Here is a 69,799-nt window from a genome sequence, read left to right as displayed (position 1 = left end):
AGTTTTTGAGATCCTTTCTGTTAATAAATACCCCTACATTTTTATACGAGCCGATCTGTGTGCGTCTCTCCTTATGTTAAGGGTGGTGTCCGTCCGCCCGTAACACCGGTAGATAGATTTGGATAGATAGATGCCCAGAACTCATGATCCACTAACTTACTGGAAAGAGAGAGCAGTAATCTTTCCTCTTTTGTATGTCCTAACTAAAAAAATAGCTTTGCATGCCAGCAACAAGTGTCCCTTGTGAGAGGATTTTTTCAAATGCTGGAGAAATTATCTGTAAAAAAAAGAAGTAAGCTAAGTCCTTCCACAGCAGAGAAATTAATATTTTCGAATAAAAATCTCTAAAAAAGTGAGACATTGTGGCTTGATTTCTTTTATTAATATTCATTTTGCAGGACCAAAATAACATTATGCACAGTGATGAGCCTACAGGTTACAAGCTTCACATATTAGAAAAATAAAAAAATAAAAAAAACAACACATTTTTGTAATGGATCGTCAAGGTTGTTTCAGATCAACACCTGCAAGTAACCACTAGGTGTCACCGTTGAGACGGGTGTCGGATTGATTCGAAGCCTCGAAACAATATGGCACATTTGGTTCAACTGTTTCATTGCTTCACGAAGCCTCGATCTGCCCACCACTACCAGTGGCGGACTGGGACAATAATTCAGGCCGGGAATTTGACTCCACTGCCAGGCCACCTCTGCTGCTGCAGTCACCACCACCCTATTCATGTAATCTACTGGACTGATAACTTGTAGGCTAACCCTATTAATGTAACAGGTAGACTACCAGATGCAATATAAATGAATAAAAAAATAACCCTTAAAAACTCACTAGGAATACACCATTTATACTACCAAACCAATGACAAATAGAAAATTGGCTTTTTAAATGAGATAATAAGAGACACATTCACATGTTGAAATATTTACATTTTATGTATTTTCAGTGCTCAACTCTAGTATATCAAATGTATCAGAAACACAAACTCAAATAAACTTAACAAAACCTATGACACCGTAAGTAACAGATAACAATGTTTACTCAATTATGGCATTATATGGAACAGACCAGTAAGAGTAAACAGTAAGTAATTAGCACTACTAGTACACCAGTAGGCGACGCAGTAGCTCACTGCTCTCTGCCATCTTGTCAATTATGTCATCTTTATCAAGTTCCATAAGAATCTCCTTCTCAGTTGCCATCAAAAGGAATGCTTCAAGGTTATCTTGACTCAGGGAGGTTCTCAGACGGCTCTTCACTAACTTCAGGGCGGAGAAGGTCCTCTCACAGGCAACTTGAGGAATAGATAGTGTGAGGAGGAACTTGTAGCCCAAACCAATGATGTGATAAGCATCAGTAAGCAGATTGTACTGAGACAGGAGGAGATAGCAGCATATTGGACAGTTTTTGCATGTGGAACAACTTCTGCTTACAAACTCCACACTTTCATCAGGAACCTCAGAGCCTTCCCCTGCTTCATCATTAGAGGCAGCACCCCTAATGTTGTAGTTCTCCATTAGTGATTGTTTCAATCTTTCCCAGTGCTGTGCAAGGCTGATCAGTTCAGCCTGCAATGTCTCAAGACTGGCACGTTCATCAAATTGCAGTAGGCATTTGCTGAGCTCCTTCATGGCTGTCCCTGGAAGGCCTTTTTCTCTGATTTCAGGGAAGTTCCTAGGATCCATGCAGGAGACATCTGAACACAGCACTGCATTTTCTGCATAACGGCTATGAAAGCTTTCAATAACAGTGTCCAAGATCACATTGTGGATTTTGATTTTGTAGTCAAGGCTCATCTTGTGCCAGCTCACCTGGTTGCCTCTTGTGTTTTCTAATTCTCTTCTCTGGGAGAGAAGTCTGAACTTCAGCCTCACTCTCCTCAAGCTTCTCCAGAATGCTATTGGCCCATTCAACAAAGTCATCTGCTGCCCTCATTACACCCTGAAAGTCCCGGGCACACTTTCTCAAGCTCTCCTCTGTTCCTGTCACCAAGTGCTGTGCTGAAGCAATATCCATGCCACTTGTTTGTAAATATTTAGAGAGAGGGGTTGTCTGTTCAAAAATCCTGAGGAAAATCTCAGCTGTCAGTATGGTTTCATACTTTAGGAGAGAAGCCTTGTACCCTTGGGCCTTGTTTCGGATGACAGGTTTCATGGTCACATCCTTTTCAATTTTTTCCATAGTGATGACCAGATCAGTGTAAAGTGCATTGTCAGGCTTTGCAAACCTTCCAAATACTTTCCTCAAGGCTTCATCTTTGGCCCACCAGCGCGTTTCACCAATTACACCAAGCCGTCTGTGTCTCTTGTCCTCACTGTTTTCCTCCCATAGCTTCATGCACTTGTAGGAATCACGAATGAACACTGCAATGTCATTCAGTAGTGAAAAAAGGGACTCACTTGCCACAACAACCCCTGTAGTGTCAGCTAGAACAAGGTTGAGGACATGTGAGTAACACCATATGTGTACTTGGTTAGGTGATGCTCCTGTGAGCAATGCAGAGAAACCTTTGTATTGTCCCTGCATGTTTGCAGCTCCGTCTGTTGCATTACCAATGCACTTTTTGATGTCTATGTCCATCTTCTCTAGGGTCTGTTTCACAAGCTCCACAAAGTACTGTCCAGTTGATGACACAGTCAATGACTGCAATGAGTTTCTCGTGGACAACATCAGTAACATATCGCAGAACTACTGCACACTGGTCTTTGGATGTTAAATCCTGTGTTGTGTCAATTTGTATTGAGAACATCCCTGCCTTTCTCACTTCAACAGCAATTGTCTGTTGAATCATATTTCTTATTAATTCAACTACTTTATTTACTGTTGTTTTGGACATCAAAGTTACCATGGACCCTCTTCCTTTAGTTCTCCCCTGCTTCTTTTTCTTCTCAATACAATCACTAACATGTTCCTGTAGGCAGACATCATACTTGCTCAGCAAAAGTATGAGCTCAAGAAAGTTACCATGATTGATAGCCGTGTTTTCAAGGTCATTTGTTGCTTCATGACTGTGCCCTCTGTAGCTTTTACCAATTTTACCAATAACTTTCACTACATCAATCACACGTTCCAAGACCTGCCTCCTCTTTCTAACCTGGTCTCGATGGACGGTCATTTGCTTATCAGTCAGAAGGGTATGGATATCTGCTTTGTTGACTCTAAGAAAAAAGGCTTCAGCACTTTCTCTATGGATACTGCTTCTCTCATGTTCCTGTACTCTCTGATGGGCATGTTTCCAGGCCTGCATACCTCCTTTGACAAATGCACTGTCACTGCCTAAAGGTTTTGCAAATGCAAGACATACTGAGCAGAATAGGGAGTGATTACTTTCATTGTATGTCAGCCATTTTCTGTTTGTGCCATCTTTTGAATGGAATACATCAGGAATGGCTCTTTCAGATGTTTGGATTGGGTGATACTTAAAAAAAAAATCTAAATCCTTAGACTGTGGACGGGCAAAATAATCAAAAGGCACATCAAGGCGTTCACTGTCTCCTTCATCTTTCCCTGAATCCTTCTCTCTCTCACTCTGCACATCTAGTTGCTCTGCAATATGAAATAAGCGTGTTCAATAATCTGTATTTATAATTGTGCAGCCATCAGTTGTATGTCCCCAAAATCACAGTCCTACTACTGATCTTATAAATCATAAAAAGCACATGTTGTTTAAAAAGTATAGCCTGCTGCCTGCATGTTTAGTTTTGCTTATCTTAAGCTTTACCTGAAGGTTCCTGCTCTGACTCAAACGCTGAACTGTCCACCACCTCTAGCTCAACAGCAGGAGCATTTGCAGCTCTAGTGCTACTGTTGCTTCCTTCGTCACCTTTTCAAAATAAATAAATAAACAAACAAACAAACATTGTAGGCTACATATTGTAGACTAGAAATGAAAAATCTAAATAACTAACACTGTATTCTTTTCCATACCATCTACTTGATTTATTTATTATTTAAACAATTTGACCCACTAACACTATTCTGTCTACTTTTTATACATTTTTATTTATTATATAAAAAATATGCTACATGTAGACGAAACGAGACTTGACACAGCACCACTTACATATTGTTGCTCGTTTGTTGGTTTAATTTTATCTATTGTGATTATCTAAGTGATTTGTATGTAGTGTTAATTTTGTCACCTATTTTTAATTTAGTCTTAGTCTTGTGCCAAATGTCTTAGTTAGTCTTAGTTTTAGTCAACTAAAAGTCTCGTCATTTTAGTCAAATTTTAATTAGTCGTCTAATTTTAGTCAAAAGTGTAATGACAGGTAGTAACCTAGAGGTGTCGTTGTTGTAGTCGGAGTGAGCGGATAAAGATATATAGACCGGGGGGATTGTCCGGATGTTGTTGTTGTTCATGCTGTGAAGCTAATAAACCGAACACAGAGAGAACTCACGAGTCGTTGTCTTTAAAGTATTAATAGATGCCTGTAAAGGACATATACAGACATTACATGGTGTCAGAATAGCCTGTGTGTCGGTAACGTTACAGAAGACATGGCGAAGTTTAGCCCACCGAGCGAGTTTAAGTTTGAGAGCCCAACCGAATGGCCAGAGTGGAAACAGAGATTTCGCCGCTATCGGTTAGCCACAAAGTTAAACAAAGATGATGGCGAGATTCAAGTAAGTTCGCTGATCTACGCGATGGGCAGTGAAGCTGAAAAGATATTCAGTTCATTTGAGTTTACAGCGGAAGATGAAAAGAAGGACTTTGAAGTTGTCATGAAAAAATTTGACGACTACTTTATTCCACGACGCAACATTATACACGAGCGCGCATGTTTCTACCAACGGAATCAGCAATCAGGGGAAACGGCGGAAATGTACATCAGGACATTATATGAATTAGCAGAGCACTGTCAATTCGGGGCTACAAGAGATGAACACATAAGGGATCGTCTTGTGGTAGGAATAGCGGACAAGGAACTTTCCCGTCAGTTCCAGCTCAAAGCAGACCTGACGTTGACGCAAGTGATTGAAAGTGTGCGTCAGACAGAGGCGATAACGCGGCAGGTCAACCTTCAAACCAATCGACCGGAAGCTCAGCTGGCCAACGTTAATGCTGTCAAAGGAAAGGTTGGACAGTATAGGAAAAAGAGTCAGCGACGAGAGAACAACAGCCATGGACCCAACACGAAGGAGGAGTGTGGGAGGTGCGGTAAGCCACAACATTCTGATGAAAGACATTGTCCTGCATTAAAAAGCAAGTGTAATAAGTGTCACAAAGGAGGACATTGGGAACGTAAATGTCATTCTAAAGCAGTGAGAGAAGTCACAAGCGAACAGCCTGGACAGACATACTTCCTTGGAGCAGTTGACAGGGAGGGTAATGTGGATACATGGACTGTAGGCTTACCGGTAAACAATGTGGTAGTAACCTTTAAAATCGATACAGGAGCTGACGCTACCATTATTGATAAAGAGACATTTAAAAAGATGACTCCTAAAATGAAACTAGAGCCTCCAGACACACGTTTTGTTAGCCCAGGGGGCGATCTCAGCTGCATAGGCATGTTCCAGGGTACCACCAGCTATAAGGAGAGAAAGTACTCCCTTAAGGTGTATGTAACAGATGGGAAAAGCTGTTTACTGGGCCGCGAGGAGGCAGTGGAAATGGGGCTAGTGAAAAGGATGGATGAGGTCAGTGGTGTGTTTGGATCAAGCGGATTATTGAAAACTGAGCCAGTCAGAATAGCCCTGCGCGACGATGCCCAGCCATATGCAGTGCCAACAGCCAGGCGCATACCCCTGCCACTGGTACCGCTGGTAAAAAAAGAACTGCAGCGCATGGAGGATGAGGGCATTATTGAAAAAGTAACACAGCCGACAGAATGGTGCGCTGCTATGGTCCCGGTGCTCAAACCCAATAAGAAAGAGGTCCGTCTCTGTGCAGACCTCAGGAAACTGAACAGAGCTGTGAAACGGGAGAAGTATGTCCTGCCCACAGTGGAGGAAATAATGCCAAAGCTCGCCGGTTCAAAAGTGTTCACGTCACTGGACGCAGCAAGTGGATTTTATCAGATCCCTCTGCACGAGGAGAGCAGGATGCTCACCACTTTTATCACTCCATTTGGGAGATATGCTTTCCGCCGTCTTCCTTTCGGAATTACAAGTGCTCCCGAAATTTTCCAGAGGAAAATGTCGGAAACTCTGGCTGGCCTAGAAGGGACAGAGATCTTTATGGATGATATTTTGATTCACGCAGAGACAGAGGAGCAACACGACCGACGACTGGCTGAGGTGATGAAGGTCATTAAGAAAGCAGGGCTCAAGTTGAACCAGGCAAAGTGCAAGTTCAAACAGAGACAGGTTCGCTTCTTGGGTCATCTAATCGATGAGGCAGGTGTCAGGGCCGACCCAACTAAAGTCGCAGGAATAGGGAACTTTCCACAGCCACAAAACGCAACAGAACTCAAAAGATTCTTAGGGATGGTTAATTATTTAGCCAAGTTTATTCCAGAATTATCCACAGTGGCCCACCCACTGTATGAACTACTGAAAGGAGACAAGGAGTGGATGTGGGGACCTGCTCAGTGCGAGGCGTTCAGGAACCTAAAGACTGCACTAGCCACAGCTCCGGTACTTACCTTCTACGATGCCAACAAGCCCACCATAGTGTCAGCAGACGCCAGCAGCTATGGGCTGGGCGGTGTTCTTCTCCAGCAGCACGGAGATAACTGGAAGCCCGTGGCCTACTGCTCAAGGCGATTAAGTGACGCGGAGAAAAGGTACGCGCAAATCGAGAAGGAGTGCCTGGCAAGTGTGTGGTCCTGTGAACGGTTTGATAAATACCTGTATGGACTGGATGGCTTTAGATTGGTTACTGATCACAAACCATTGGTACCTCTCATGAACAGTAAAGACTTAGACTGTGTCCCAATCAGGTGCCAGAGGCTATTAATGAGACTCATGCGCTTCAATGCCACAGCTGAGCATGCACCAGGCAAAACATTAGCAGTGGCGGATGCGCTTTCTAGGAGCCCAGAGCAATGTTGTGGGGATGGGGTCTGTCATGAGGAAGTGGCAGCACACATCGAGGCTGTCATGAGTCAGGTCCCAGCCACACCCCACCGGATGGCAGAGCTAAGACAGCACACTGGAAATGATAGACAGCTCCAGACGGTCATGGGCTTCATCAAGAATGGGTGGCCTGATTATGCTGGAAGGGTGCCTGAGGTAGTCAAGGACTTCTACCAAGTGAGAGGAGAACTGTCTGAGATGGATGGTTTGGTCATTAGAGGTAACCGCATCGTCATTCCCACAGAAATGAGGAAGGTCATCTTAGAGAGAATCCATGACGGACACCAAGGCCTGGTAAAGAGCAGAGAAAGAGCTTACCAATCCGTATGGTGGCCTGGAATGTCTGATGAAATTGTAAAAACAGTACAGCAGTGTGCATTTTGCAGAGAAAACAGAAACGCACAGAAGAAGGAGCCGTTAATACCCAGCGAGCTCCCCTCTAGGCCATGGCAGAAAGTGGCTATAGATCTGTGTGAGAGTAAGAAGCAAAACTACTTAGTAGTATCAGATTATTACTCCAGATATCTGGAGGTTTTGAATCTGCCTACAACTACTACCAGCCAAGTTGTAGCAAAGCTGAAAGCTACATTTGCTCGTTTTGGCATTCCGGAAGTGATAGTGAGCGATAATGGGCCCCAGCTGTCTTCAGCAGAGATGAGGGAGTTTAGCAAGCAATATGGCTTTGTTCATGTTACTTCCAGCCCACACTACCCTCAAAGTAATGGGCAGGCAGAGAGGGCAGTTCAGGTAGCGAAATCTATACTGAGACAGGAGGACCCCCTCCTTGCCCTGATGGTGTACAGAGCCACACCCACTTCGTCGACAGGAGTCAGTCCAGCTGAACTGCTAATGGGCAGGAAAATCAGGACCACCTTGCCCACCCTGCAGGACAATCTGAAACCAAACTGGCCTAATGAGGATGTGATCAGACGGGCAGACGTTGCAGCCAAGCAAAGGCAAGCCTATTACTATAACCGCAGGAATGGAGTAAAGATCCTACCCCCACTGAGCCCGGGAGATCAGGTGCTAACAAAGTTGGATGGACAGAAACAGTGGACAATGCCTGCAGTTGTGCGCAGCTCCAGCTCTACTCCAAGGTCCTATGTCGTGGAGACGGCACGAGGGGAGTGTTACAGGAGGAACCGGCGTCACCTGCAGTTCATACCCAAAACGTTCACACCTGTCACGGAAAGCCCTGACCAGTTTGCTCCTGAGGTCAGGAACACTGTGAACACACACAGTATTGAGACACTAAACACTCCCACACCCACACAAGGGACTGTGACCATCACTCGCTTTGGCAGGGTGAGCAAAGCCCCAGACAAACTGGACTTGTGATTACGGACTTTGGGTTCGTAGGAAAAATTTCATCAAGGGAATGGTTGTATGGACTTTGAAAAAAAAAAAAAAAAAAAGCCTAAAGGAGGGTGACGGTTGATTATGTGCTGATTTGTTGTTCAGAAAATGCACTGAGTTGTTTGTAGAACTAAGACGAGTAGGAAGGGTTATTTTTCATTAGCCACCATTGAGTGGGAAGTTAACAAGACCGTTGTGTTTTACAATAAGAAATATTGTTAAGATAGAGACATGTTATTGTTTATATTAACAGTTCATGTTAAGTAAGAAGGGCAACATCTTTGAGGGGGGAGATGTAATGACAGGTAGTAACCTAGAGGTGTCGTTGTTGTAGTCGGAGTGAGCGGATAAAGATATATAGACCGGGGGGATTGTCCGGATGTTGTTGTTGTTCATGCTGTGAAGCTAATAAACCGAACACAGAGAGAACTCACGAGTCGTTGTCTTTAAAGTATTAATAGATGCCTGTAAAGGACATATACAGACATTACAAAAAGAAACTCAATATTTCTAAGTTTTGGTTAAAACATTTTAGTCTTTTTTTTTAATAACAAATTATTTCTGAGATTATTTCTGATAACCATTTCAGTCAAATAGTGTTTCACACATCTCAAATATTGGTTAAATGTCATAATTACCTGAAAAAAATGTAATAGATTTTTTTAATGCAACTAGTTTTTAACATGAATCTGTTCATAACAGATGAATATTCTATCTCCTGATGATGGCAAGTAGAGACGATTGGAGACGAAAATGAAGAGAGATTTTATCTTAGTTTTTATTTTATGCAAAATATTCTCGTCTTTTTTCGTCAACAATAATGCATGTTAATTTAGTCTTAGTCAGCGTTTTTGGACATTGGTGCAGTCTCGTCATCATCTCGTCTTAGTCATGGAAAAAAAGGTCGTTGACGAACATTTTTAGTCTCGTCTCGTCTGACGAAATTAACACTATTTGGATGAAAGCGTTCGTCTGCCAAATTATTACAAATATAATGTAAATGTAATCTTGACCGACCTGTTCCCTTACTGGCGAACATGGCTGAGATTTTGCAGCAGCTTGCTGCATCTGTGGCCAGGGCTTTTCTCTTTTTTAAACGCTCCCTCTCTGCTCCTCCTTTGCGTTTACGCTCCATTTTTTGAACTATTTAGTCAGATATTAGGCAGTGCTTCGTGACGTTGGGTGGGATTGTCATTTTCACTCCGCCATTATGATTCGTCGATTGAGAGATCCGTCAATTAATTCGCAGTTGCACACCAGCCTATCACATGCCAGGCTGATCGTCTGGCATGTGATATCGAATTTTTTTTTTTTTTTTTTTTTCTTTTTTTTTTTTGCAGCCGGCAGGCCAGAAAGACCGTCAGGCCACCGGGAAATGTCCCGGTGCTCCCGATGGCCAGTCCGCCCCTGACCACTACCTATAATCATTCCCATCAAAATGCTTTTTAACGATAAGATTACGACAATCTACAGAGAGTTCTTTGCTTTTTACCCATCATGACGTCTTTCCTGTGTGCACTAGGTAATGAGAAGCCTTTATAGGCCATCAATTAGGACTAAAGCAGCTGATATTAATTAGTACTGATAGGGGGCAGGGTTTCTCTCTCAATACTGACAGATTTCGGGTGATCCTGGCTTTCTATGCCATTTTGCACCTTGCTATCTTCATGTGTTCAATACTTATTCCCTGTGTCATTTCACTTTATTTATTATGACTCAACTTGTAAACTTAAATGTTCTGATTTCTTTGTATAAATTAAATATTTGGCTTGATGGCTACATCTGGTGGAAATTTTGTGTCAATAGCCCACTTATGCCTGGTTCAGATTACACGATTTTTTTTGTCTGTTACGATAGTCACTGTGTAAGATTACGCGATTTTGACTCGTAAAATCTTGTCGTGTCGTGGACAAGAAACATGTCAGACTACACATTGCTTTCCGACCAGTCATCGCGTGCCGTCTTAGAGAAGGCGAAACTATAGTAGCGAGTGACTTCCGGAAACGAACATAAACAAACAATGGATGAAGCAGCAAGTTTTGTATTGGCTGTCTTGTGTTCAGAAAAGCGTAAAAAAAGAAAGAAACCCCGACAATGGACACGTTCCTGGATTGCTCGAAGAGGACAGTATGGACTGTCAATCCTCCAAAGAGAACTTGAGGTAAAATATAGTTTTTTTTAACAATATCTTTTAACTTTTAGCCAGTAGTAAAAGTAATATAAAGGTTGCTAGCTTGCCACAACGATAACATTAAAAAACAGACCGTTATATATATATATATATAGGGTTTTCGTGATCTACTTAGGGTGGATGTGGAGGATTTCAGCTACTTGCTTGGCAAAGTTACACCATTTATCCAAAGAAGGGATACAAAACTGAGAAGAGCAATCAGTGCAAGAATGAGGCTGTCACTTACACTACGATTCCTTGCTACCGGTAAAAAGTACATAACAAAAAAAAAAAATCATATGAACCTGGTTTCACAGACAAAATTTAAGCTAGTCCCAGACTAAAATACAAGTTTGAGCTGTTCAAACTGTAAGCAATGTGCACTGACATATCTTAAAATATGTCAGTGACATTGTTTTGTCTCAAGATGTACACCAGTAATGTTTTTAAGGCAAGTTTATAAAAGCTACTCAAATTCCCCAATTAATTTAATGCCTAATTCTTACTTAATCTTGCTGTGTCTGTGAAACCAAGCCATGGTATATTATACACCTTATACACATGCTCCCTTCCACAGGAGAGACGTTTAGATCTCTGAGCTTCCAGTACCGGATTGGCCGTAGTACTATCAGTGAGATAACAAAACAGGCAGCTCGGGGAAGGAGAAAGACAAGTTCCCCTGGTACGATGAACTCGACAAAATACTTGGGACAAAACCTGACGTTGATCCGGTGGATGTTGTTGAGTCCCATGATAGTCCAACATTGCCATCGTCAGATTCCAATGCTACTGATGCTAGCACAGTTGACCAGGCTACCGCATCTGATACGGAGATTGACGGTGAGTTTATTTACTTTTTGCACTTGCCAATACCAACCACTTTTTTCAGAAGTTATGGTGTAACTTTAGACATAGATAGCCCTCAGATGGTCTTCGTTTCGGAGTCACATCCTGGGCCTTCCCGGTCAGAAGTGACCGGACACCTAAAAATGTAATTTCCTCCATCCCAGTAAAACCAATGCAATTTATTTTTGTTCTATAATATTTATTCTTTATAATTTAGCATTTTGAGAGAATTTCATTGAATTTATTAATATTTATGCAATATTTATGGTCTATTTTTGCCATTGAAAATAATACAAAAAAATGTTTTAATATATATATATATTTTTTTTAATGCAGTATTTTAGTTTAATATAGAGTCTAGGCCTTCCAAAAAAAATTTTTTTAAGCACATTAGCACCATCTGGTGAGAGTATGGAGAGAAAGAGTAGAACCATGTTGTAACCACTAGATGGCATAAACAGCACTCTATGGAGAGGCATGTGAATTCCCCAGCTGTTTATGAACACATTTACTGTTGCTGTTTTTTTTGGTGGATTTGAATATACATTTAAACAATCTCAAAAACTATTTCTTATCAAGTTTTATATATATATTTTTTTAGAAATAGAGATTTAAAGTGTTAGTTTTTGCATTGTAATTACAGTCAAACCTAAACATTGTGTTAGAAAGAGAAGCTTGTCTTGCTAAGAAGTAAATTGTATACCCATTTTTTTTATTCAGAATTTGTAACAAAAAATGCAATTCATTCAATTATAACACTTTATGTAAAATGATATTTAATGAACATGTCTATTTGTGTAAGTCACTGAACGTAACAAAACAGTGAACAGTAAAAAAGAAAACAGCAATAATCAACAAGCTACAGTGAATGAAATAAGAAAAACTACTATACTAACTATATACAATATTTATACTATGCTACATTTAAACAATTTATAATTATATACTATATATGCTATATAATAACTTCTATAATAACTATATAAATACTGTACTAATTAACTACACTATGCATTGAAGCAGGAGTGACAAACTTGAACTTAGTGCCTTTTGCAAATTGAATTTTTGCATTTCATGCAAACACAGGTTGTTTTGACATCCCTCGGTAGGCAGTTAAGGCATCTTTTCCTCTTGGCAGTGGTGGGGTCAGCAGTGGAGGGCCCTGCAGTGGTGGGGTCAGCAGTGGTGGGGTCAGCAGTGGAGGGGCCTGCAATGGAGGTGGTGGGGTCAGCAGTGGAGGGGTCAGCAGTGGTGGGGTCAGCAGTGGAGGGGCCTGCAATGGAGGTGGTGGGGTCAGCAGTGGAGGGGTCAGCAGTGGTGGGGTCAGCAGTGGAGGGGCCTGCAATGGAGGTGGTGGGGTCAGCAGTGGTGGGGTCAGCAGTGGTGGGGTCAGCAGTGGAGGGGCCTGCAGTGGTGGGGTCAGCAGTGGAGGGGCCTGCAGTGGTGGGGTCAGCAGTGGAGGGGCCTGCAGTGGAGGGGCCTGCAGTGGTGGGGTCAGCAGTGGTGGGGTCAGCAGTGGAGGGGCCTGCAGTGGTGGGGTCAGCAGTGGAGGGGCCTGCAGTGGTGGGGTCAGCAGTGGAGGGGCCTGCAGTGGAGGGGCCTGCAGTGGTGGGGTCAGCAGTGGTGGGGTCAGCAGTGGAGGGGCCTGCAGTGGTGGGGTCAGCAGTGGTGGGGTCAGCAGTGGAGCGGCCTGCAGTGGTGGGGTCAGCAGTGGAGGGGCCTGCAGTGGTGGGGTCAGCAGTGGAGGGGCCTGCAGTGGTGGGGTCAGCAGTGGAGGGGCCTGCAGTGGTGGGGTCAGCAGTGGAGGGGCCTGCAGTGGAGGGGCCTGCAGTGGAGGGGCCTGCAGTGGAGGGGCCTGCAGTGGTGGGGTCAGCAGTGGAGGGGCCTGCAGTGGTGGGGTCAGCAGTGGTGGGGTCAGCAGTGGAGGGGCCTGCAGTGGTGGGGTCAGCAGTGGAGGGGCCTGCAGTGGAGGGGCCTGCAGTGGAGGGGCCTGCAGTGGAGGGGTCAGCAGTGGAGGGGCCTGCAGTGGTGGGGTCAGCAGTGGAGGGGCCTGCAGTGGTGGGGTCAGCAGTGGAGGGGCCTGCAGTGGTGGGGTCAGCAGTGGTGGGGTCAGCAGTGGAGGGGCCTGCAGTGGTGGGGTCAGCAGTGGAGGGGCCTGCAGTGGTGGGGTCAGCAGTGGAGGGGCCTGCAGTGGTGGGGTCAGCAGTGGTGGGGTCAGCAGTGGAGGGGCCTGCAGTGGTGGGGTCAGCAGTGGAGGGGCCTGCAGTGGTGGGGTCAGCAGTGGAGGGGCCTGCAGTGGTGGGGTCAGCAGTGGTGGGGTCAGCAGTGGAGGGGCCTGCAGTGGTGGGGTCAGCAGTGGAGGGGCCTGCAGTGGAGGGGCCTGCCGTTGAGGGACCAGCTGCTTCATCCTCTTCCCTTAGTTTCCGGAAGAAAAGCAGAGAGCTTTCTGTGCGTGGGACACACTGCCTTGCTTTCGCATAGGGGGACACCAGTGCTCTCCCTAGCTCCTCCAGAAAAAACCTCCGCTTGGAACCATGGGTACTCTGTTGCCACGTGGGATTGATCGCTTTCCACAGAATGACTGCATTGTAAGCAGATACATCCAGCATGTTGAAAAAGAGTGCCATTGGCCAGCGAGACGTCTTTCTCCTGCATGAATATGTTGCAACATTCTGGAATATTGCACACACACACACACACACACACACACACACACACACACAGAAATTTAGTATCTAAAATCTGCTGTCATAAAGTGACAGTTCAATTCACTAAATGTGCTATTCAGCTAAGAATAGAAGTTAACAATTACAATTATAATCAAATAATAATAAAAATAAAATATAAAATATAAAATATAATAAAATATAATAACATAACATATAATATAATATAATAAAATATAATAAAATATAATATAATATAATAAAGTTAAATAAAATAATATAATAAAATTAAATATAATAAAATAATAAAATATAATATAATTATTATTATATTATATTATATTATAATAATAAATACAAATTGGCAAATACCTTGTCGAGAGAGTCCACTCCACTTTTGGATTTATTATAATCCAAAATAATTTCCGGCTTTCTGTACTCTCGCTCGCTGATTTTTTAATCTTTGTGTACTGTGCTCATGAGAAGGACATTTTTGTTTTTTTTGGGACAGTACGAGACGATGGCATGCTTCTCAGTGAAAGCGAACAATGAGGAATGTTGAGCCCTGCCTCTTGAATTCGTCAATGCGACTGGAAGTTCTGCCTTGTTCCTGCGCACTGTTCCGAGCATTCTTATTTTTCTCTGAAGCAGCTCTGTGCCAAGAGCATATGAGGTGAAGAAGTTGTCACAAGTGACAATATGTCCTTGCAGGCCATGTGTCATGTCCAGGACAACTCTCTTTCCCTGGTTTCTTTCAGGCTGTGCACCTTCCTCTTTTCCTGTATATATTTGCAAATTCAGACAGTAACTCGTTTTTGCATCACACGCAGCCCAGATCTTGATGCCGTATTTTGCAGGCTTTTTGGGTATGTATTGCCTGAAAGGGCACCGCCCCCTGAACGGAATCAGGCATTCATCCACTGTTACACTGACATCCGGATTAAACATCATAGGCAGTCTCTGCACCCATTTTTCCCACACCTCTCGTATCGGTACCAGCTTGTCTTTTTGTCTTCTTGCTTGTCTTGTTGATTTATCATCAAATCTGAGAATTCCTGTCAGTTTGGTAAACCTCTTCAATGGCATGGTGGCCCGAAAAATTGCCCTCCCCATGTCAATGTCCCACATGCTACTTGTTGCCTCATTGTTTGATTTACAGACACCAGCAAGAATGAGAAGGCCCAAAAATGCATCCATTTCCTCCTTCACAACATCTTTCCACTCATTTCTGTGGATTCTTCGTCCCTCTAAATTTGTCATTTGTAGCAGAATCTCTTGAATGGACTTGGTAAAACACAATTCATAGGCTGACCTAATGTCCTCCACGCGTGCACACGTATACCTGGTTGGTCCAGGGGTTTGCCTGAGGACCTCCTCTGCCCGTGCTCTTCCTTGTGCTTGTGGAGGAGGAGATGAACTCCACAGTACTTCTCCATTCCTCGATGTGAATGTAACGGGCTGTTCCTCATCCAAATCTTCCTCCTCTGACTCCAAATCTGGCTCAAACTCTACACAATCCTCTTCTCCAGAGGTATCATCCACTGGCTCATCTGAGGAAGCATTTTCTTCATCACTTGACCTAATCAGGAATTCCAGAGTCTCCTCAGCAGTGTACCTTCGTGCCATTTTTTCACTGACTGAAATGACAGGGCTCGAAGTAACAACATCTGTTCCCACACACACCCAATCAGGTTTTTGTTTTTGTTAGACACTTGGATTGGATTGAAGGTTGCTACTGCAGAATCTCAGCCTTTGATCTGGCCAGCAACCTTTGATCTAACTGTCAGCCAATGATCTGGCTCTGTGTGTGTGTGTGTGTGTGTGTGTGTGTGTGTGTGTGTGTGTGTGTGTGTGTGTGTGTGTGTGTGTGTGTGTGTGTGTGTGTGTGTGTGTGTGTGTGTGTGTGTCTGAAAAAAATATTCCACCGACTTTCAAGGATTGTGAGATTTGATGACGAGAACAAGAGCTGGAAGAAAGCAAGATGACAAGCTGGCTCTTGTCCGAGAGATTTGGGAAGAATGGGTATCAATTGTGAATTAAATGACACATGGCCTTCAGGAACATATTACCGCGTGACAATATTTTTTTTAACTGCTTCTGGTCTTGAAACTGCTCCAGCAAAAAGAAAATGAAAAGAAAATGCTCAGAACGATGCCTGAGCTTCCAAGTGAACAGTTTACGTGTGTGTGTGTGTGTGAGAATTTTAGTCTTGAAGTTTTAGTGTCACCCCTTCACTGCTGTGAGCTTTTCCTGCATGACTGAACATTGCTCTGTATTACAGACACAGTGGTTCATATAGGTGCGTGTGTTTATGTGTGTGTGTGTGCATCTGTGTGTGAGTGGATGTGTCAAAATCCCACTCTTGATGTTTTAGAGTGTCACCCCTGTACTGCTGTGTACTTGTAAAAAAAAAAAAAAAAAATTGGGGCATTTTTGTTTGTTTTTGTAAATTTCCTATTCATTTCCTATGGGGGTCATTTTTGACCAAAGACCACAAGTGTGACTATTTTTTTTAAGACCACTTAGCATGCTCGGATCATGACCTCAATTTTTTTGTGTGTTCACATACATAATGCCATAAAAGTCACCAAGTTTCGTAACAATCCGATGAAGCTGTGATTTAAAAAAATTCAAAACATACTTTTTGTAATCAAAATTTAGTGGTGTGTATGTGTATAAAACTGTGTTTATATGTGTGTGTCTGTTTTGCACTCTAGATGTTGTAGAGTGTCACCCCTTTCCTGCGGTATACTTTTTTTTAGAATCGTGGCCGATTTGTAGATTGTACACACAAAAATTCAGAGATTTTTTTTTTTTTGTCAATTTCCCATTCATTTCCTATGGGTCGGTCATTTTTGACCGAAGACCACAAGTGTGACTATTTTTTTCACGACCACTTAACATGCTCGGATCATGACCTCAATTGTATTTGTATTCACATACCTAATGCCATAAAAGTCACCAAGTTTCATAACATTCCGATGAAGCTGTGATTTTTAGAAATTCAAAACAGAAAATTTTCCGGTCATAAATGACCGAAGACCGTCTGAGGGATAGTGGTATAGTGGAAACTTCTCATTAACCAAAAGCAGCTACATAAACCTGTTGCTTGTTTTCATGTTATATTTTCTTCGTTATCCACACACACACACACACACACACTGCCTTTTGTACATTGTAACATGTATTGAAATATATTTTTTGTCTGTATTAATCAAAATTGTGTATTTCAATAAACAGTGGGAGATTCAAGCAGCATATCCTGTGATGCAGATGACACCAATACCGTTGCTAATGCAGGACTGTCTGTTGAATCAAGCACAGAGAGCAGTGTCAATGAAGAAGGCATCAGAGGAGGGAGACTACCCATTCCTGGAGCCAAGGCTCGAAAAAGAAAAAGAAAGGCTTGCCAAGCTGATGATGGAATCCAGGCATATATGATGGACAACAGAAGGATGCTGGATGAATTGCATAGAGCTGAACAGACTCAGGTGGCTCAAGAGGCTTCCAGTTTTGAGAGAATACTTAAGGCACAACAGGAGGCTGAGGAGAGAAGATTCATGATGATGCACGCACAGCAACAGGCCACTAACCAGATGTTTCTGAATCTAATGGGTACTATTGCAAGTGCGTTGAATCCTGATCAGCATCAACCTCATTCCACAAATATGCCAGCCTGGAACATGACACCCCCACCAACATCAATCCCTAGTCCTTGGTCCCAGCCATTTAATCCAAACCAGCTGCCTGTGATTCGTCCGCATCAGCACCGGCAATCAGAATCTCCATCCATCCAAGATGAACATCCTAGCACTTCATCCATTATACATGACATTAATAGTACGCACTACTACAACATGTAGTTTTTTCCCCCCAAAATAAAAAAGGCTTTTTTTTGGTGTGTAGGCCTTAAATGTACACAACCAGTATTTGTGTTTTTGGAATTGCTAGGCAAAAGGTAATGTTTTCTGTTTAGTGTTCAGTATCTTTCAGCATAAATGACTACTTTGTGTGCATTTACATGTCCCAGAAATATGCTACCTCATTTTTCTTTTTTTTTACTTCTGGAATACACAAAAATATATTAAGGATAGGTTTCTTCGAATATATAGGTTAAAGCTTTTTTTGTTTTGTTATGATTGCAAGCAATCTACCTAAAAAAATGCACAGCATCATAAGTTAATTTTTGAATTGTATTGTTTTTGTAGCCATCAGTGCTGGCTACATTTGTCTGAAGTTAAACAGGCAATGTTCATGTTAAGATGTTGACAACTGTGGTTGTGTGCATTTACATGTCCCAGAAATATGCTACCTCATTTTAATTTTTTACTTTTTTTTTACTTCTGGAATACACAAAAAATATATAGGTTTCTTCGAATATATAGCTTAAAGCTTTTTTTGTTTTGTTATGATTGCAAGCAATCTACCTAAAAAAACGCACAGCATCATATGTTAATTTTTGATTTGTATTGTTTTTGTAGCCATCAGTGCTGGCTACATTTGTCTGAAGTTAAACAGGCAATGTTGTGTTAAGATGTTGACAACTGTGGTTGTGTGTTTACAAGTATAACATGTGTAACATGTACAAGTGTTTGCAGGCAGTTGAATGACTAGCAGGAAGCACAAACCTAGACCACCACTTATGCACTTTAAAAATGGCATTGTGCATTTAGCTTACTGTGTTCATGTGTGAGTTCAGGCTTCAAATCACATGTAATATGTTACCTAATTTTCAAGGTTTTCTCATCATTCAAAGAAAGAGTAGAACCTATTTTTGCTTTTAGTAAAAAAATTTTTTTTATTGTAGAAATGGAGAAAAAGAATGTTTATTCAGATGTCAACTTTACATTTGTTACTAATTTAAAGGCATATTTTCTTTCACCTGCTGGATCTGTTTCCTGGCAGGAAAATATGATTTAAACATTGACACCAACTGATTAAAGCGTTTCATATTGACCATTTTTGCAAGCCGTAAAGAACACTCGCTCAGAAGGACTTCCTGTTTATTTCATTTTTTACACTATACAAATGTTAGTATAATATACAACCAACAGAAAGGTTGAAAACTTTATTAAAACTTTAAGGGATAGTTCACCCAAAAAATGTTATTCTTTGTCATTAATTACTCGCCCTCATGTCGTTCCAAACCTGTAAAACCTTTATTCATCTTTGGAATACAAATTAAGATATTTTTTATATCTTCATTTGTGTTCCAAAGATGAACGAATGGCTTGTGGGTTTGGAACGACATGAGGGCGAGTAATTAATGACAGAATAACATTTTTGGGTGAACTACCCTTTAAAGACTTAATTATATATGTGTAATTCACCTTTGGCTAAGCCCCGCCCCCCCCTTAGTTACTGTTGCTACCTCCGACAACTTCATCTGGGCTCTGGTTTGGTATCAACATGGCTTATGCTGTGACGGCTCTTCCTGCTGAAATTTTATCAAACTTTTATAAAGCAGCAAATAAAGTGTCCGATAGAAGTAGGCAAAAAGGGCTGCAAGATGCGTTCGAAGGCTATATTCAAGACATAACGTTACGGTGAAACGCAAGCAACAACAAGGCATCCAAATAGAGGCAAAAGCATACCGGTCACAGTCAAAAAATGAACCACCGCATATCCTAATCGAGACGGAGGCTGGGACTCACAATATCAGGAGAAACACTGTTCATACAAAGCTGGGTAGGTCTCTATTCACTTCTATAATCGTTATTATTTACAAAGCAAACGGACTACGCGAGTATAAAGTTGTATTTATTAGCAGCGTGTGCTAGCGTATCAACAATTAGGGCAGAGAACCGAAATCATGACCTAAACCAGCATACAACTGTCTAACTATAACTTCACAGTAAGGTTAAAAGCTAACGTTAAATGTATCTTAGAGCAAAAGTGAGCTTGTTGATCCTTGAGGGGTTTCGTGACTGTGAGGACGTCCACACAGTTTAATCCAAAGACGACACTTGTCAGTATTTAACTTCGGTTTTGGGAAGGGAAAAAATACGGACACCCCCCTCCAACCTCTCTGGGAAACGCGTATCTGTGTTACAAATGCCCCAGGCACAACGTTTAACCATATTTTTTATAAAACGACGACGTAATAGTCTGCCGAGACCAAAAATATGAGCCGCCTGCGTTGAAGTCAATGGAGCGCCGTGAAAAAGTGTCGGACCCTCTGTGGGAGCTTGTTCTTGGCTGCGCTGTGATTGGTCAATCTACATTCTAGGGCGTGGCTTAGCCAAAGGCGAATTTAAAAAAAAGTAGTAGAATGTGTAGATCACAACTAGATCACATACTCATCAACAGCAAATGGATTAACTCGGTGAAGAACGTAAGAGCGTACGACACAATCAATCTAGGGTCGGACCACAGAATAGTAAGTGCAGAGATCAAGATCAGCCTGAGAGCGCCGAGAAAGAACAAGAATAAGCGCATCAAGTTCGACTGGAGAAAGCTTAAAGACAACGAGGAGCTACAAGCACAATACACCATCACTATCCAAAATCGCTACAACGCTCTTAGGAGAGAAGAAGACCACGATGATATGCAGCAAAAATACGATAGATTCATTACAGCCATCGAAGAAGCCGCAAAGAGCACGGTCGGCCCAGTCAAGAAAAAAGCACCAAAGAACTGGGTTTCGAGTGAAACGATCAAACTTCTCAAAGCACGAAACAAATCCAAGAGAAATAGGAGTGCGAACATGAAACAGCTCAGTCAAGATCTGCTTGACTCATACGAGCAGGACAGAATTAACTACTTGGAAGAAAAACTACAGCGACTTAAAGAAGCAGCAAAAGCAAACAAACTAAGAACAACTTGGGAGATAGTCCGAGAGATCAGCGGCAAGACTAAGTCGACAAACAAACACAAGATGAAAAAAGCAGACGGTAAAGACATCAACTCAACACAAGAACTGCTAAAGGAGTGGCAACAATACTTTAAAACACTGTTAAATAGTAACATAATCACTGACGACTTGCCAATCAAACCAGCTGTTCAGGATCTTGACATCAATACAAGCCCATTCACTTTCCTAGAGATAAAGAGCGCAATTGAAGACCTAAGGAGTGGCAAATCACCTGGCTGCGACTATCGCAGCGGACACACTAAAATATGGAGGAGACTATGTCGCCGATTTCATCTGTAACATCTGCAACGATGTATACGGTCAAGAAAAAGCACCAGAACAGTTCACCACAAATCTGATAGTACCACTGCCCAAAAAAGGAGACCTCACCCTAATGAGCAACTACAGGGGGATCAGCTTAATGTCGGTCACCGCCAAAGTATACAACAAAGTCCTTCTTTACCGAATAAGAGACCCGATCGATAAGATTCTACGTGCCAATCAAGCTGGCTTCAGAAGAGGGAGAGGATGTACAGAACAAGTTCACATCCTGCGTAGGATAATCGAAGGCTTTCAAGACAAGAAACTTGATTATTACATCACCTTTGTCGATTTTAAGAAGGCATTCGATTCCATCAAGAGATCAACCATGTTTGACATATTACGACATTATGGGATCCCGGACAAAATAGTAAGTGCGATCTCTACAACAAGTCAAAGAGTCATGTACTAATAGAAGGGAAGCTGTCAGACCACTTCGACATTACAACAGGCGTCTTACAAGGTGACACCCTAGCTCCCTTCCTATTTATAATCGTTATAGACTATGTATTAACACGAACTGAAGAAGAGCACGCAAAGAACACATCATCGCATGGAATCGTAACACATTTAAAAGAATCCAGCAGGAATCCAGAAGTATCACTATTTGACCTGGATTTCGCTGACGACATTGCCCTGCTTGAAAACACCCTGGATAGAGCACAGGAACAACTCACAACAACAGCAAAGTGGGCCAGGAGAGTAGGCCTCCAAGTTAATATAAGCAAAACAGAAGCAATGAGTAACCAAGAACACACCAGTCTAGACATGGCAACACACAGTCATCAGCACATAGAGCTTGATGGACAGACCATCAAATGGACAAAGAACTTTAAATATCTTGGTTCTCATATCACATCTAGCGAATCTGATGTCAAAATCCGAAGAGGTCAAGCATGGGGGGCCTTCTGGAAGATGAAGAACGTATTCCAGTCAAGAACTATACCAATTACACTCAAGATAAATATATTCGAATCTGCGTGTGTCTCAATCCTGCTCTATGGCTGCGAGAGCTGGATCCTTAGCAGCAAACTTAGAGACCAACTCAACAGCTTTGCTACAAACTGTTACAGAATCATGCTTGGCATAAAACGTCTGGACAAGAAAAGCAATAAAGAGGTTTATGAAAGAGTCGGCCGCAACCAACTTGTCCTTCAAGTACAACAGAGGCAGCTAAGATTCGTCGGACACTCCCTAAGAAGACATGAGAGTGACCTGATCAACAAGTACGTCTTGTACGCGCCACAACAGCGGCATGGCAAAAGAAGTCAAGGTAGAGCTCGAAAGCTATACCACCAATACATCGGCGAACTAATAAACAAGGACGTACCAGCAACAATGAGCGAACTACGAAAAGTTGCCAAAAATCGTATGGAATGGACAAAATTAGTGACCGACTGTCAACCTACCCTGTTTACAGCCGATTGATGATGATGATGAGAATGTGTAATGGTTCAAATTAATATGATTTGCGTTTTAAAAATGCACAAGAGACATTTTCTTTAGTAAACTCTTGTATTGAAATCAAATAACACTTTTCTTGACTCATTGCAAAAGTCTTACATTTTGAACAAAGGGAAAATGACACACAAACATTAACCCTTTTTAAATGTGCAAATATAGCAGAACAGCTTCAACATAAACCGGTTTCAAAGTGCCAACAACAAACAGCATTTAAAACGCAATGGCCCTCATTTATCAATCTTGCGTCAAAACGGGCGTATATGTTGGCGTAAGATTATGCTTACACTCCTCTCACCGCCTGATTTATGAAGCTGTGCGTACCTTTGAAATTCAGGTGTACGCAATACCTGCCTCTTGATAAATGCCGTGGCTGAAAACGATCGTCATTAGATTAACACGCCCCTATGATTTCACGTTTCCGCCTCCCCCACGCCCTCATTTTACGCCATGGACACACGGAAGACGGCAAAGAGGAGAAACTTCTCCGGTGGAAATACAGTTTAAATCGCTGGTTGGTTGAGCAAATTACCTATCACAATGCATTATTTTACAGCACGTGTTTTGAAACTATTAGCGTTGAATTTCGCATGACGTCACATGTAATGGGGTGTACAATAGCCTAGTGATGATGATGTGAATAATTGCATGACAATTTGTAATATTCTTCTAATTAGTATTACGATTTTGATTATTAATGACGCTTATTGTTATTTAGAAGAAGAATGTCTTTGTTATTATTGTTATTTGTATTATTATTATTTAAAAGAAGAAGAATGTCATTTTAATTATTTTGTCAGTCTGAATTATGTTTTGGTCATTGAAAGCCTTTCATTACTGAACCCAGTCCGTGCGCACCTGCCGGGCTTAACTCACAAAAATAAACACTGAAGTTTATAATTTCTATGTTGTTGTTTTTTTACAGTGGGTCATAATATATCATATCTTTAGTTTGTCAGTGCGTTTTGTGGTGTTAGGAATTGTTTTTCTGCGCATTTCAGCACTAACTCAAAACGTGCGTACATGTACACCACCTCCTAAGCTGGCGTAGGATTTGAGCGTGCCGTACACCAACGTCCATATTGATAAATCGCAAAGTCACCGTGGTTTTGGGTGTACGCCAGGTGTACGCTGGAAATTTGGTGTACGCACTTTTCATAAATGAGGGCCATTGTGATCAAATCCAAAAAAATTGGATCAATACTTACATCCCATTAATGTCATGGTCATATGCCTCTTCTACTGCCCTGAGGTAGCTTACTGGAGGTGTTACAGGGGGTACATTAATGGATGTATTCTGGTAGGGCTGATTAAAGTTTGTGTGTCCCTGCCAAAGTGTTTGGGGGTGCAAAGCTCGCTGGGGGTCTGGATGTAATGCTAATCTGGCCTCATTTTCATGTGCATCATATAACATCATAAGGATGTTGCGACGGAGTCTCATTTTGGTCAGTGGGTCTTTAATTAGCTTAATAACATCCTTACCGCCATCTACCAGAGTTTCAGATACATTTTTTAAAATGGTTACTTTCTCCATTTCAAGTTCATCTAATGATTTGTCCCGTAACTTTTGTTTGGACTTGTAATGTGCTCTTGCAGGATTATTGAATGAAACCTGATGATTCTGGTGGGATGATGAGGCTTCAAGTGAGGTTTGTGGAGTTGATGGTCCAGATGTGAGGTGGGAGGTGGAGGTGGAGGTGGATGACCCGGACACATCCTCCTCTGTCTCCTGATCTTCTCCACCCTCATCTGTGATGCTGTGTTCAAAGTCATCCAACTACAATAAAACAAATTGAATGAAATATCAGGCAAATTTATTTAAAAATTGGAAAGTATTATAACAACCTTTTCCCAGAACTTACATTCAGTGTAGACTGAGACACACGTTGGACAACAAAAGGTTGTAGAAACTGCAGGTTTTTTAAAATCCACTTCTGTCTGGAAGTTAATTCTTTGTCGCCGCTGCCACTCGGTTTTGAACGGAGTACTTTCCCATACTGTGTTCGGAGGGAAGCAGCTTTTGTTTGGACCTCACCGGCTGTAACGTTACACACACACACACACACACACACACACACACACACACACACACACACACACACACACACACACACACACACACACACACACTCACTCACTCACACACGCACTCACTCGCATTCTCATTCTCACTCACACACACACACACACACACAAAAAAAACATAAAATCACACTCACACAAACAATTGTCTCTATAGCGAAGGAAATTTTTTATGAATGATTAGCTATCTTAATGCTGATTCCAGCGTTACTCACCGGGTTGCTGAAGTACTTCCGCTATCGTTCGCCAGCATTTTTCTTTTTTTATTCTGTCATGGTACTCCCTCGATGAAACATCATACAGGCAGGAGTACTGTTGCCACAGCTCCACGAACCTTTCCTCCATTTCATAACTCCACCTAACAGCACCATCGTCTCTCTTTCGTTTCGCCATTTTTGAAAGCTGTGTACGTAAAAGCTTCGGTGCTCCTATTGGTCAACGTCACACATGTGACGGAATCCGTCGTGGAGGTCCGTAAAAAAATTAAACATGCTAGTCTTTTTGTTGTGATGTCGTGAGGCATCGCAGACGCGACGTAGGTTGTCGCCCACTATAACACACTATACGAGATGAAACGATCAAATCTTGCGTCCCGACGCCCGTTGTCGTTTACGAATCACCACGACACCCTACGTCGAACAAATCGTGCCAAAATCGGGCTAAAATCGTGTAATCTGAACCAGGCATTAGAAATCCCCTTACTGATAAAAATGCTGTTGTGTCAAATACTTATTTTCCCCGCTGTAGATCAGGTAAGTGGTTGATCTATCTATAGTGGTTGGAAGGATTATTCTGCCTGGTCGATAACGCGGCGCGACATGACAAATTTCAGCAGTACGTAGTATGCAAGTTACCATGTAATGATCAGTGACATCATCACTTTGCGGTATAATATCTATATCGGTTTGATCGGTTCCATATGATATAATTAAATCTAAAGTATGATTAAGACGATGAGTGGGTCCAGTGACGTTTTGCTTGACCCCAAAGGAGTTTAGTAAATCTGTAAACACAGCCCCTAACGCATCATTTGTGTTATCTACGTGTATGTTAAAATCTCCAACAATTATTGCTTTATCAACATTGACCAATAGATCTGAGAGAAAATCTGCAAACTCTTTTAGGAAATCTGCATAGGGCCCTGGAGGTCTATATACAGTAGCCAAGGCTAGAGATAACAGGGATTTCTTTCTTACATCTAGGAGCGTAACATTTAGCACAAGTACTCCTTTTGGTCTCTTAAGGTAACAGTATCCTGGTGGAGCAGACTCATTAAGACCGAAATAATCATTCGATTTAAGCCAGGTTTCAGTAAGGCAAAGTACATCGAAGCTATTATCTGTGACCATTTCATTTACAATAACTGCCTTAGGTGTGAGCGATCTAATGTTTAGAAGACGTAGCTTTAGAAATTGTTTTTGTTCACTAATATTGAGATTTTCTGGTTTAATCACAATTTGATTTTTCCTAGATCCTACAGTATATTTATTGTTTGGCCTCACTAAACGAGGGATAGACACAGTTTCTATGTAATGTTCTACACTGGTACTTATATCAATTAATTTGGGACAGCAAATGTGATTTGGACTTTGACTTACTAGCCATTTTCATTGGAGGCCCACCATTGTCCATTTTCATATATACAGCCTGCCTTTCTTGTTGTTGTATTGCCTGTACGTCACCCAGTTCCTCAACCAGGCGCACAGCCGAGGTTACTGAAACAGGAAACCGAGCTGCAGCCTTTGCTGCTCGATCAGCCGACCTGTTTCCTGTTGAAATATCATCACTCCTAGTAGTATGAGCCTGACATTTACACACAGCTATCTCTCTTGGCAACAGCAGAGCATCCAACAGTTGATATACCATCATGTGATGTAATATTGGCTTGCCATCTGCTTTCAAAAATTTCCTGTGTTTCCGAAAGCATACCTCGAGTCGGTGTATATTGTGACACGTTGGTTAGTGGCTAATCTGCATGCTGCAGTAAGAGCAGTCAACTCAGCTGCCTGCGCAGAAAAGTGTAATGGCAGTGGCTGTTGTTCCAGAACTCCAGTTAAGGAAACCACAGCATATCCAGCTCTATTTTTGCAGAGGTCATCCCTGCTGGATTAACCATTTACAAAAATAATCATGTCACTATTAGGCAGAGCCTCGTCTTTCAAATCTGGTCTTGGGCTGCATATCTGTTCCAGGGCTGAGACACAACAGTTGAGGTTCACCGTCATGCTCGTTTGGGAGTAGAGTAGCAGGATTCAAAACATTACAATGTGTAACAGTGACGTTTGGCATTTCAAGTAACACAAAATTGTATCTCAGCCATCGTGCTGTTGACAAATGAGATGTCTTTTGTTCTAATAAAAGCATAGACAGAGCATGTGGCACCAATAATGTTAAGTATCTGAAACCCACAAATTCTTTAGATGCCACCACAGCTCTTTCAGTTGCAGCGACAGCTCTCAAACAGCTAGGGAGGCCTCTGGCTACAGCATCTTAGCATCAAAGCTGACAAAGGTCCTTCTTTGTCACTGTAGCTAGGAATAAATGTTCTACAGTATGAGATCATGCCCAAGAAGGACATAATTTGTTTCTTAGAGATAGGTTTTGGAATGTTTTGTATAGCAGCAATTCTTTTGTTTGATAATGATTTCCCATTTGCTGTCAAAACATGACCCAAAAACGTAACTTCATCTTGATTCACAGCCACTTTATTTGGATTGACCTTGTGACCTTTTTGTGCTAAATGAGCCAACAGCTGAATAGTAGTGAAGGGGCGGTCAAAATCCCTTGTCTCTTCAGTCAGTTATATATATATTTCATTCCATATCCTTTTGAATGCTTACATTACTTTTATACAAATCAATAATCAAATATATATATGCATTATCACATAATCATTTCTATATTCTTTTGTGCTTGTGAAATTATATATTTCCTCTAGAGAGCAATGCCATTTCTCTGCCTTTCCTCCTGAGGAGCTATGTTTTGGCTAACTGATAATACGAAGCTCAAGCACTCTTCGGCCTTGGCGATGTTATTTGGTGGTGTTCTCTGTGTGTGTGTTTGACTTTCTACGGCATTTGGGACACAACGCTCAGCCTCATCGGCGCTCTCTTCTAACCTGCGAGGTCAAAACTGACCTACATCTAAGGATTGGCGACAGCTATCCTAACTAATGGCGATAGTCACCTCTATCTGCTCACACGTGTGAAATTGTTTATGGTTTTATATTCTCTTAGCCAATCAGATGTATGATGATGCAATGCTTGCCCTTGCAAAATGGTATAATTGGTGTATTATTTTGTGTAAGAGAGAGTTGGCTTGCGACCTCCTCGTGAGACTTTGACGCTCGCTCTACCGATGAAACTGCAAACTATTCTTCAGTAAATTTTTATCCTTTTGATTGAACTTCACGACTCCTGGTCTTCTTTCATCATATCTGGTCTCGGGTCTTATAACTGTTAACCCCTAACAGTTTTGGTGGAGAATGCGGGCAACCATTCTGTGGTGACATCTCTGGCAAATCAGCAAACAAGGTAGAAAGATTTTATTAAGTATTAGGGCTGTCTGATTGGAAGAGATTTTGAAGGGGAACGGGAGAGCTTCACTCCGACGAGGCGAGTGAAGATTATTTATACTACGTGAGTATAAAGGGTCGCTGTTTTGGTTAAAACAGCAAAAGTGAAACGCACTCTGTGGGGGCCCAGTGGGGCAATACTGGTGTGAGACACCACCCCAGCAGAGGGCGTCCCTGGATTAGGTCCAGTGGCACCGCAAAACCTGATCAATCTCTTCCATCTCAGATAGGGGTACCCCGAAGTTAGTGATTCAGGCAGGTAGGGAACAAGATGATAGTTAGATTAATAAAATAAAATAAAAATAGTAAAATATAGGGTTGTTTGCCAGGGATGCATCAGGAACGGTCCCAAACAAATAAAATATATATAGTGTGACCCAAATTGGCATAGACCAGTATATGTGACTTGGGAAGCGAAACATACTTTGTAGTTTCATTGTGTAGAAGTCTCACTGTTGTTGCTAAATGTATTTGTCCGCCAAATTTATTGTTGTTGCTGCTAAATCTTTTTTCTGTGGTGGTTTTTCATCTGTGACCAATAAGAATGACTGATAAAGAAAATAGTCCTGACCAAATGGAAGAGAGCGAACGCTGTAAACAGCTCTGCTCTGACGGGCTCAAATCAAAGAAATACGCACAGCTCATAAAGAAAATGGTCAGTCAGGGGTTTGATTCTGATTGGAAAAATCACACAGCAGTTAGACTGGCTGCAAACAAAAAAGGAAGCTGATAAAGTCAAATTTTTATCCGTGTTTGCCCTATTCATGGATTTGTAAGATGGGTGGTATACCAATAACTCCTGAAAAAGCAATCCCTAACATGATTAATGGGTGGTCCAGCTTGATTGCTCAACGTGATAGGATAACAAAAATTATCGGACGAGAGATAGGATCTGATCTGTGCAGTTTGAGTGAAGGTCTAAAGGCAGTGTGTGATCAGGCTGAGAGAGCTGCGAAATGTGAGACGGTCTCTCGTGCTCCCTCCGCCCCCACCATCTCTTCTCAGACTGTTCAGGCGGCAGCTTTAGCCAGTCAGACTGAGAACCAGTATGATGGACCCTATACTAAGGTGCGCGGACTGTTGAATGTGGCTGTTGTAACCCCCCCACCGTATAAAATGTCAGTGATTCCAGCTATGCAAGCAAAGCAAACTGAGTTAAAATCGGGGGTCAGAAATCTTGAACTTTCCCCCATGGAAAACCCACTAGTAAATGCAGAAATTGTGGTAGGGATGGCCATGTTGCTAGACACTGCCATAAAAATAAAAATCAGGGAACTGCGAAAAAGGAAGGTCCTAAAAATGATGCTTCCAGCAGCAATAGCCCCAAAAACGCTCCCCACCAGCTGTCTCAGTCTGAGCTTGAAATGCTGAGACAGCTGATCGGTGACGCATAGGGGTCAACGGCCTCCGGTTCATGTAATTATGCAGACACCCGCCCATTCATAAACGCGTTGTTAGGAGGCCGGCAATGCATTGCTTTGATTGACACGGGCGCAACTGTATCAATTACCGATCTCGATCTTGAAATCACTTCTGAAACTTTGTATATAGAAGGTCTAAATGGCAAACAGGTGTATCACAAATCTGTTTCTGTCCCTCTAACCATTTCTAACTCTGAAAATGTATATTAGACTGAATTTTGGGTAGGAGAAAACACTGTAGGGATAATTATTGGTGTTTACATTTTGAAAAACCTTGAAGCTGATGTTCTGCTTTCTAAAATAAGCTAGTGCTTGGCTGCAATGAAACAATTCGCTTATCTCAGACTGACCCCCACCATGAGGAGAGATGTGCAGTGGCTGATTCTGTGAGTATCGCTGACGTTCGCCCTGAGTGGAAGTTTATCATTTCTAAATTCCCAAATGTATGGGCAAAAGACAAATATGATTGTGGTCTGGCACAGATTCAGCCTCTGAGCATTCCAGGTCCCTTGCATGAAGCCAAAAGACAATACCCTTTGAGAAATGAAGCACGAGAGGGAGCTGAAACTATTCAGACTGTTTTGAAGGCCCTCCAAAACGGGGGATTCAAAGTGAACTTGAAGAAAGCACAGCTAGCATTACCTGAAGTGACTTATCTGGGACAGATTGTGGGGGTGCGTGGCCGACGCATCACCCCCGAACGAGTTAAAGCTATTATTGAACTTCCAAAGCCACACACTGTCACTGGTTTAAGGCAAGTCATGGGTCTTTTGAATTACTGCCGCCAGTATGTTTCTGAATACACTAAACTCTCTAAACCACTCACAGAGGCACTGAAAGGAGGAAGACCTGGATCGGATTTGATCGACTGGACTGAGGAGATGGAGGAGGCTTTCGTGAGTATCAAAGAAACTCTTGCTTCCTCCCCAGCATTACGACATGCCGATGCCAGCAGGCCTTTCCACCTATGGACATGGGTGGGGACCCGGTCTTACTCTGCTGCTCTGGGTCAAAAGGTTCCGGGCCGGAACTCGTATGGGATGGTAGGAAATTATTCTGCTCCTATTCCTGTTTCAATGGCAGGGCAACATCCGTGCCTGTTGATATGTGACTGTGCAGAGTGGGCAGTGACATTGTGACACATCAAAAGGTGATACTGCACACCAGACACCAGATTTTGAAACTGTTAACAAATACCCGTTTAGGCTCCATCTCTAATCAACGACGAGCCAAATGGGAGACCACTCTCTTGAGTAAAAATGTGGACATACAAATTGACATTGAAACTGCTATCAATCCTGCCTCCTTGCTTCCAGAAGAAGGAACTGCACACAACTGTGCCCGACTGATCGAGACGGACAGCCAAAGCTCTTTAATCTGAACCCGTCTAATGCTATGAACTTGTTCGTGGACGGCTCCAGCTTTCATGAGCAGGGAACACGCTTCGGCCCCGTATGGAGGCGCAGGGGATTTCTGACCTCACATCAACAGCAGGTAAAATAACTTATGAATGCCTGTGATCTTCCCGCAGAAGGAGCAGTCATCAAAGTCACCGGGCACGCTACTGACAGCTCCCCGGAAGCCAAAGGGAACCACGCTGCAGACACTGAGAATGAGACTTACAGAGACATTTTTGAACTTTATGCAGAGGATGACCATGAAGAGATAGAACCGTGGACAAAGTTAGGAGCACAGAAAAATTCTGAAGGACTTTGGAAATTTAATGGACGCTTTGTTTGCCCTGTTTCTGCTCGAACCGAACTAATGTCCTTGTATCATGGGTTGGCAAATGCAGGGCCTGAGAAATTACATGCAATGATTTCAAAAACCTGGTGGTGGCCAAAGCTGAGGGCTTCTTGCAATGATTTCTGTAAGAGATGTTTATTATGCCTTAAGGTTAATTCTTCCTCAAAGCTGAAAATTCCCTTAGGACATGCCCCTCGACCTCAGGGTCCGTGGACACACCTCCAAATTGATTTCATAGGTCCATTGCCCCCTAGTGGAGGGTTCACATACATTCTAATGATTGTTGATCTTTTCTCCAGATGGGTGGAGGCATTTCCACTGAGAAACTGCACCGCAGACGCAACTGCAAAAATAATGTTGAATGAAATTTTCCCAAGATGGGGCTTACCTTTACAAATGAATTCAGATCAGGGTACACATTTCACGGGAAAGGTAATGAAAAATGTCATAAATTGATGGGAGTGAAGCAACCCTTCCACATCCCGTTTAGGCCTCAGTCTAGCGGCTCCATTGAACGTACAAACAGAACACTTAAAACGTCATTGAGAAAGAGATTGTTGGAGTGGGGGAAAGGGTGGCACGCAGCTGTTCCAATGATTCTTTTAAGTATGAGAGCCAGTCCTAACAAAACTACTCAGATCAGCCCTTGTGAAATAATGACAGGTCGTTACATGCCTGCCTTGCCTGAAATAGGTGACAATGTAATGTTGCAAAGAGAGATTGTTTCTCCTCTAGGTCCAAAATTCGATGGACCTTACCAGGTGCTCTTGACAACTAATACCTCTGTTTTACTTGACAGAGGGGTTCTAGGTACTGTCTGGAGACATTGGTCACAGGTGAAACCACTCGATAAAGGTTCCAACCAAATCACCGCATCATAATAACGAACTATCTCTAAAAGGTAATTTATATGTGTGATAGTGTAAAAATTCTGTAACAATGTTTTATCATTACAGATGGCAGAATCCGACGATATATTGAAGCTGCTAATTCTTTAGGAAGAAGTGCGAAATACCAAACGACTGAAAGTGAGGCGGGCCATCATTCAATTGGCACTCCCTCTCTCGTTTGTGGCTTTGATTATAATAGCCTTATCATTCCTGATGTATTCAGATTTCAATTTGGACCGGTAGACTCCATGCGTTCTCCACTCACTGGGATTGTGAGGAGATTGATAACCGTCCATCATGGGTTCAATACCCATGCCTAAATTCAACTGAGGGTCTAAATTTAATTCTAACCATGTTAATGATCGCTGCTATCGCTTGGATGGAAATGAGACGGTGACCTTTTGGCTTGGTCACTCCCCAAATTATCCCGGTAATACCCTCATTATGCAAAAAGGTCGGTGGGATAGAAGTGGAGGCGTGGGTTGGCTCTTCTATGTTTTTGAGTGTGTATGTGTGTTCGTTTCTTCTTCTCATATATTTGCAGGTCTTCTTGACGAACCGCCTGAGCGACAAACTGAGGAGGAACAACATTGATGTCCTGTTGTGAGTGGAAGGTGGGAGAGCCTTGGAATGGGGACTGGAATTTTTTGTTTCCAGCATGTCCGTAAAAAGGCGAAGAGACAATTGTGACCCACCAGGGAAGCATGCGTCACCACTCCACCTTCCGTAGTGACCTCACTTGTTAGACCAGACATGGCGGTATTGGACCCCACATAGGTCTAAAACGGGGGACTGAAGGGGCGGTCAAAATCCCTTGTCTCTTCAGTCAGTTATATATATATTTCATTCCATATCCTTTTGAATGCTTACATTACTTAAATACAAATCAATAATCAAAAATATATATGCATTATCACATAATCATTTCTATATTCTTTTGTGCTTGTGAAATTATATATTTCCTCTAGAGAGCAATGCCATTTCTCTGCCTTTCCTCCTGAGGAGCTATGTTTTGGCTAACTGATAATACGAAGCTCAAGCACTCTTCGGCCTTGGCGATGTTATTTGGTGGTGTTCTCTGTGTGTGTATTTGACTTTCTACGGCATTTGGGACACAACGCTCAGCCTCATCGGCGCTCTCTTCTAACCTGCGAGGTCAAAACTGACCTACATCTAAGGATTGGCGACAGCTATCCTAACTAATGGCGATAGTCACCTCTATCTGCTCACACGTGTGAAATTGTTTATGGTTTTATATTCTCTTAGCCAATCAGATGTATGATGATGCAATGCTTGCCCTTGCAAAATGGTATAATTGGTGTATTATTTTGTGTAAGAGAGAGTTGGCTTGCGACCTCCTCGTGAGACTTTGACGCTCGCTCTACCGATGAAACTGCAAACTATTCTTCAGTAAATTTTTATCCTTTTGATTGAACTTCACGACTCCTGGTCTTCTTTCATCATATCTGGTCTCGGGTCTTATAACTGTTACCCCCCTAACAGTAGCTTGTTTACAGATCTGTTTGTTTGGACAGCAAAGGAGTAAATCATCTACGTACTGCAATAGGGCCACGCCCTGTGGAAGCGTCAAGTCTTCTAAGCTTCGTTTCAAATAAACGAGTAAAGGTATATAATTTCCCATTGAAATTAAATGCGAAGCAAAATTGTGAGTCAGGATGTACTGGTACACTAAAGAACGCATTTGAGATGTCAACCAGACTGTAGCATTTGGTTTCATCTGGAATTTGGGACAAAATTGTGTAAGGATTTGGTACGTTGGGAGCTCTAGCCTGAACTGCCTCATTGACCGCTTTCAAATCCTGCACAAATCTCCATTCAGTTGAATTTTTGATCTCTCTGATCTCCCTTACTGGAAAAATAGGTGTGCGCACATGTGAATCTGGGCACTCAACAATAACCCCTTTTTCCAGCAAAGAGTTAAACACTGGTGTAATACCATCGATAGCTTCTCTTTTTAGTGGATACTGCATTTTTCTTTGGTCTTTAGTCGGATTTGGGCGTAATATGAACAGGTTCACAGTCTACTATTAAACCCACATCATATTTACAATCCACAAACATTTTGAAACTTTCTCCAACCTGTCTAGTATGACAGGGAGTTGTGCTAATCTCAGCCGGTTTCACTTCCTCATCTAAAACTGTGACTGCTCTCAGACCTCTCAGTGTTTTATGACATGGTTGTTTGAACCAGCCAGTGCCGTCACTTTGGTAGATCATTATTTTCTGATCTATTATGACCCAGTCGGTCAGTTCATGCACTTAGCCATGCAGGGACCTGCGTCACGCCATTCAGCCTTCACTAGTTTGGCCAGTGATATATGATGCTGTGCACTTTCCACATCCTAAAACACTGTCTGCCTGTCAGTCAATTCCACACCCAAAACACACCATTGGTTAGTCCTGTACACATAGTCAGTCGTCAAGTTTTCTATGTCAACATTAAACCATCGCTGCGCGTAGTCATCATCAGGACCAATGCTGACATGTGAAGTACAATGTAAATCTGAGTCTCTCATAAATTCAGAAGATGACAGCACTCTGTCATGAGCCTTTGTGGTCAGACATGTGTTAGAAATCTGCCATTCATACACAAACAGAGGAGTTTTCTCTGTGGTTTCAATTTCATGCATCATGTCCGCAGTTAAGCCCTGATCATCACGGTGAACAGAAACACCCAACTTACGAAGTAAATCCCTTCCCATCAGATTCACTGGACATGACTTAGTAATTAAAAAACGATGCTCAATTTTTTTCCCTTCAATTGAACACTCAAGTGGTTTTGAATATGGTTCTATGACCACATGACCAGTTGCACGTCTGGAAGAAGCCGTCTTACCAGATAGTGGAAGTGGTGTTTCAAACTCTGTGGCTTTAATTACAGAATTGGTTGCCCCCGTGTCAAGCAGAAATAATAATGGTACGTCATTAACAGTCATTTCTAGTAAAGGTAAAGAAATATGAGCCTTATAGAAAACAGTAGCAAGCACGTCTTCATTGCATAGAGCAGAATCAGAAAATAAAGGTAAGTGATACTCATCTGGTGGAGAGACATGAACCCTGTTGCTCACCCCCTCCTCCTCCTCTCAATCCGCCTGATCTCTGTTGTTGCCTTGTGGGCAGTCATCGCGCCAATGTCCTATTTGTCCACATCTAAAACATTTGTCTGGATCATAGGGCTCTTGGCATTGTTGTTGATATGGTTGAAAGTTTCGTCCTCTGCCTCTTCCTCTGCCATTGCCTCTTTGGTTCTGTTGGTGATGGTTGGAGTTGTTGTTGCCCATGTACACACCTTGCATTGTCACCAGGGCCAACACGAGGTCTTTGTCTTGCTTGGCTGCTTTGGTTTTTCGCTGCGCTTTCATGAGGTCTTCATGATGTTTTGCATGTCGTCTGATTTCTGCTGTGGAGGCCAGTTGCCATCCGACACAGCTCTTTTGAATTGCTTTCAAAATGTCACTGTCCAATCCATCCAAGAAGAAAGTTTTTAGATAGTCATCGTACGGGTGTGATCCAATGGCTCCTTCCGCCGTTTCCGATGCAGGTGGTCTCTTATCAATACCACCATATCGATCAAAGCACTCCTTCAGCCGTAGAATTTTTTTCCCCGTATTTTCATCCTTACACTGACAAATTTTCTGTACGTCTAGTGTTCATGGAAACGCTTCAGAAAGAGCTGTAATTATTGCAGTGACTTTACCTACATAGTCAGCATTTTCAGCATGCCCATACTCAATGTTTTTCAGACGGGAATCTGCTGGCCATTTGGCTGATAATTTCTGGTCTGCGTTCGTTGCAGCTGCTCTCGTCTGTTCGTTGACCTGATTTTGCGTTTTATGTAGGTTCGTGGTTGAATACTTAGGTCTTGCAGGTTTGATCTCACCATTTCATCTAGCCTTGCGATGTGCTCCTTTTGCAGCCTTGCGCCGTAGGTTGTCCCAGAACGTGTCGATGATGATGATGATGCTTCGTCTTTACTTTCATTTTCTGGAGGGCTGTAGTGCGGTGGTGGTTGTTTGTGTGGTGCGTTAGGAACTGCATGTCCCTGTTCTTCTGCAGTGGCTGGAATCTGGATAGGATTGTGAGGAGGTGGAAGATGAGCCGGATACGTCCTGTCCTCCTCTTTCATTCTCACAAAACAGCCATAATTGGGAGAAGGAAAAGAAATGTCAGAACAGTAATTTTTAAGATTATATAACGGTTTTCTCGATGCGTCTTGTCTTTCTTGGTCAGAGAATAATGGTGCGACGGCGTGACAGACTTGTTTTTGTTGTCTGCGTGTCGCCTCTTCCAACCATTTTTCTATGACTTCACCACATTTTTTGTGATGTTCTTTATCTTTCTTCTTGACAACTTGAGTCGACCAATTTGCTTCGGTTTGAGTCAAATGTGACACACTTAAACCCATATCGCACTATTAAGAACGGCACATAATCATAATACCAAGTTCCCATTGTTTTATCCATTGCTTTGTATGAATCTTTCGAAAAATTAACATGTTCTTCATCCACCTTTTTTTTGAATTTTCATTACCCATCTTCACTTATCAATCTTGTTTGTTCAATTTGACTGTTTATTAATTAATTCCACTCGTTTATTTTTATTAATCAATTTTATTCGTTTATATTTACGTATTAATTTCCTCTAGCGTGGCCACCTGTTTATTCGTCAATATAGGTATTTTCAAGACAACCACTTATGTCTTTTCTTTGAGAAATACTTATCTCTGAGAAACACTTATCTCACTGGTCCTTTGTAGGAAACCTTTAATACATAAATAATTTTCTCAGCGTCTTGTGAGTCTCACTGTCTCGTGAGTTCTTTAATCTTGGGATTGCGTCCACCTAGGTCGCCGTGATGAGTTGAACAATTCTCTTTCCTTAAGATTGAGGATTTTGGCATAGACACATGCACACATACACAAAAAAGTTGCAGAGCATCTGTGCAACTGCCTTGCGCCTACTCCTAGATGCAGAACATATTCCATGAAATCACCTTTTACCCGTAAGATAATTTTGATTACCCGTAGAAAGCATCTCCATTTCTTGAAAAGAGGATAGTTTGTACTAGAAATAAGTATGTGCGCTGAGTACAGTTTCAACCACATTTCAATCACACTTCTTCAGTTAAAAAGTCTAAATGACGTTTGATTTCTTCAAATGACATTTAGTTGACTTCACACTTGTAAACATTTCCCCTCAGCTTAAGGCTGTTTAAATATATCAGCCAGTACATATTTAAAAATACACGCAGTTCTTGAAAACTGAACATTCTGTTACTTTAAGCTTATCTTAACTTATGCACTTCTATCAGCTTGGATTAAACACTTTTTAATATGCGTAGCTCATTGTGCCACCGGCTTGGGCCCTCCATCGCTGCTTGCAGCTATATTTATTTATATATATATATATATATAAAAACCGCCACCCCGGTGCCTTTAGGGTTCCTGTGCACGACGGGCAATAACATAACTCCGCTTTGACTGTCCAGAAGAAGTCTGCTTTAGAGCTTGCATCAGTGTGGGTTCTGCAAAAGTGCGCAACAGGGGCACATATCAACCACAAAGTATGCGTGAGCACCCTTCTGAAACCTTAAATGAAAAATTAGACACCCTACAGTCTCATGGACTTAACGGACACATGAAATCAGCAGCCATTGTAAGTACACAATACCGAAAATTCCTATGAAGTGTGGAATATATATTCATTGAAATTACTGTACTTTAAAACACTTGTTTAAAAGAAAAAACACATGTATGCATAGTATAAAACACTAGATGGCACAATATACCTATTTTAATAGAGTCTTTCTGCCCCCCTCCCCACACACACAGACAGGGGGCACAGAATGGCAGGAGGAACTCTGTCAGAGAGAGGCAGAGAGAGACAAAACCACATTCAAACCAAAATATCTGACTTCCTGTTGGTCAGAGCTAATGACTGTAAATTAGAAAGTTGTCCGGCTCGATGTGCACAATATACATACCAAGTTTTGTGACTGTAGGTAAAACTAACCCCCCCACTTTTGTCAAAAGTAACACACTTCCTGCTGCCAGTTGGTGGCGCTATAACTTTGACTCACATTAGTTACATCCATGTGATCGGCCTCTTACAACAAACACGCTACTGAAGTTTCATCAAGATCAATTAATGTATGAAGACGTTATAACACATCGTGTTTCTCTTTTCCCGCCATAATTTTGTTTCCTCGCCACGGCCAAACCGTTCGAGATATCAAAAATCCGTCTGCAATTTAGCATCCTCAATGTCTTGACTTCATGTTGACTGAGTTTGGTGGCGATCGGATAATTTTTCTAGGAGGAGTATATAAAATTCCAGGGGCATGCGTTTTCATACAACCCATAATAGCCGACTTCCTGTTGGACTGGCGTAAAACTTAGAGCACGAAAATTGTTCGGCCCGATGATATCTATATGTGTACCGAGTTTCATACTAATTCATGTAAGCGTGTTTGATATATGAACCAAGTTTTCGGACTCCGTTAAAGGGGGCGCTGTTGAGCCCCCCTGCCACTCCCGGGTACCAGCTTCAGCCCGGCCCTGATGGCCGCGGGTTCTGACCTGTGTGCAAAGTTTCAAGAGTTTTCAAGCACGTCAAGGGCCCCAAAAGTGCCCGAAAAGTTGCACACAGCAGAGAAAGGGTTAAAATAAAGCCCCCCTCCTCTCTCTCACACACACAGACACTGAGAGAGACTGGCAAAATTCTCAGATTTTCTCCCATTCGAACCAAAATATCTGACTTCCTGTTGGTCGGGGCTAATGAGTGTAAATTAGAAAGTTGTCCGGCTCGAGGAGAACAATATCCATACTGATTTTTGTTACTGTAGGTAAAACTAATACCCCATTTTTGACTAAAGGTGGCGCTACAGAGCCCCTCACCACGCCAATTTTTTGTATTATAACTGGGCCTGTCATGCACGCATAATATCCGGCTGGCTCAATCATTTTCTCCACCAGGAGGGAACCCTGGTGGATGCCTGGTGCTGTGCCCCTTTCTCCCCCATCAGTCTTATTTCAATTAACAAAGGTGAAATCATGGCAGAGGTTAAAAATAATCCCATCATGCTTTACACTCTAAAGACTTGGCGTGATATCACTAAACATGTTGGTCAGAGAGGCTTTTCATTAGCATTACAACCTATAACCCAAAATAAAGCTTTTCCTCCTGGTGTGGGGAAAAGTATTTTCAATTCTTGGTACTCAAAGGGGCTACGATTCGTGGGTAATTTATTTGAAAACAGAAATTTTATGTCATTTTCACAACTTCAAAATAAATACCAAATACCACACAACCACTTTTTTGGTTTTCTTCAGGTTAGACATTTTGTACAGTCCAATCTTGCACTCTCAACAGACCAATCAATAGAGAGTCCAATTGATGGCCTCCTCCTTACTTTTAATTCAATTGCTTCCAATAACAGAAAATTTATCTCACTCTTTTATGGAAAACTGTACTCTCTTAATTGTGCCAATGTTAACAAAAGCAGGGAGTCATGGGAAAAGGATTTGGAGATTGATCTTGATATTGATATCTGGTCAGATGCATTTTTCAATCTGGTCAGATGCATTTTTCAATCTGTTAAGAAACTGTTTATGTGTAATAGACTTAGAGAGAGTCAGTACAGGATATTGCATAGATTGCAGCGCACTCCTCATTTTCTAAACAAGATCAACCCTCAAATCTCTCCCCTCTGTAGGAAGTGTAAGAAAGAAGTAGGGACCTACTATCATTGTATTTGGCAGTGTCCCTTAATACTCAGGTACTGGAGGAATATTTCTCAGGAGCCTAAGTTAAATTTTTCACAAAACAGTTAAATCAGAACCAGTCTTGTTCCTTCTGAATATACATTTAGAGCAGCTCTCTCTATCTGCAGGGCAACTGTTGTTAATGGGTAAACTCTTACTTCTAGCAAGGCGTTGTGTTTTGTTCCAGTGGATTGAGGAAAAACCTCCCTCGGTCACACAGTGGTACAGAGAAATATTTAAGGTTTTTCCTCTGGAACGCCTCAGTGCCATACTAAGGGGCAATGCCAATTTGTTTTATAATGTTTGGCAACCTTTTCTTGACTTCCTTCCTGGTGATCTTGCTGGTTTGCTGCAGGATGGGAGACCACATTTTGTCTTCACCAATAAGTCATAAATTCTTTTGAAATTTCCTTTTTTTTATTTTTTTATTTTTTTATGTATGTATGTGTTTTGTTGTAAACAATAATGTAGGTTATGTGATGTAACATGTGATGTGCAATTTGTGTGTGTGAATAATTTTCCCCTGTTTTGTATGTTGGTAATAGCTGGGCTTGTTTGTTTATTGTTTGCGTAAAATCAATAAAAATATATTTCCAAAAAAAACAACCATTTCTGTGTTGTTTATATACAACCAGCACCTGGAAATATTACAAATAACCCAATTTTCATGCTGTGGCTGTAATAATCACATGACGCAGGACAATCCAAATAAACACTTTATTAATCTACAAAGTAACTTAAGCAAATACAATACCGGACAATGAACCAAAGCAAACTGAGGGCTTAATTACACAAAAAAAGGTAATCAACTGAACCGAAACAGGTGAGGGGAACTAATTAACAACCAAGGAAACTCACTAGTGAAAACAGGGACATAACACAGTAAATGAAACCAAACTGAACACCAATAAAATGACCCAACAGGCTAAATCTATCATTTGATGTTTTAGTGCAATTGAGAACCCCTATTTATTTTAATCAAAATTATTTTAATCTGTGAACGTGGCTTTTGTGAAGTTGAAAACATTGATCTCTCACATCACATGGAAGCATCACATGGTAAAACTCCGGCCCGCTCCGCTCTTCCGTACGGTGGGTCTGATGGGTTTGTCTGCTAGTTTGCCACCCTATCATCGCCTGCGTTCAGTTTTAAACATTAACAGGTCAAGCTTAAACACCCTTAAACAGACTCCAATGCATTCAGACACAAGACAGGTCATTACCCAAAATTGTATGTACAAACCATCAAAAAGATGATGAGATAACCATGAATAAACAGCTGCAAATGGTCAGCATTTAGTGCTGGCATCATGGCAGACGACTAAATGCTACAGCGAGGACCCGCGGCAGAGACAGGAATTAGGACTGAAAAGGAAGAGTGCTTTTTTGAAAAAGTTTGGAGGGGACAGATATCAAAGGTGACGAAAAAAAACTAAAATAAACGTGTAAAAATCAGAGATGAGGTGTCAAACCTCAGCCAGTGGTTACAGAGTTTAGAAATAACAGACAGGAAGAGGGAACAAACCACAAAATGACACTGGAACGACTCTGGTGGACGTGGCTTCAGGGCTTCACCAGCTCAACATGACTAACACTGTCTGTCACTTACTGCAAGTCAATCTTCCTGTATGAAATGGACACACCTTTTTGTACTTTATTGTTACCGCATTTTAAAATAATACTAATATCATGAAAACTCTTAAATCACACAAATGGAAGTCTGGGAATGATGTAGAGGTAGTGATCAAAACATGCAAGACAAATAAAAACTCTCTTATATTTGAGTTTCTTTTTTGCCACTTGATTCTAACTTTAGATATTCACCAATCAAACTTCATAAAGACTATCATAGGAAAATGTATGATGAGTACTTAATTATGCTTTTCTATTTCATCCCCAAAAATAAATAATAAAAACTGTTAGTTATGCAGGCCCAATTCATATCTGTGTACAAACTAGTTAAAGGTATCGTTCTCCCAACAATTAAAATTTTGTCATCATTAATTCACCCACATGTCATTCTAAACCTGTGAGTTTCTTTCTTCTGCGGAACACAAAAGATAATTTGAAGAATATGAGTAACTGTAGCAAGGTTAACAGTTGTGGCAAACGTTGAACAGTTTAATAATAAAACAAACACAAAACCAAAGTGAAAGTGACAGCCCATCACGGACGACTGCCTCGCACACACAAACAAAACAACATAAATCCAGGCCTGGTACTCTCACTGTCCTTCACTGTCATTGCGACTCCTTTTACGCTTCCGTAGCTCCTCGTGAGTTACGAGGCCGGTGTGTCGCGCATTCGATGCTCATTATCAATAATGACCCTCTGCCTCGTCCTGCTTGCCACAGTAACCAAACAGTTTCTGATCCCCATTGACCAGATTGTATGGAAAAAATACCATGGAAGTCAATGAGGACCAGCCATTACCGCCATTCTTCAAAACATCTTCTTTAATGTTCAATAGAAAAAATAAACTAGGATCGGAGAGTGAGTAATTGATGACAGAATTTTCATTTTTGGGTGAACTATCCCTTTAAGAGCATTTCTGAGAAGATTTACACATACAAATATTGGAAACATGATGACTGTAAAAGCTTGATCCAGACCTACAGGTGTAACATTTACTGACTGTTGACCGGTAAGATTGTTAGAGGGTAAAGAGTATAGAAGAATGGAAAGACTGTGTCAGTGAAGGTGGTTGTGAATGTGTGTAGATGTTTGTTAGTTACAGGGTCAGAGAATGACACCGTTCCTCTGTCATAGTCCAGATCAACTCTCACACGCTCAAGATCCTGTTCAACAGGAAAGCCAAACTGCTCACCCAGTCCGTACTGCACCCAACAGATATCAGTGTTATAGAAAACCCATCCTTTCCTCTGGTTTGATTCTGAAATTACTCCAAGACTCCAGGCTGAACTCTCTTTAACCTCCACATCCCAGCCGTGTGTTCCTGAGTTAAAACCCTCTGAACCCAGAATACACTCATAGATATCAAATCTCTCTGGATTATCAGGAAGTGGTTGTTTGTTCTCACTCCATCTCACACTGGTCAGATCATCAGACAGGATGAGACATGGATTTGCAGTGTTTGGATCCAGAATCACAGGAGCTGATGAGACACAATCAACAGCTGCTTTTATTCTGATCATCATATAATGATCAAGAGTGAAACCGTACACATATTATTATGAATTATGACACTCGTCCTATTGATCAAACACATCATACATTTTCCTCTAATCACTGTCAGTGTTTTTCGTTTCACACTCATTTTTATCATCGTGTGTAATGGCATCAGCGACAAATATCAAATGTGCGATTCAAACATGTGTGTCTCATCAAGAGAAACTGATAATTTGTAAAAGTTTAAATCACAATCAAACAATCAGAGCTGTAGAGATGAAAAACTGTCTCTGTAAATTATGTTCAGCATCTGATCATGTTCATTAAACTGGCTCTTAAAGGAACACTTCACCTCTGGAAAGATGAATGTGTATTTAAAATGGGTCATTTATGTAGAAGAAATGTGAAATTATTTTTGAATTTGGAGCCTTCTAGACTGAGAAAAGCCAGAAAATGTATTTTTGGCTTATGGGGATGAAAGACAACAACTCCCAGAATGCACTTGCTTCGCTGCCCTAGGAGGCCACGCCTACCGGTAAGAGATCGCAGTAAACAACAAGGCTATGCTACTAGTGAGTCTCCGTGAGTCTGCCCAGTATTTTGATGTCGCCCAAAATGTCCAGGATTCGGCTTTTGCGTTCTACAGTCGCCATTCCTCATGTTTACTGCGACGAGCAGGAACGAGACTGACGGCCGCGGAGAACGATGCGAGCCCGGTGGCGTGATTACTGATGAGTGGCGCCGGCGCCTGTGAGACGCACCGGTCTCGTATCTCTCACGGAGGAGCGGGAATTTTCCTAGCAATGTTAAAACGCACATCAAACGATCACTTGTTTAGCGTTCATGTAAACACTACATTCAGATTCACCAATCGGAATGAATTCAGTTAGATTGAAACAAAAGGTGTGCATGTAAACTATGAATGTGATTGCAGAAAGCAGAAGCCGAATCCCGGACAATTTGGACCATCTCGACGGCCGGACATGTCCGGGAAAAAGAGGATGGTCACCGCTACTACTCAGCTTTCTCCACAGAATAAGAAAATGTTAGCTTAGCTTCCAAATAAAGAATGGCTGACACTATTTGTACATTCTGTGAGTGAGATCCCTCTATGGGCGGGTTGAAAACATGCGGAACAGCGCCTTCTACTGGATAAATGATGAGCTAGTGTTTGTAGTCTTACCCTTATTCAAAGAAATTTGACTTCCTGCTTTTTATGATGCAAAATGACGATTTTTGCGTCATAAAAAGCAGGAAGTGGAACACTTAAATCCTTATTTCTCCCATCTCAGGGGAAAATAAGGGAATAAACCATGACCATTCGAAAATGTGACTGGGTTTCTAAATATACAAAGTCTAATGCAAATGGGTGAAGTGTTCCTTTAATGCGTGTTTAATTGTTTTAAATACTTTGTTACTGTCTGATGTGTTTGACTTAGTAATGAACAAGCAATCATTTGAATATTTTAAGATATAATAAATCTCTGGGGTGTGAGTAACTGAAGCAGGTTACTGGTAAACACATCATTATCTGAACAGACCTTCATCGCGTTTCTGAAACATGGAAAAATTAAGATACATGAGGCAGCACTGATCAACAGATGTTTTTGAGGTAATGAGGGCGTTCGCGTGGCACATGGACGATTTGCATGTATATATCTTTTGCGCGTGCGTGTGTGGTCACATTAAAACTAATGAGCAAGCGTTAGAGAAACTGGATATCTTGTTGGTTTTATACAAATGACTAAAACAGAGAATATTTGTTTTCATTTTGAATCAGATCATTTAAAACTACACACTTAAATGTTTATAAAGATATAGAGCTCACAAATGTGTGACAAGTATTCACTGAGTTTTGTTTATGTTTAGAGACGTGCTTAAGAAAAAAAAGTTCATGAGACGGAGTGCCAGAAAGCACACCCTGTTTAATTTCTTTTATTTTACATAAGCACAACGTTTTGTTTTGATTGTAAGTGGACACATACAAAAGTAGACATCTCACAGATTCTTTTTTCATATTTATTAAGTCTGTATGACCATAAATGACGGAGTATTTTAAGTCTATGTTGCTGCTATGTAAAAAAAAACCCAGCAAAATGCGCCCGTGCGTTTGCCGACCCCAGACGGGTTAAACAAGCCAATTCAACATTACACGCTCCGCCCAGCAGCGCGAGTAGAAACACGGAAGTGGACGCAAGCACAAGTTGCATCTTCGCTGAGGAGCCGATCGGCCCCCGGTGTCAGCGGTGGTCCAGCAGTGGTGGCGAGGGGACTACGTCCTCCGTTCCCTCCTTCATAGAACGGTGGGTTGCATACGCAACCAGGACGTTCCCTTTCAGTCGGGACCGTCAGACGTAGTCGACGTCGACTGAATGGGGATATATTTGAAAGCGCCATTAGTGCTGCCACCTTCCAGTGCCTAGACAGACGCCTCCTGATCCCCCCGCAATTTAAGGCGGAGAAGGGAATGGAGGGGAATGGCGCAGCAAACCAACACTTCGAACCGGGCTCAAGTGAAACTGGCTTCATGAGAAGGGAGCCCACGAGAAGCAGGGGTGTGAACATAGTTGTCACCCAGCCCCCAACTCTAGAATATCTGTCAGCGAAGCACACTGTGTCAACGCCTAATGCGGGAGCACACACTCACTTCAGAGGAGCTCACCACGTAAGTGGACACTTGCATCTCGAGTTTTTACACCAAGATGAAGGCAGCACCTTTACCAGTGGGCCAAAGTTGCTTGGAAACAGCCTTCCCTTTCTGCAGATTTACTTAACAGACAAGAGCTGGTCTGAGGTCCTAAGGCTTGCGTTCTGTGCACGTAAGCCAGGGCTGGGTCTGCCTCCTCCGGGGCAGCGCTTGCAGGCTCACCACCTGGTCCCACCTTTTAGGGAGAGGTAGGAACCATGGGCACACATCCAGGCCGGGGTCTCAGCTCGTGAGAGTTAGCCGGCACGAATTCCAGGCACAACTCGTTGGCCGAAAGCTAGCAAGAGATGAAGCGGCTTGCCCACAGGCTTTGTCAGCCTTGCTCGTGAGAACGGACGAGAACTTACAGGCCTTAGAGGGGTGACGAGGATCACCTCTCCATGAGGCAGCAGCCGCTGGACACAGTTGCATCACAACGGACCGCTCCACTGGAGGGATAGCCTCTCCTATCAAGGGTAGTAAGGGGGGTGGGGGGGTTCTGTCAGAGGAAGGAGGAAGGTGCCGTCCATGCCCTCTTAAGCTTCTCATGCACTTCAGGAAATAAAGGTACCGGGGCGGGCCGGGCGGGTTCTCAGCCTGCCGCCCGGGTACCTTTCTTTCCTGAAAAACCAATCATCCAGCCGAGATGGTTCGGGTCACGGTGGAGGGTTCCGAACGAGCCCTACCGCCTCGGCGGCCTTTTTCAGCATAGTTGTCATCTTTGGCTCTGGCTGGTCTTCCAGAGGGAAGCAGCGCAGCCGAGTCGTCATCTCCAGAGCCCAGCTCCCCTTCCGATGCTGCGATAGACATCCTGTCCTCTGGAGGGTCCCCCGAATGAAACAGCTGGTCGGTCCACTACAGAGGGACCAGCGGGTTCATCTGGGAGCTCCACCGGTTGTGGTGTGAAGGAGGAGTGAGGGATCCACTGGGCTTTGCTGGGCGGATTACTGCTCACTGTAATCCTCGGATCACCCAGCTCGGACAGCACCCCAGCCCTCCTCTGGGAAGGTAACCCAGAGGCGGTGACTGCACCTACGTTTTTGTCGAAGGCGAGTCTCGATTTCAACAGCGAGATGGTCATATTCCCGCAATGGGAACATGACTCATTCACAAGAGCTGCCTCAGCGTGCTGTAAGCCCAAACACACGACATGGCTCTTGTGACCGTCAGAGGGGGACAGAGCCTTACCACACCCAGAATCGCACGGATGGAATGGCATCTTGAGAAAGACGCACTGTTGCTCTTTTAGGAAATGGGACCGTCAACAGTGCCGTAGCACGCGGAATGACCGCGACAACACTGAATCAGCGAACTGAAACAGCACTCAATTCTCGCTCTCTAACCAACCGTCAGAACAAACAAACAAACAGAAATTTGATGCTGTTAAAACAGCAGTTGAGAGCTCAAGAAACTTGCGATCACTGCTGCACTCGCGCTGTAGAAACACCAACACTGGGAGGTCTTCCCGCAAGAACACCGACACACTCGCTTGCTGTGTAAACAGTTGTAAATCTTCAGAGACATCCGATTGGCTCCGAAGCAAAAGGCAACTGGTGCATGCGTCCACTTCGGTGTTTATACCCGTGCTGCGGGGCGGAGCGTGTAATCATGCGACGTCGACTACGTCTGACGTTCTCGACTGAAAAGGAACTATTTCACAAGTTCACACTTACATATAATTAAATAGATTAAAGGTTATGCGTGTTTGGCTTATTTGCGTATTTGGCCCGAACCCAGAGTTCTACCCTAAAAAGCAAACGAGCAAAGGACAGCCAGCAGATGGATTGACTAAAAGACCCCTTAAAATGAGCGCCAAAATTTGGCAGACTGGCATTTCTGGAAGAAGCCTAGTAGTTTGACCAGGATGGTCCATGCAACCTTCGACGGGAGCAGGTCTCGGCGTCGGACAGGTGGGCCCTATCGGCCAATGAATGAGGAGGAGCGTGATTTTAGCCACCCAACCGGGGGAAATGCACTGTCTGAGAAAGGCAAGAGAAAGGCAAGGTTGCTCAGCCAAGAGGCTCTCGCTGCATTCGACGGGAGTTCAATAGTCATGGCATAGGACGGATAAGCCTTGCCGGACAGATAAAGTCATGTTTGCTCAAATCGGGAGGGCTCTCGCAGCATCCGACGTGAGATCAATACATAACGGCATTGGTTGGGTAAACCTTGCCAGCAGTCGAAAGAGAAAGCATAAAGAAAGCAGTCGCTCGACCAGTATGGGCTAGTAAGCCGAGTAGGGTTTGGTAGGCCTTTTTGATGTGGAACCGATTGGTCCTTATGTAGCTTTTGAATATTTCTGATTGTAGGAAATATTGGTATGGTTGGATTGGTGACTAGAGGTTGAAAATATAAACAAAATTACCTTTTTTAACTTGGTCTGCTTTCTTTGTTTAATCAAATAGGAGATTGTTTCGCTATCAAGTACAGATAAGGCTGAGGTGGTGGGGTGGATTTTTGGGTTGATTTTTGAAGTTATAGTGAGTTTAGAGCATCTAATAAAACCAAAAAAGTTTCAAATAAACATAGCATTGAGTGTGGGGGCGGTAAAAACATTTTGTGAGAATGTCTAGTGTTATGGGTTGTCTGGTGTGGGATCGTTGAATTTCTTTAATGGAGGTTTGTGAAATATTTATCTCAGGGGAGGGAGTGCCATTGTAACGAGTGGGCATTCAGGCAGGCAAAGGAGCAGGGTGAGAAGCAGATCCAAATGCAGTTAGAGATTTATTAATATAATCCACAAGATTACCCAGGATACAAGCAAACATTTAACGACTCAAGTAAAACACAAGGGCTATTTATACACAAGACAAGACAAGCTTCAAAAAGGTAACAAGGGGGCATGTTAAATTGACATGAGAACACCAGAGGGTAACCAAGAGAACTGACAAGACACACCTGGGGAGACCAAACAACATGAAAAGCAACAAAGAACTACAAAACATGGCACAAGACAGGAATTAGAAAAAGTCCTCACACAAGACAAGGGCACGCAGGCTGGGACCATGACAGAGCCCCATACTTAAGTAGCAGATTCCAGATACTCCGCAGAAAACAACAGGAGGGTGGTGGAACGGAGGTGGAACAGGGGGAGGGATGGTGGGCCAGGCCAGTGGAACTGGAGACTGAGGAAGATCAAGGATCCAGGGTAGATCAGGCAGAACAGGTGGACAGGGCGGAGCAGGCAGTGCAGGGACGACCTCCTTGGCTGTGCATGGGTAGCCCCCTCCAAAAATTTTCTTGGAGGGAACTATGGCTGTGCTCTCTGGGCTGGGCTCAGAGGCTGGAGCGATCCCTGGAGATCTGGTCAGGGGCTGGAGCCATCACTGGACCCTGGTCAGGGGCTGAAGACTCAGGCGTGGGCCATCTTGGGATGAGACTCGAGGGAGCTTCGTGGAGTGGGTGCTGGATTCATGCAGATCCGCGCTGACTGTCGGAGCAGCGGATGACAACGCCAGGCCTACTTCCAAACCAGTGCCCAGCCAGATACCACCCCGCTGGTAGGAGCTACAGTATCTGCCCACCGCAAACAGAGAGAACACCTTAGCCGTGATTTTGGAGCCTGTGGCTCTCCACCTCATCGGCTCTCTGTCTGTGCGGTGGGCTCCACCTCCATCCCCATCCTCGTCTCCAGTCGTCCCCAAGGTGACGTTGAATATCTTCACACCATGGCTCCTCACTCAAGCCTGGGTCTCCATCCGCACGCCCCCGTTCAAGGCCATCCCCTGGATTCATCCACAATCCTCACCACCCTGGACTGTCATGTTATCCATCCCCCTCCTAGATCTTCGCCCTCGACCAAAGCCTTATCCTGTCTCACCATCCATTCGCCCACTCCTCTCCAACCCTTTACCATCCCCTCGTCTGCCCCCAAGAGCACCCACCTTCTTTCTCTTATCCTTTCAGGCATGACGCCTTCGTGCCTTCCGGGAGAGGGCATACTGTAACAGTTTTCCTTTGATTTGGACTTTGTGTTCATTTTACACCGGCTAATCTGTCGTCATGGACACTAATGTGATTCATTATTCAGTTCGGGTGTGTGTCTTTAATTATCCTCATTTACCTGTATTTAAGGTCCCTTGTTTCAGTTCAGTGTTTTTGGGTCTTGTCAATGTTTTGGCTGTGTTTGCTTGCCTGCCTCTACTAGCTTTTCTTAAGAACCGGTGGTACCTAACTATCGGGTTATTCTGGTTCTTGATGCGCTGTCTGAATGGTACACAGTTGCGTCCTCTTTATAAACACACTGAGACATGGCGACCGGCGGCGATGCTAATGCGGTGGCTCTGAATCCACTTGTTGACAAGAGAGGAGGAAAGAGCCGTTCACATAGCGTGTTTTTTGCGCGTGCAAATTCGTTTTCCAGGTGCGCCTCTGTTCATGGTTGCATAGCAACGACAGACGCAACGGGAAAGCGTCTGTCGTTGCTATGCAATGCTTGTGGAAAGGAGAAAGTGGTTTAAACTGCGCTCTTCATGATGACGAGGAAGTATCATCAAATAATTAATTGATTTCTAGCCCTTGCATTAGCTTTACTACAAGATATATTCATTGAGATGAAAAATAAAAAGCCGCCCTGTACAGCTATGATCAGCTGTTCGGCCGAGCTTTCCATGTCCATGTTGTTACGGAAAGGCCGCTGGTTTTTGTCACATGACCTGTTGAGATGCTTCTATTATAAGCCGCGCGCCTACATTTGAAATAACAAATTTGCACGTGCATAAAACGCGATATGTGAACAGCCCCTAAAGTGGTATCGTGTGCGGTTGTATCTAGTTTAAAAGGCCTTTTAAAATTAAATATGAACGCAGTTTTGGATTAAATAAAAGGACCGTCAAGTCAAATAAAACACGTTGTATCTCCTGTTTAGTTGGTAACACTACAATAAGATACAATTAATTAACATTACTTAATGCCTTATCTAACATCAACACATTGAGTGAGCAATATATTTTTACAACATTAATGTATGTTTGACTTGATTTGATTGTTCATGAACAGATACAACTTTTGATTTTAAAAATGTATTAGTAGGCTACATTTTTAAATTACCCCAAGGAGAATAATTGCTTCAGTATATAACTATTGTTTATTGTTAGGTCATTTTATCTAATGTTATCTAACAAATGGATATACACTTTAATGTATGCAAATTTAATCTAAATTAAGCTTTGGTTCCGAAATTGGTACTGAGAACCGTGGATTTTCACGGGTATTGGTACCGAATACTGAAATTTTGGTACCGTGACAACACTAGTGGATACTATTAAAGACTATCTTGGATCTTCATCTTCTTCGTTGCGTGTGTTACTACAGTCAGTGTGTGACATTGTTAATACAAAAGTTGTCAATCAATACAAAGACATACAAAAGTTTGTTCCTAAGTTAAATTTCTTCAAATCAATTCCTTAGGTATTATTCAATATATTTTAATATTTGAACGCCATATTTTTTTAATATATTCAAACCATTTAATATATTGATCATAAATATATGGAAATACATTATCTTTAGGGCAAATTAATGAAAAGCTTCGAAGTTGTCTGATTGTACTATCCTGCTCAAGCTAAATCTGAGCAAAAATATTTTTAAGAACATTCTTTATAAGATATCGAATTCTTCTTAAGTTTTGTCTTAAGAACAACCTTAAAAAACAAATAAGAAAAGTAGTAGGTCTTTTCTCAAGTTATAATATAATAAGAAAATAATTTTATCCTTAATGATGTAAATCTGGCCGCAGAGCTTTCTGAGGATATTATAAAATTAATAATTGTCTTCATGCACTCAAGATACTGTCAATAGTTGCTCTAGTAAAACCATCATAATATAAACTCTTTGAGTAACTTCAAAAACATATTTAAGTTCCTTGAGTTCACAATAATATATTTGAGCTTCAGTGTTTCAGTCTGAAGAATCACAAATGGAGATTCAAGAATCTTTTCACTTTTACACTGTTGAGTTTGTTCTGGCCTTGAGTAGATGAATAAATGAGAAACATTCTCAAAAAGAGTTAATAATATAAATTATATACCAGAACTACTGTAGTATGACCTTTACTTACTACAAACTGAAATAATATAGTACTTTTGTGTCATGAAAAACCTGTCCATCATGTGTGATTTCTAGTGTGCGTGTTTAACAGCACAGATCTTCTACAGACTCACTGTTTTGGACGATGTCCTGCATCTTTTTCCAGACTCTGAACGGCAGGTTGCCCAAGTATCGTGACACATGAATCAAAGCTCCAGAAGCCATCTGTGGATCCGGCTGTGAGATCTGGACTCTGGAAAAACATTCAGGGGTCAGAACTGCAGTGGTTTTGAATCAGAACCAGAGAGACCAGAGACACCAGCAGATCACTCACCTTTGCATTGAGACTGGAAACTCCTGCAGAACAAACACACCATTTATCATCAAGAACTCAATCAATCATCAATCAATCAACCAATGATCTGAAATCAGACCTTCAGAAAGCAGACGTCATTGGCTTTCATCATCTCCTCCATGTCTTTTATTGTGTGTGAAAGAGCTGAGATGTGTCTGTTCATCTCCTCCAGCTTCTCCTTCATCATCTGCTTCTTTTGCTCCTCTTCCTCCCTCAGTGCAGTGATTGTAGCTTCTTCTTCATCTCTTAGAAACTGATGAAGCTTCTCAAACTGCTGTTTAATCTGACACTCTGTGTGCTCAGCTTGAGACTGAAATCAAATCAAATCACATTCACTTCAATCATCTCAAACACGCAACTCTTTCTGGAGCAGCAAGAGTGAGTGGGAAAATGTGGGATAGTTAACTACAGCTTTACATTTCTGAAGTACTAATGCTACTGTAGTATATGTTCTGTGTCTGTAGGGTGAAAATACACATTATCAATAAAATCCTCAGGTAGTAGCGTAATGTCAGCAGTTCAGTGTCTGTTGCGCTTACAGGTTGTTGGGCTTATGAAAATAAAGTGAAGTTCACAAACATATCTTCGGGAGTAGTGAACCCATCTAATCTTTCAATTAACTGCCAGAGTATAAGCAGCCTGCGCCTGCCACCTTGCTCTGGCATCAGCTGTTTAGGAATCTCTCCATCTCCATCAACATAATTTAGGCATCTCGTTACCATACTCGTCTTCCAAGCACTAGTAGTCCCACTGGGGGGTATATCTAAGCTTGAGTTGAAGCTGCTTCGTCGAGCCCCTCCACTGTGGACAGCAAGCCAAATACGCTTAACCTTATTGGCTTAAAGATTATATGGGCAAAATACACACTGGGCATGTGTGTGTGTGTGTGTGTGTGTGTGTGTGTGTGTGTGTGTTTCAGTAAATAAAGGACTATGTAGTTATATCAGAGTTCTAATGTAGTTTCAGCTGTTCTAATCAAACACTAAAATGTAAACAAGTCAAAAGAATCAGCAATTACCTTTATGAGTAGAACTGTTTTCTCAAACTCTTCTTTAATGTTTTCTATGTGTTTAAGGTTTTCTTGTAAGGAATTCAGTGCTGATAGGAGCTCCTCCTGGAATTTAAAGAGAAAATCTATAAGACATGAGAGATTTTTGTAATATGATTTTATGTGTAATACATAAGCTTAAACAAGTGTTTATCCCCATCTTTAAATCTGTCTTACCTTATGTGATGGAACAACTTCACTGATGGGTCTGAATGTGTGATTGACGTGTTTATGCGAGTTAATACACACTACACACACAGGCTGTTTTTCCTCCAGACAAAAGAGTTTGAGTTTCTCACTGTGTAAACTGCAGAGCTCCTCAGACCCTGATGAACGCCTCTCATTTCTCTTTTTCAGGAACGACTCACACAAGTTTTTTAACACAAGATTAAGTGGAGGATCATCTCTTGAGGATCTTCTCCTACAGACAGGACACTCCTGAGTTTCCTTGGTTCCCCAGAATTGTTGAAGACACTTTTTACAGAAACTGTGACTACATGATAAAACAACAGGAGCCTTGAAGATTTCACAGCACACGGTACAAGAAAAATCATCTTCAGATAGTGAAGCCATTTTCTCTGTTTAATCTCCAGCAATCTGAACTTTACTTTCACTTTCTGAAAGATGGTTTAAAAAAATTATACCACAAGAATCGCAAAGATCTGCTGTTTGTTTAGAAACAAACTTAGCAAAAATCCTCATTGAAAGTTTTTCTCTTCCTTCTTCATTGATCGCTGTGTTTTTATTGTTGTCTTTTTCCTTTTGTTGAGAGAGAAGAGAGTCAGTGTGACAGAAAGACGCCAGTCTCTTCCTGGTAAGTGTTGTAAGAGGGTGGCGTTTCTGATCACTTTTGGGCGTGTTAAAACAGGTCAGACATGAACATCAGGATTTCTTCAGGTTCAATTTTAACAAAATGCATTCAAAATGAACTTACATTGTTCATTACATTGAAAATATCGACTGGCACGTTCTGTCGGCATGGTCATTAGTAACACACGGTTTTTCGGTTGACTGGCCCCTCCTTTTTACCGCCTATGCCCCCAATCCCTTCTGTCATAAAAAATAAATATGTTGGACGGATATCTGGGATGGATGTGGTGTCTCTGGCTAGGGAGCTAACCGGTGCACACTAGGGTCCAAGAAGGTGTTGAATCTTTGAATCTTTTTGAAGGTGTTGAATAACACCGGAGAAAATACTTTCTCTGAAGAAAGTGAGTCACGTGGGCGGCGGGGCCGGCGTGGGCTCACTCGTTTCTGACGCTCATACGCACGAGACAAAGGGCGCGCGCAACTAACGTTAACAGCCTCGAATAGACAGAGAGTCCGGGAGACATGGTGGTGCTCATGCAGGAGATGCGAGCTCATGCCAACAGAGGTCAAGAGTGTTTGCTGCCATGAATGGAATACTGGAATGCCACCTTTGGAAGCCATTGATGCCGCTGAGTCCAACTGTGTTACAGAAGATGATGGCTTTCCGCCTTTATTTAGCCAAAGTGTTCTTGAAGTTATCTTCCGTTTACCTCGCATAAACTGGAGACGTCGTCCAATGCCTGAAGGAACCGGGGGCAGACTAACGGTGGAGTAAGTTTCGTTTTGTGTAAATAATATGTTATTACAGGTCCGGCTGATCTATGTTATTCACAAATTGCATTTATTTTACAGTCAACTTCATCTGGTAGCATACCGAGTTGTGCTTGAATGGATGCTGAAAGGGGAAAAACTTGGAAGAGGCAACCATAAGGTTCTTCCCTCCTGTGTTGTTCAAGCCATAAGGGAAAAATACACATCCCAGTCTGGATCCTATGTGGGTTTCAGAGAAGCAGATGATGCCTTTGCCATGATGTACACTGTTAGCCCTTACTGTAGAAAAATACCAAATTATTACAATATCATACCATTTTCCATTAAAACAGTAATATGCAGGAATATACCTACAGGAATATATTGTGAATTAACAGCGCTCAAAGTCGACACTCAGAGGCTGTTTTCCCAATCACACCCTATACCCTCATTCACTATTCCCTACATTAGTTCACTAGTCCACTTGAATGAAAAGAAGTGAGTGAATTGAGACACTGATGAACTCCTGATAAGCAGAATCACTAAAGGACAGAGAAACAAGAACAGAAAAAAGAGAAACACAAGAACTACAACTGACTTCCAGTTTGTAGTTTGTAGTGTGAAGCCAGTTTAACATTATTTATTTCATATATGTTTAAAAGTTATTGTTGAGAATGAACAGGGATTTAGTTAATAATAATGTTTGTTGTCACCATGAAGGAGATCAGTATTTGCTTTAGTTGGTGTCTTGTACCTTGACTTAAAAACTTCTTCCTATCATCTCTCTTTGGCTGCTGTGACAGTGAGTTTATAAAGCACATTTGTTACGGCAATAAAAAGTCAAGAGGAAGTTGATCTGGGGCCTCATTTATAACCGTTGCGTACGCACAAAACAGGCCCTGAAAGAGGTGTACGCCACTTCCAACACATAAGTTGTGATTTATAAAAACAAACTTGACAGGAAAATGTGCGCACCTGCACGCAAGCTCTGACCCATGCGTACGAACGTTTTGGAGATGGAGCAGTTTGGCGACACCGATGGTGAGCTGGAGTTAAATGTCTTTTTGGTCACTTTTAGACAGAAAATCTAAAGAAAATTAGACGTATACAGAAAGATAATACAAATATAATTTCACTCACCAAGCCTATCACTTGAAGCAAATATCCACACCTTAAATGTCCGCGCCAGCAAGCGCGTTGGGCCGTTTAGTGAAACTGACACATAGCCTAACGGCAGATGAAGTAAAACCGTAAATCTTCATCATGAGTCCCAATCATAAATACTGTGCATGTTCACCATAACAGTTTAAATAAATGAATGATTTAAACTATGTTTTACTTCTGATATAAACATTTAGATTAATCTCATTAATGAAGTTAAACACTTAAACTACATTAAATTTATACTGAAAAGTAAAAAAAAAAAATATATATATATATATATAGGCCTATTCAATAAATAGCCTATAAATATTTGTTGTGGATGCAATGCTTTTGAACACGTTTCCTTTGGCGTGCTGTGTTTTAATGTTTTAGCTACAGAGATAATGGCTTATCATGATAATAGCAGATTGTGCAAATTTAATGCACAACAAGGTCTATCTGTTTCCATTAAAAATATAAATAAATTAAAAATACTATTTGGTCAGTGGAAAAGATTGAGAAAAACTTTCTCTGAAATATATTTTGCACTATTTTATTTATTTATTCAAAAACAAGGCAAGGATAAGCTACTAAATGATTTTTATTAATGTAATGTGACGGCACATCCGTTTTTCATATTTTCCTAATGTCGTGTACTGTTAAACATGTTATCGCGTGGATGAATAATCATATGTAAATTATATGCAGATGAGGATATGCATAGTAAAACTAGGCGTTGTAAGCTCCATATATGGTTATTTCGGGGAGGAGACGCACGTGCGCACAATCTTCCGCAGAGTGGAATTTATAAAGTGAATTCTGCGCAGGTTCTGGCGTACGCACGGTTTTATAAGTCTGAATATTTTTTTGCGCACGCCATTTTTGGCTTTCGGGCGCACGTACACTTTTAGTAAAGATCCTACGCACAGTTTTATAAATGAGGCCCCCAGTGTGTTTTTGGTTTTGTGACAATGTCATAATCATCCATGAGTGAGTTTCTGCTCTTTTTTGTATGTAAGCTATGAATTTATGGGTATAATACCATATATCTGATAGTCTACAACATGAAATTCAGCAATATTACTGTAATCAGGTCTTCTGAAGAATATTGAAATCATATATTACATTAAAAAATTGTATTAACTCCTGCTTTGACTCAGGCACACACAGACATCAACAATCAGCGTATGAATCTCAACAATGGTGACGATCAAAAGTTTCATGTCGCAATGCATGCTGGGTTCCAGGATAGTATAAAACTCCCAGCATGCATTGCTGCATAAATAATAAATTAAAAAAATATATTCCCACCATTGTTGAGATGCATGTTCTAATTTGTGATATCTCTGTGTTTCTACAAGACAGTGTAGCTCTGTTATTTTTGGTTATGCATGTGTTAAAAATAAAATTAGTCATTGTTGCTGTGGTTTCACAGTGGTGGTAATGTAACACTTTTGATTGAGAATTAATCTCTGAATGAGTGAGAATTAACTTCTTAGTGAATGGACAGGCTATGTGATGATTTTGTTATTTTGCAAGTGTGACTTGCAAAAATACAGCTCAAGTAGCAATAGAAATACAGCTCAAGCTGCATCCCAACTAAAGCAAACACTGATCTCTATAATTGTAACTTCAAATCAAACATTTTCAATTAAACATCTCAATAACAACTTCAGTACTGCCCTACAAAGGCAAAAGACCTTAACTCACCAGAGTGTGAAACTGAGAAAAATGACTTTAAAGTTTTGTTGTTGTTTAGCCAATTGTATGACAGGTAGGACACTGAAAATTTGCCAAGTAGTTGTCATAATTAACATATCTACATTAAAAAAAATTGAGCTCAAACTTGACCTTTGACCCTTATTCAGAAGTTAATGTATTCTGCTTTTGCATTATCTGCAAAACAATAATGGGTCATACAAAGGCAAAATACCGTAATTTATAATTTATTGATCATTTTAACTTTTATCACTCTATACAAACATTTATATGATAACAATGATAGCCTTAAGATAACATTTAGTGAGTTCTGTATAGTAAGGCTTAATATTACATCAATAGAATATTACAAAATAAAAAATGATGAGAAGGCTACAACTGTACTGGATCATTTTAAACCTTTATCATTGTACTTAATTTAAGTAAAATAACACTTTAAGAGGTTAATAAAGTAACCTTCCACAAATATTTCTTACATTTGAAAGGTTTGATTTGGCTATGCCAGTAATATGTAGACGCCCTTTCTCAATACCATTCACCCTTTTCTGACAAAATGTAAAGGAATATGCTATCTGATGACATTGTGTGTATGTTTTTCAGAATTAATGAAAAACTCTGTATTAATACATTTTCCTGGACAGAATGGAAAATGTATTTAGTACCACATGCATGTACAGGGTTTATACAGAGATACTTAAATTGAATTTACTACCTTTTTACCACCTATTTTACTACCATCACAATATTTTTACTACCAACACGGCTTCAAACTTCAACTATAGCAGTGTTAAGTGTTAAGTAAAGTGACAAGTAAAGACATGAAATATCTTTCCAAAATGAATTAATAACATATTTAATCACAATTTAATGAGGCATTTATAACTTAATTTCAACACTGGAAGGGAGTTCAAACAAATAACTGCTACAAAACCATGGCAACACAAACCAACAAAAACATCCTCACATAGCCAATTACAAAAACAGAAAGAGTGTATATTGTAGAAGAGCCACACTGTTTGGATGTATACTTAATTTAGGGCACATTGGGAGGATACTTATAAGATCACTAACGTTAACGTGGTTCAACCCACAGGAGCCAAATTAAGACCTGCTCCAAACAGTAGCAGCCTGGCACAAAAAAAAAGGACAAATGACGTTGAAGGTGAATTTAAGGAAAGAGTTTTCCTGAAGTCTGATAAGATTCACTATATGAACTCGCACTTCTCTCCCCCTGCTTTCTCACCGCTGTCTCCTGTGCACGCTCCCCAGCTACCCCGCAGCAGCGTCTGTCATCACCATGGTTACGGCTGCAGCCTAGACCACAGCAGAAACTCCGCTGGGAAATGTAGCTTCTGTGAATGCTACCATGTTACTTAATCAGTAAAATAGTTTCACTTCTGAAAAGCTATTGATGTAGAAAATAGCGACGCTACTGAGAAATGTAGGTAAACTAGTAACGGCCCTGTTTTTAATGCCGTTTTGAAGTCTTTAAACCGAGCGTCCTCCAGCCAGAGGTCCGAAAACTTGCACTTGCCCATATTTACTTGGTAAACTCGCGCGGAGCAGAGGTTTACCGCCAAGGTACCAGCTTGAATCGCCCAACGTACACATCGCATGACGTCATTCCGTTCACTCACGTCCGACCTTTCTTTTCTCTGTCTTTGGGTCCGACTCAAAATAAAAATAAATTCATGGAAGTTTAGTAAGGAAATAGGCCTGCACACGTAAGTTACTCTAATTGAAAACTATATAGACCCAGTTAGATGGGGCTTCGAAAATTTACTACCTCGTCAGATGCATTTACTACTTTTTACTGGCCTTAATTTGGCATAATTTAATTTACTACCTTTTACTACCTTTTACAACCCCGCAGAAACCCTGATGTACAGACTATAGTTCTTGCTCACACGTTTGATGTGATTAGGATTGATTGTCTTGATATAGTCAGTTTATGACAGTTTACAAAGAAGGGAGTCTAACAACAAACTTTCAAGAAATTTATTAAATTAACAAGAAAATGAAACAAAAGAATGTTAAGAGGTGAATAAAATGAAAAATGTTGATGTATTTTGGTCGTGTGTGTGTGTGTGTGTGTGTGTGCGTGTGTGTGAGAGAGAGATAGAGAATCACAAGATTCTGGAAATCAGTCCACAGAGGGGCTTAATTTATCCCTATTCTTCAACCTCATTGAGGTTTCTGACCAACAAGGACTTTCAGAAAAACCTCCTGGTAGGAGGCATGAGGGGAACAAGATTCTTTAGGATCTCCGTCTTCTTGGCCTCTTCCACACCCCAGTCTTGCGGCCTTAAGGTGGTTGGTACACTGGGATTGAACTTCTTCTGCAGGAAGTCCAGCTCTATGAAGTCCTCCTCCCCATGAGATTTCTTCACGAACATGGACCTCGACCCACGTCGCAGTTGCACCACTTTGAGTTCAGCCAGCCTGGGCATTTTCTTAGTCTTGGCTGCAGAATGGCCATCCATCCATGCCCTGATGTTTTCATTCTTCAACTCCACCACCTCCACTTTCCTAGAGTTGGAATTGGCCACCACTGACAAAAAGTCATCAAAATCAAAAACCACTCCTCCAGGGTCTGTGCCTCATTTCTTGTTCCACACCATGGTGGAAGCTGTCGGCGCTCATAAAGGTGTGCCCCGGCTCGAAAAACTTCAATGTGACATCTTCAGCTGATATTATTTCTGAATTTACCAATGTCAGCAGTGAAGAAAACAGACACCAGTTTTTATTTTGGGCACTACAATTATCCACCCAGTATATAACATGCCTGATGTCCCGCTCTTTTTCTAGTGCACTGCACATCCGATATCGCAAGAGTTTTTGCTTTGGTGTATTTATATCCAACCAATAGCGAGCAGCCATAACTGCAATCGCTCTGAATCATGTACTGGGAATCTGTGAAATGTTACTTGTGCATCTTCCTTTGACGCCCGAGCGCGTAACCTTACAGTTTTAAATAAGTTTAAGCATCCAGGGTTGATGCATGACCGAACCATTTTAAGCCTAATAAAAAACTTAAATATAGCTAAATCAAATAACTCTTCACGGAAATCCTGAGTGGAGTTTTACTTCACTCGGATGGATTACTTTTGTGAAGGATGTATGCACATTTTGGGACTTGAAGGAGGTGGACCCCATAGCTTCACATTATATCCACTGAAAGGTCTAAGACATTTTCTAAAATAACTGTTTTTTTTTTAGGTATAGTCCTGCTGACTTCAACATGAGCAGAACATGGTAAAGTGAAAAATCAAACACAAATTACAGGTATGCACTATGTTTCAGGAATGGGACAAATGTTTGTGACTGGTTAAGTCTCTGTCTTTAGTTCAGTGTGTTAAATAATGTGCTTTTTTGCCATTTGTTGTGTATCTTTGGATTATGTTGTGTTGTAAATAAATCCAAACAATCAAAAAGCCATTATTTTTAAAATCTCCTCATTCTTTGTTCAAAGTTCCTCATAGGCCCTGAGAGCTCCTAATAGGGCCATTACTCTTTGTCTCTCTCAGGTGTGAAACGGGGTGGTTTACGCCTACTCGCATAAAGCTTTCTTACACAAGACATGACTTACAAATTTTAAATAAATATATTGTCTTATCTGAATGAGTATTCAGGTTGATTTTCACATAGTTTTGGAGCAAATATTCTAGGCTACGTGATACAATTTTCAAAAGCCTTGTGAAGAAATAATCAGTTTGGGTTTCATGACCTCATTTCAGTGACTTTTTTTGTGTCATTTTCACAAACCACGCATAAATGTTATCATCTCAAAACTACAAACTTTTACATACATGCTGCTGACATATTATTGTAGCAGAGTTTGTGCTGAATGCAGTGTAATAAGACTTTAGCCATGAAAATGTCACACGTAACAGAAATAAACACAGATGTTAGAGCATGTCAGAACACCTCCAGGACCCAGAAAACACCTCAGACCCCAGAGGGTTAAAGACTTCTGTCTGTCTATCTATAGAGCCATAGAACCATTGTCAGACACTTTTATTTTTTATATAGCCTTATTTAGACTTCTCGCCGTCTAATTTTCTTTTTGTGTCTGTGCCCCTATTATAATACTAAGTTAAATACAATTTGGTATAATGTTAAATTGTCATTTGAATGTCATCTTGATGTGATGTTTTAGTTTTTCTTCATTAAAAATAAATAAATAAAAGAATACCTGTGTCTCTGAGGGTTATAATATGAGACTTGATGTTTACAGTAACACAGTACAACAAACAAATCTGATTTTGTCCTTACAGGGACAACGACGGAAAAACTGGAGGCGAAATCCATTCGAGAGGCGATGGAAGAAGAGGAGAAGAAACGGCCATTGAGAAAACTAAAACCCAGCAGCACTACCAGACCGACAGAGTGAAAGGCCTCCATGTGTGTGTCTTACGTTGCTTGGGGTTTCTATTTCTAGGGCTTGGTACCGGTTGTGTAGTGCCACTTTGTAAAGTTCGGATGTACCTATATCCTGAAATTGCTGTATGTTAAATTTGACACTTTCTTCCCTGTGCTTTATACATTTTAACTTCAGTTGAATCTTTGCTGTGAGGAGGTGGTGGTCAGATCCTGCATATGCTCCTCTTCTGACTCTGACATCCAGCAGAGAGTGTCTAAAGTTCTGACTTATGCAGATGTGGTCTATCTGGTTTTCTGTGGTGTGGTCAGCAGACACCCAGGTGGCTTTATGTATGTTCTTGTGTTGGAATACTGACCCACCAATGACCAAATTGTTGTCTCCACAAGCTGCTGCGAACCTCTCTCCATTCTCATTCATGGTCCCTAGTCCTTCTCTTCCCATTACTGCCTCGAAGCCGTTGTTATTGCCCCCTATCTTTGCATTCATGTCTCCCATTAAGATCATCATGTCCTTCCTTTTCCTGGCCTGTAGAATAGTGTATAGTTGGTTGTAGAATTGGTCCTTTTGTTTCATCATCCGTGTCATTGGTGGGGGGGTAGCATTATACCACTTGGAGGTTTATTTTTTGTGGGTGGTTTGAAATGTGGCAGTGATGATCCGTGAGTTCCCAGCTGAGAAGGGCCCTTTGTGCTTCCTTGGACAGCATGAACGCTACTCCCTCTGTGTGTGGTGCAGAGTCATCGGGATGTCCTGAGTAGATTATGGTCTCTCCACTCGCCAGCTTGACCTGCCCTGACTGGAGCCACCTGGTTTTTCCCAAACCAAGGAGGGATGTCCCGTACCTCCTCATCTCCTCTGCTATCACTGCTGTCTTTCCACCAGCATACATGGTCCTCACATCCCATGTCGCTATGGTGGTGGGTCGCTTTGAGGTCAGAAGCTTCTTCAAACATACAGTCTCCTTGCGGTTTTCCATGCACGTCGTCATAATTTCTTTAGCTTGGTTTGCTGCAGAGGCTTCCTTCCCAAGGCTTGAGGATTTTCAGATTTTTGTTGATGTTCCCGTAGCTGAAGGCTTTTTTACAGGGTGGAACAGTTTTTACACCTTTGGGGGAATGTTTTGGAGTTGGCTTGTTAGTCCTCTTCCCTCCCCTATTGTCTACCAGGTATTGGATTACAGCCTCACAACCACATGAGGCCAGACAGGTTTTGGGTTGTGTACAAGCTGTCTCGGCACATCAAGCCCAGCCAACTCCTGCTGTGTATTGAGAGCTGCGCTAGGCATGCTAACCCTACCAGCAGCGTGAGACAGTGCTGTTGTATTGCTGTGGTAATTTTAACCAGACTCTTCACATCCTCATCCTTTGAAAGTGTTTACAAAGATAATTTGCTTTTGCAGAGTAGAAAACAGCGTCTTCTCGACATACACAACACAAACCAGCTACAGTGTTTGAGGGTGGGTCAAGTTGTCCGCGGGCGGACAGCGTAGAACATAGGTGGGCATTAGGCAAATGTGTTGCCCAGCCTGATCTCATGAAAATGCATCTCTATAGCACATATTGGGTTTATCGTGCAATTTATATGCGAAAATGAGTTTTTACTATAGACTGTAAAAAAATATGGACGTAGTGTCCGTGACGTCACCCGTAGGTTTCTGAAGAGTATTTTTGAAGCCTAAAGTGGGCGGACCCGGCCATCGCCATCTTGGCCTCGCGTCACTGCTCGTCACTCCCGGATAACGGAATATGGGCAAAGAGGCGGAGCTGAGGAGCCTGGCTATCTGAAACCACGCCCACCTAGCGCGACGTTATGGAGTTAGCGTAGGCTTGGTAGCTAATGCTATATGCTACTCACAGTACCAAGTCTGTGACTCCACAGGGCCTCGCGCTAAAGTGACAGTTGATGATTAAAATAAGAATGCCAATTAAAAGGTCCTGTTTTTGCCCTTCGAAATATTATAATAGTTAAAAGACAGCTACAAGTGAGACTGTGTATCGTGAATCTGCACAGCTTATTAAGTTATTAAAGTTATTCTGCTAGTTGAAAATGTATTATGCAGTAACTTTACAATATTACTCTGAGAGTGTGTGTGTGACCGTGATTATGTGCATACATGTCAGTCACAGTTTTTTCCGTCAGCGCGGCATCGCTCGTCAAGTTCGTAGAGAGCTTTATTATCAGTCCATGTTAAATTCTGATTTTGGCCGCATCTCAATTCTCAAATGGGTCAAAACATAGATATATTACCTATGAAGTTCAAGTAAATGCGCTAGAAATCCGCGCTCATTCAAGGATGTGCATTTATTGCATGGACGGAGAAGCACCGACACCTGCAGGATTTCATCTGACGGTACATAAGCATGTTATAATCTGTTCCAGAGCAACGGTACCGCAGAACGAGTGTAGCCTTTATATCTATAGACGTTTTTAAATCTGAAAACTCCAAAAAGCAACGAAATTGTCAGACATCCATTAGTGCATGTTCACAGAGGAAAACAACTAAAATACAGCGCTGGTTGTTCTCTTGAACGATACTCGACGACAACGACGGAATCCAAAGCCGTGGGCGAAGTAATGGGTTTATTAAATTATATGAAATAATCCCGAATAAAAGCACAAACACGGCAGAGATGGCAAGATCAGCAGCTGGAATTTGCTGAGGTGAAGTGACGGCTAACCGGCTAGCATTGACAGCAGCGGGAATCCACCTGTCACTCAAAAGTGGACACACCCTTAATTTTGCAGAACTTTAAATATTAAAGCTTCAGTAGGTAACATTTTACATTTTTTTTACATATTTGTTAAAACTGTCATTATGTCCTGACAGTAGAATATGAGACAGATAATCTGTGAAAAAATCAAGCTCCTCTGGCTCCTCCCAGTGGCCCTATTGCCATTTGCAGAAAAGCACCGCTCCCGTCAGAAACAACCAATCAGAGCCAGGAGGATTGTCTTAGCAGTGTCAATCAAGCTCGTGTACGCGCTGATCACACCCCTCTCTTGCACAGCGCGTACTGTCGTTCAAAATAAAGATTGCCGGTGTGTCGCAGCTGTGCTAATGTTGGACAAAAAACAAAACTGCCAATTTCTCGAGTGGCACCTGTGACCTGCTCATACAACAAAGACGGGTAAACTGAAAAAGACCAATGACGATAAACAAGCGAAAAAGAAAGAATTAGACAGAGCCCAAATAAAACGAAGGTAAACATCGGAGCGGCTTTTCAGAGGTGGAGGGAGCTAACGTTACGTGTCCTGAAAGGATTAAAAACCGATGCAGAGTTAGCCATATTTCTGCTTGACAAGTAAGTATCCCTGCTTGATTTGTTTCATTTTATAAGAACTACACGCTGTGTGGGTGAATTCCTCGTCGGAGCCCATTGACTCGGTGTCAAAACTCTAGCCGCATAACATACAGATAAAATGTCACGCACTGTCCAAAGCAACAATTAAAACCTGCTAATTCACTGGCTTGTCATGTTGCTGAAATAATGTACTAGCAAACCTTATCTAGCATTACATATCGCTAGAATAATTACTCGCATACTGTAACAGTCGGCGGCGGGCGGGGGCGGGGATGATATTACATGCGCTTCATGAGCCACGCGCGCGCGGTCTCTTGCTCTCTCTGCCGGGCACGCGCTACGCGGTTTGGAGCACAGTCTCTGTCTCGCGGGCGCGCTCACTCTAGATTCCGGAGATTTTAACTAATTCGCGGGCATCAGTGAGCCGCTATCAATATGCGGGATACTCCCGGAACTTCCGGGAGGCTATTTTTTTTGTGCCCTGAGTGAATGTGCCATAACTGTTTATTCGCCGTCATCGGTCCTGCTTACTAGCCTGCGCGTTCACGGAGGAGCTGTGGAGGGAGGGCTGTAGCGCAGCAGAGAGCAAGGGGGAGTGACCTGTAAGTTGTGCTTGTTCAAATTTTCAGGCTAAGTCAACGTTTTCTAAAAACTCCCTACTGCAGCTTTAATCAACTAAACGGGTGAGTTATAAAAAAATATAACTCAAATACTTATTAGTCTCACTGACTGAGCAATAATACTTGCTTGAAAAAAAACAAATTTACCCTAAAACTATATATGCGTAAACATCAAGCTTTTTAATGACCTAAACACTTTTAAGGAAGAAATAAGGCCTTTGTATGAGTCTTTATTCAGAAATAAGAATAATTTATTTAAATTATAAATTATTATTATTATTAAAAACGTCTGTCTATAGAACCATTGTCAGACACTTTTATTGTTTTTATATAGCCTTATTTAGACTTCTCGCTGTCTAATTTTCTTTTTGTGTCTGTGCCCCTATTATAATATGAAGACGTATCTTTTTCGGCAGCACTTAATCCAGTAATACTAACACTTTCTTCTCTATTCTAACTTAAAAATAAATAATAATAATAATAATTTTGCGTTGGATTGTACTGTGAAGGGTCATAGCACTTACATACTGTTGGCCTACTGCTAGTTTAATTGCTTCTATTGTTTCTTATTTGTAAGTCGCTTTGGATAAAAGCGTCTGCTAAATGAATAAATGTAAATAATACTAAGTTTGTTACAATTTGGTATAATGTTAAATTGTCATTTGAATGTCATCTTGATGTGATGTTTTAGTTTTTCTTCATTAAAAATAAACAAGTAAAAGAATACCTGGGTCTCTGGGGGTTATAATATGAGCCTTGAGGTTTACAATAACAAAGTACAACAAACAAATCTGATTTTGTCCTTACAGGGACAAGGACGGAAAAAACTGGAGGCGAAATCCATTCGAGAGGCGATGGAAGAAGAGGAGAAGAAACGTCTGGACATAGAAGAAGAGAAATACCAGGCCCAGATACGAAAGGAGGCCATTGAGAAAGCAGAAACCCAGCAGCACTACCAGACTGACAGAGTGAAAGGCCTCCATGTGTGTGTCTTACGGTATTAGACCACAAATCGTTGTGCAAAAAATTAACTGAAGACTTTGTGGCGAAGAACACCGCTCTCATTGTTGAGGAGGAAAATCAAATCCAGAAATACGCCGATCAAGTCATGGAAACCGCAGAGAAGGCAGCGAGAGACATCTACCCGCTCCTGAAGAACAAGCGGTCAGTCCGCGGATACGGCAAGAGCGCGCAAGTGTGTTTTATTAATATCCAGTTCTCCTGTTATTCAGTTTACTATTTGACTCAAGGTAAGGCTATTTCGATTATTTGCATTGAGTGAAATTAAAGATAAAGACATAATTTAAAGTTTTAAATTATAATGGTAATACAAATCCAAAATATGAATAATCCTTCGAGCAGGGCTGCAAGGCAAGGCAAGTTTATTTATATAGCACATTTCATACACAGTGGTAATTCAAAGTGCTTTACATAGAAGAAATAAAAATAAAAATAATTACATAGATAATAAAAGAAATAAGAACAATTAAAACAGTTTAGAAAATAAAATACAGTGCAAACAGTCGGACGAACAGTGGCACAGTGCTCATTCAGTAAATGCAAAGCTAAACAGTGGTAATTCAAAGTGCTTTACATAGAAGAAATTAAAATAATCAAAAGAAAAAAGAATAATTAAAACCGTGTCTGAGATGGAAGTGATTGAGCAGGTTTGCGGTGCCACTGGACCTACAATCCAGGGACGTCCTCTGCTGGGGTGGTGTACCACACCAGTATTGCCCCACTGGGCCCCCACAGAGCACGTTTCACTTTTGCTGTTTTAAACAAACAGCGAACCTCTATACTCTCCGTAGTATAGATAATCTTCACTCGCCTCGTCGGAGTGAAGCTCTCCCGTTCCCCTTCAAAATCTCTTCCAATCAGACAGCCCTGATAATTAATAATCACCCCTATCTGAGATGGAAGCGATTGAGCAGGTTTGCGGTGCCACTGGACCTAATCCAGGGACGTCCTCTGCTGGGGTGGTGTACCACACCAGTATTGCCCCACTGGGCCCCCACAGAGCACGTTTCACTTTTGCTGTTTTAAACAAACAGCGAACCTCTATACTCTCCATAGTATAGCTAATCTTCACTCGCCTCGTCGGAGTGAAGCTCTCCCGTTCCCCTTCAAAATCTCTTCCAATCAGACAGCCCTAAAAATTAATAAAATCTTCCTGAATCACAGTTTGGAAAAAAAAAAAAAATACAGTGCAAACAGTCGGACGTATTTTATATCGACCGGTAGCTATTATAGATCTTTCTTTTAAAAGGATCTTCTTACGACTTACATGCATCAACTTTCTTTTCTCTTTCAATCTTCTTACCATCTATCAACTTTCTATTCTCTTTCAATCTTCTTACGACTTGCCATGTATCAACTTTCTTTTCTCTTTCAATCTTCTTACCATCTATCAACTTTCTATTCTCTTTCAATCTTCTTACGACTTGCCATCTATCAACTTTCTATTCTCTTTCAATCTTCTTACGACTTGCCATCTATCAACTTCCTTTTCTCTTTCAATCTTCTTACGACTTGCCATCTATCAACTTCCTTTTCTCTTTCAATCTTCTTACGACTTACCATCTATCAACTTCCTTTTCTCTTTCAATCTTCTTACGACTTCCCTGTATCAACTTTCTATTCTCTTTCAATCTTCTTACGACTTCCCTGTATCAACTTTCTATTCTCTTTCAATCTTCTTTAATTCTTTAATTCTTTAATTCTATCAACTTTCTATTCTCTTTCAATCTTCTTACGACTTCCCTGTATCAACTTTCTTTTTTCTTTCATTTACTTGCACATTCTTTTCACTTTCCTTAGCCCAGCATTCACATTCTTAGCTCTTTCTCAGACTAAAACTTTAATATCGAACAGTGGCACAATGCTCATTCAGTAAATGCAAAGCTAAACAGATGTGTTTTGAGTCTGGATTTGAATGTGGCTACTGTAGGAGCACACCTGATCTCTTCTGGAAGCTGGTTCCAGCTGCGGCTGGCATAATAGCTAAAAGCGGACTCTCCTTGCTTTGAGTGAACCCTTGGTATTTCTAGTTGATGTGATCCTAATGATCTGAGTGATCTGTTGGGTTTATATTCAGTGAGCATATCTGCAATGTATTTAGGACCTAGGCCATTAAATGATTTATATACCAGTAATACTACTTTAAAATCAATCCTAAATGTGACTGGAAGCCAGTGTAAAGACCTGAGGACTGGTGTGATGTGTTCAAATTTTCTGGTTCTGCTTAGGATCCTGGCGGCAGCGTTCTGTACGAGCTGCAACTGTCTTATGGTCTTTTTGGGAAGGCCAGTAAGGAGTCCATTACAATAATCCACCCTGCTGGTGATGAAAGCATGCACAAGTTTTTCTAAGTCCTGACTGGAAACAAAGCATCTAATTCTTGCAATATTTTTCAGATGATAATATGCTGATTTGGTTATTGTTTTGACATGACTACTGAAGCTAAGGTCTGACTCTAGAGACACACCAAGATTCCTGACTTGATTTTTAGTTGTTTGACCTCTAGAGTGGAGGTATGCGTTCACCTTGAGAACTTCATCTTTGTTTCCAAACGCAATGACTTCAGTTTTGTCTTTGTTTAACTGAAGAAAGTTTTGGCACA

The 69,799-nt window shown here is 41.7% G+C and overlaps 1 protein-coding gene across 1 annotated transcript; it reads right to left on the bottom strand.

Annotated features, from left to right (window-relative positions):
- Positions 1-40,645: 40,645 nt before the first annotated feature.
- LOC306999472 (E3 ubiquitin-protein ligase TRIM39-like) lies at positions 40,646-54,291 on the bottom strand. The gene is made up of 6 exons (XM_079614170.1): positions 53,627-54,291; positions 53,420-53,515; positions 52,481-52,711; positions 52,381-52,403; positions 52,181-52,299; positions 40,646-43,319 (listed from the first exon to the last, which is right to left on the bottom strand). Exons 1-6 carry the CDS (start codon positions 54,020-54,022, stop codon positions 42,832-42,834), a joined length of 1,353 nt encoding a protein of 450 aa, XP_079470296.1. The 5' UTR covers positions 54,023-54,291; the 3' UTR covers positions 40,646-42,831.
- Between the last annotated feature and the right edge of the window lie 15,508 nt (positions 54,292-69,799).

Source organism: Phoxinus phoxinus (genome assembly GCF_949152265.1).
Source record: "Phoxinus phoxinus genome assembly, chromosome: 5".
Lineage (NCBI taxonomy): Eukaryota > Metazoa > Chordata > Actinopteri > Cypriniformes > Leuciscidae > Phoxinus > Phoxinus phoxinus.
Note: the sequence above shows the minus strand (reverse complement) of the source record. Positions and strands in the feature narration are given on the sequence as shown.

Excerpts from the sequence above, each read along its gene's own strand:
- LOC306999472 (XM_079614170.1), bottom strand. The coding sequence starts at position 54,022 with ATGGCTTCACTATCTGAAGATGATTTTTCTTGTACCGTGTGCTGTGAA. Across the intron at positions 52,404-52,480 it reads ATGACGTCTGCTTTCTGAAG|GAGTTTCCAGTCTCAATGCA; the intron begins GTCTGATTTCAG and ends TTTGTTCTGCAG. Across the intron at positions 43,320-52,180 it reads GCAGGACATCGTCCAAAACA|CTCCTGTGATTCTGGATCCA; the intron begins GTGAGTCTGTAG and ends GTGTCTCATCAG.